Raw genomic sequence first — 72,089 nt, forward strand, 5'->3', positions numbered from 1 at the left:
ATAAAGAGAGGCCTGCTCTGCGGATTGAGCCAGGCATGTGTTCCTCTGGTGGTCTTTTATTGTAATCGCAATTGCTCTTTTAAGGAGGCAGAAGGAGTTTTAACAACAGGAGAGAATAAGGCCATGTGGTGATGCAGTATCATGTAAGGCCATGGGCAATGGAATGAGGACACCCTCTAGAAGTTGGAAAAGCAAATAGATTCTCCCTTAAAGCTTCCAGAGACACCAGTCCTTCTAGCATCTTCACTTTAGCCCCAGATAACTGATTTGGACTTCTGCCCCCATAAGTGTAATAGAATAAATTTATGTTGACCTAAGCCATCGGTTTGTGATACTGTGTTTATATTTATAAGATCATAGGAAACTAAGGTAACTAAGACATTTGCTTAAAAAAAATAAAGCCCACTGTATTCTGTTAAAAGGAAAGCATTTTAAATATAAGAATATAGTTTTATTTTAAATAAAATACAAATATGAAGTCACTAAACAAAAAAAAGTAGAGTTCAAGTTAAAGGATATTCCCAGAAATTAAAAGGGTTATTATAGTGGAAACAGGGTCAATTCATGAAGAAGAAAAATCAGTTTAAATATATATTCTAGCAGATTTGAAATACGTAAAACTAGAATTGACACAGCAAAGAAAATTTTGTGTTAGGCAAAGATTTACTTAACATGGCAGAAAAGCACTAAACAGAATGAAGTTCTGATGTATTGAAATTCATTAAAATTAAGAATTTATGTTCATTAAAAGACACTGAGTGAAAAATAGAATCTACAGTGTGGAGAAAAGTGCTTCTCTGTAGAATACTCATTTAAAAAAGTGCTCCTACAAATTAACAATAAAAAGAAAACATTAACCTACTCATCCCAAATGGTCAAAAGCATGGCAAAAAATGTATCTAGATAGGCAAATGACCTATGCAAAGATGGGCAAACACCCATCTTTCACGTGAATTTAGCACAGGCACCTTATATTGGTGATTTACATCCTTGTTATATTTCTTCCTAAGTTTCCTAAACTGTAAACTCCTTCAAAGAAAGAACTCCTTTATGCCTTTTTCTCTTGTGTTTAGCACACAGCTTTTGACATGGAAGGTGTACTGGAAATGTTTGTGAGAGCTGACCAGAATTGAGTTCCTCCCACTCATTCCCTGTGACATTAGCTCTGTCTAGTTTCTCTCACAGGTTTCAGTCATCTCACTGGTAAAATGGGACTATTAGTTGAATATACTTCTTCATAGAATTGTTGTAAGAATAAAATAATTCCTGGAATGCATTTTGCAGTGTCTGGTGCAGAGCTAAGTGCTTAAAAATGGTAGTTATAACAATAATTTATTATTAAGGAGCAAAGCCCTATACGGTGGCTTGTGTGCCACTAGCTCAGATCAGAGGAACAGAAAGTGAGGATGGAAGTTCCTGACTTGGACAAGGTGGCATTATGGGATGGGAAGATTAAGATTATTTTTGCATACCTGTAGCAGTTTAAGTGAGTCAGTGGGGACCATGCAAGGCAAAGCCATTGTGTGAGGTACTTTCTGCACATTACCTGTCCAAAGACTGATTAGGGTCTGAAACCAACAGATGATCTCCTCCCAAGTCCTTTGCCCTCTGTTCGGGATGCAGTATCTGAGGAAAGGAAAACACGGAAGGAGCCCTATTCCTCACTGATGCATGGATTGTGCGTGTGCTGACAAGGCCCTGTTATCAGATCGCCTGCAGAATGTTGAAGAAGGCATACAGTACCTCTCATCTGCTATGTTCTTTCAAAAATTAAGTCATTTAATACACCTACCAACATTACGAAGTGGGTAAGACCAATATTCTATTTTACATATGGTAAAACGGAGGCACAGGAAGGTTAGGCAATGTGTATGAGATCAGATGCCTCTGAAGCAGCAAAGCCAGGATTTAAATGCTATGTTTTTGTGCTGAGGTCCATGGTCTTAACAACTGCATGACTTCCCTTTCTCATTCTCCACTTCTCTTACTCTAGGCCCATTTATTATCATTCTAGTTTCCTAAAGGAGACTGTTCATGTTTTTCTTTAATCTTCATCATTTTTAGTGGTTATACGTTTAGGTGTTATATGTTAGTGATAAATCATTAAATTCTACTCCTGAAATCATCATTATAATGTATTTTAACTAACTTGGACTTAAATAAAATTTAAAAAGTTAAAATTAAATAAATTTAAATAAAAATAAATGTATGGTCTATACATATTTTGTCTATACATATTTTCTATACTATTTTGTCTTAAAATATTATAGCTAAAGTTACTAAACATTTTTGGTCACTCCATTCTCTATTTTTGTTGGTATGAGTTATGCCTCTCAACTATAGTGACTCACAGATTTTTTTTTATGATGTCTGTATAATCTAATGTACCTGAAAGCAATCTGAAGATCATGATTATGGTATGGAATATATCTACTTGTTAGTAATACTATTATATTAAAGGCAAAAAATTATAGTTATCCTGATTGTGAGTAGAAAGAATATTGTCTTTTTATTTTATTTTATTTTTTTAAGTCTCCTTCATGCCCAGTGCATAGCTCAACCCAGGGCTTGAACTCACGACTCTAAAATCAAGACCTGAGCTGAGAGCAACAGTCAAATGCTTAACCAACTAAGCCACTCAGGCACCCCAGAATATTGTCTTTTTAAATCACCATTTCTCTTCCACCATCATCTCAAAACCACTTATAGGAGTTTGGACCACATCTGACCAATCCTGCTGTGGCTGACGGTGCACAACTTTAACTTGTCACAGCTAGGGTTCAAAATGAGAGGGCATCTGTGAAGGGCTGGGACCATGATGTATTGTCAGATGTTATGTTTTTAACTATAAAATCCTACTGAGTCATAAAACTTAAATATTTTACAAGTTTTTCTGTCTCAGTCACAAATACACAATGTTTCTAAAGAAGGGCTATCTTGGTTTGGGAGACTCATGTTCAGAGAAACATTTTTTTAATTATTTATGTAAAATTAATTAGTGGGACGTTTATATAAATAAGAAGTTGACAAATTCCTTAGGGGTGGAGGTCGGCAGAGGAGAGGAAGTGAAGAACTCAAAACTTCCCTCAATTGTGCATATACTAAGTTTTTATTAGTCATATATTCTGATAGCTATCCAGGAGGTTCAAATGCCTAACCACTGGAGACAATTGTAAATATGCAATACAGCAAAAATTTTCACATAATGAGCATAAATATCCTTTCAAAGAGAAAATCATAATCTAGCCTGCTCTAATCAAGTCTGCATTGTTGCATAAAGAATGCTAAGCAGCTGAGTATGAGGAAATGTCTTTGAAAGAAAACCAGAGAGAAATTATTGTGAAATGTTTTTTAAAAAACATGTTAATCCCTTGTTATTCAGCTAAAAGTAATTATAAGTTATAATTTATCATTAGGACAGAGTCTGTATTCTTCCTAATGAAGTTCTGAAATGAGTGAAAATAACTACAAATGTATCTTTTTTTATAAACAGTCAAATCTGAAAAAGATTTTTGTTTGTCATGAGTGAATTTATAACTCTGCACTTCCAAACGTATTAAGTCTGGGTATTTTTAAAATTTAGAATTTGTAATATTAAGTTCTCATTTACACAAAATTAAATATGGGTATTTAATCTGAAGTATACATTTTTTTCCAAAACAAAGTTGGCACTGTAATAATATTTCTTACAGTTGCATATATTTAAAGAAATAATGTAAATGATCTGAATACCATTAAAAAAAGTGGAAAAACATTATCTGATTCCAGGAGACACTTGGTAAAACTTTATTTGTAAACCTGGCTATTAGATAGAAGAAAAACAATCCTGCCTGTAGGAAAATCTTCTTCTACTTATTTTCTTTAATGTAAATCAAAATTTGAATTCTGCAGTAGTTGAAGATTAGCCTAGACCTTTTTTTCTTTTCTTTTTTTTTTTTTAATTTTTTTTTTTAACGTTTATTTATTTTTGAGACAGAGAGAGACAGAGCATGAACGGGGGAGGGACAGAGAGAGAGGGAGACACAGAATTGGAAGCAGGCTCCAGGCTCTGAGCCATCAGCCCAGAGCCCGACGCGGGGCTCGAACCCACGGACCGCGAGATCGTGACCTGGCTGAAGTCGGACGCTCAACCGACTGCGCCATCCAGGCGCCCCTAGACCTTTTTTTCAAATAAGATTGATACCCGTCTTTCCAAAAGAAATATAATAGAAAGTCTCATGGTTTGTTTGTGCCTTGGTTACACTCATATCCTTGTTAAGCATTTTTCAAGGAAATAGATATTGCTAACATTTATTCTGCTTAGTTAATAAGTGAGACAGGGATTTTTTTTTACATAAAAATAAGGAATCTCTGAATTTGGGTCTGCATCTATTTTCAACAAACTGAATAGAAACAGGGGCAGCTGTGTGGCTCAGTTGGATAAGCATCCAACTTCAGTTCAGGTTATTATCTCATGATTTGTGAGTTTGAGCCCTGCATCTCAGAGCCCACTTTGACCCTGTCTCTCCCTCTCTGAGAACAAATGTAAGGACAGAAGACAGAATCAAATGTTAGCAAAATCTACTGTTTTTCTGTGACCTTGGTAATGATCACTCAAATAGTCAGTTGTATAGCTTCTTTTTAGTGAAATGACTATAACACTAAGTTTTGAAAGTCGTGCTTTGTATAATATTGCATTGTCTTTCATAGTGTATTTTTCTAATTTGGCTAACAATATCATATTTCTTAAGATTATTTTCAGAAAAAAATTAAATTAAAGGTGAGATATGCTTGCTATCACTTTGTAAGACTCCACTGTACAATCAGCCACAAAGAAACTATTATTTGTTCCTAGACATTATGGTCAGCTAAATAAAGTTGTGTGCCAAATGAAATGCATTCTTGAAGGTAGTGTGAAGGTTGAATAATATGCTGGGTTTTTTTCTCCAGATATAAAGAAGTGAAAAAGTCAGTCAATCACTTTTTAAACATTTCCTGTAGAACCAAAGCCTGAAGTAAAATAATGTTATAATCAATTACAGCTATACACACTTTATTTATATATAAAGCAATCCATATAATAGAATAACGCTTAAAGAAGTATCAGTGTGTTGTCAGAAGTGAAGTGCCTGCCTCATGCTGACTGGCTACTGGCTTTCCGTACACACATTTTGAGAAGACTTCCCTCTTGCTCTTCCTTCTCTCTTGGTCTTTCTGAGATGGAGGGAGAACGTGGGGATTGAGGAGGCTCTACAACTTTGTTCATCAATCCTGATTATGATTTATGTTGATTCTTCTCAAAATGTATCACAGAGTCATGACTACAAACTTTAGGAGATTTTCATAGTGACGGTATTATTTAAACATGCTTTTATGTTCATCTACCTCTCAGTGCTTTTCTTGTAAAATGTTTTACCGTTTTTATTCCAAGTTATATAAAGGTGTTTTTTTTTTTTTCCCACGTAGTGTCCATGGCTTTGAGGATCACATATAAAATTCATTTATGAGAATCTTTGTCATTTATATTTTGTATAAAGCTTGATTGTGTTCTTCAAGACCAAGAATGTGATTGTGAAAGTAATATTCAATATCCTGAGTAAAGCTGTAAGTGTTACTGAATAAATGAAAATATATTTATCTGCCTTAAGGCTCTTCAGTGCTTATTTAACAAATATGTATGTAGATATCATACAGTATATGTTGGAGGTAGTACTGGGGACAAGGCAAACACAGACTGTTTTGAAGATGTCCATAAAACACTTTATTCTTCTACATAAAGATATATATACATTTACATATATGTCCTCAAAGGGGGTTGGTGTGCTTCTCCTAATAAGTCAGAAAGATTTTCTCTCTGGGTAACTGAGTTTGAAAGGTGACAATCAGCAGGTAATCATGCAGGTGGTGGAGGAGGAAGTGCATCCTGAGAACGAAAGGAAATAGGAAACAGAGCAGCGTTGCAGCCACAGGTCAGCTTTGGAAAAAGTAAAGGAATGTTAAGCCGTGGAGGAAATTCAAGAGAATAAGAACAGTTTGGAGTTAGTATCCAAGTATATTGTGGGAAGAAATAAAGTCATAAGATGTGACCAGATAGCCTACTGTGCTGTCCTGGAGTGTGTGAATTTTATTATGTAAACTCTACAAAAAAAATATTAAATTTTTCTCAAGAGTTCAGGACAACTGATTATTATATTTTAGGGAAAAATAGATATATAGTTTTACTGGAATGCAGATATATTTTAGTAGCCATATAGGAGACAGAGTGGAAAGTTTAGGGAGACCTCTTTGGAGAATAATACCATTGTTTATGTGAGAAATTACAGCAGATTTAACTAAGACAGTAGTAGTGGAAATACAGAGGGAAGGATAGAATATTTAGTAACTAAAATTGCGAAGATATATTAGTTGATTACACACAAGGAATAAAGGAATGTAATAATTTATGGAATTTGGAATTGAGATATGAGCAATTGGTGTCATTACCAAGGGAAGAAATAGAGGGTGGAAAGCATTTTTTTTTTTCATGAATTCAAAGAGTGAGCAAAGACAGAGTCCTACATGTCTGTGGATGTTTCGATGAATTTTAGTGCTGTGGGAGCATTAGGGAACAAGATTATGCCCACATGTGGCATTGCCTTTGCACGAGTTAGCATCCATAGGGGTCAGGAATTGAAGGATTAGGAGTCTGAGGATGAATTAATTATGAAAATGTTGACTTTGAGATGTTAGTGGAACTTCTAGTTAAGGATCACCAGTTAGTATTTGCTTAAGGGAAGCAATTTACAGTACTGAGTTATGTCAAGAGAATAGGCTTTGTCGTCACCCAAACCTATCCTTGAAGGTAAATTGCTCTTGATGTGACCTAGTTATTTAACCTCTTTGAGCCTCAATTTGCTCATCGCTGAAGAGAAAACAAAGTAGTACCTAGCTCAAAAGGTAATGTAAGGGCCAAATAAGAAAGTGAATTGGAAGTGATCAGGTGGTATATAGACTTCCAGATCATAGATTTAGACCACAGACGGTTACTAATTCATGAATGGTCATCATCATAACTGTGTTCTGAAGTCAGGGAAGAATATGAAATTATTCAAAGAGAATATGGGTTTACATACCTGCCAAAGGAAACTTAAAAGGACAAAATAAATAGTGTTAGAAGAAAAGTAGTTAAGAAATAAGGAACAACTGGGGCGCCTGGGTGGCGCAGTCGGTTAAGCGTCCGACTTCAGCCAGGTCACGATCTCGCGGTTCGTGAGTTCGAGCCCCGCGTCGGGCTCTGGGCTGATGGCTCAGAGCCTGGAGCCTGTTTCCGATTCTGTGTCTCCCTCTCTCTCTGCCCCTCCCCCGTTCATGCTCTGTCTCTCTCTGTCCCAAAAATAAATAAACGTTGAAAAAAAAAATTAAAAAAAAAAAAGAAATAAGGAACAACAAAAAAGAGAGAGAGAGAGAGAGACAGAGAGAGAGAGAGCAAAGAAGAAGGAACTAGTAAAGAAACTGTTTCACGAAAAGAAATTTTATAACTGTTCAAATTGCCTGATTCCACAATTCCACACAGCAGGCAAATGATAAGAGTACTGAAAAAAAGGAATTCAGTAAAAGGAATTAAGGGAACACTAGAGTCATTTGCCAGTGGATTGCTTTGAATGGAAATCAGTTTGCTGTGTATTAGAGAGAGAATGGATAAAACAGAATGGGTGATGAGTGGAGTCTCTTTTGTGAAAGGACTAGGTTATAAAAGAGAGAAAAGAGATAGGTGATGACTATAGAGAGGCACAGAACTGAGATGTGTTTCCACAAGGATTACATAAAGGAAAGGTTGAAAATACAAGAACGTAGGATGATGGTACTAAGGGAAAAAGAAGGGTAGATTAGATAAAGATCACAAGTGGGAGCAATAAACATGAGACTAGCAGGAAGAAGAACTGCTGGGTTGACCTATAATATCTTTATAATTTTGGGAAGTTCACTAGCATTGACCTCACTTTTTTCCCTCTGAGGCAAATCACCTGCTGAGTTGTGGGTTAGAAGGACAAGAGGCTGAATAAAGTCATTGTTGCTCTGCCAGTCTCAGCTTATATGAATGTACTTTCATATATTCAAACTACCTTATTTTGCCCTTAAAAATCTAGAATAACCAGGATATCTGAGAATTTCTTATTTTGCAAATTAGCTCTCTTTTCAGATCTTTTTGGATCTTATCCCTGAGAAGAGGAAGCCAGTGATATGAATCATTTACCATAATTTTGAATTAGCCATTTAAGATTTTTCCCCCAGTTTCATAGACTAAAAGACTTTATTTTTGTTTTCTTTTTTAATGTTTATTTATTTTTGAGAAAGATAGAATGCAAGTGGGGAAGGGGAAGAGAGAGAGAGGGAGACACAGAATCTGAAGCAGGCTTCAGGCTCTGAGGTGTCAGCACAGAGCCCGACACGGGGCTGGAACTCATGAACAGTCATGACCTGAGCTGAAGTCCAGCGCTTAACTGACTGAGCCACCCAGGTGCCCCTAAAAGACTATTTTTTTTAATTTTCAGTTGGCATTAAATTATATGGTGAACTGAATACATTCAGGAAGCCTAAATTCAACTTTTAATAAAATGGTAATACTCATTTTACAAAAATAAGAGAATTGATTAATGAATGTCAATGTTTTCCTTGGTACATATTCTGTAATTGTGAACATATTTTGTGTTTATTCACCTGGAATTTTAAATAACATTTTTCAATGCTTATTTATTTTTCAGAGAAAGAGATAGCGCAAGTAGGGGAGGGACAGAGAGAGAGGGAGACACAGACTCTGAAGCAGGATCCAGGCTCTGCGGTGTCAGCACAGAGCCTGACGCAGTGTTCAAACCCACAAACTGCGAGATCATGACCTGAGCCAAAGTCGGCCGCTTAACCTACTGTGCCACCCAAGTGCCTCAATAACATATTTTAATAAGATCATGTTGATTGAGTTAATACCTGATCTTATAAACAAAAGTAGAAGAAAGGAGGTATCTTATGTTGAACATCATGTGTTTATTAATATTTCCAAATTTATGTAGGCTAAAGATGAGCATTGAATTATTGAGACATACAGATTGGAGACTTCTCCCCACTGCACTCTAAATAAGTAAAATTATAAAATATGTTGAGCTAAGTAAGCAAAAGTGAAACATGGTATCCAGAAAGGCTTAGGAGAGAGCATAAAATAAGTTAGAATGGTTACTAGTGTGAAAGGAAGCCTTTTGAACTTCTAATTATAACCTTTTATTTCTATGCAATCTGAATTCTGCCAACAAATCCATTAGATGCTTCCCCGATTTATCCTAGGACATGCCCCCAGACTAGAGCATGGCTGTAATCTTCTCTAGCAATTGTAGTACATGTGTTTTTGGAAAGAGTTGTAAATGTTAGCCTAAATTCTTCCATTAAACCAACACTTTCAAAAGCAAATTTGAATTGAAATACTTATTGGACTTGTCAGTTTTTGGCTTTAAGAAAATAAAAAAACTCTGTTTATAGCTACTTGTCTGTAGTTCTCCAGGTATTTTCTATATATCACTTTTTGTGTGTCACACCCAGAGATTTATTTTTGTTTTCTATACCTATATATGTTTTGGAAATACATTTCAATGTTCATTGATAATAATAAATAAGATAATTACTTAAAAAATCACTTGAAATGCATCCTTTCTTTGAGGAGTTTAGAATTTATTAAGGTATATAGTTAACATCCTAGAAAGCCAATGATACAACATACACAAACACATAAAACTACAATAATAGACCTTTTTTCAAAAAATTAGTTTATTTTTGAGAGAGAGAGAGAACATGAGTGAGAGAGTGGCAGAGAGAGAGGGAGACACAGAATCCAAAGCAGGCTCCAGCACAGAGCTGTCAGCACAGAGCCTGATGCAGGGCTCGAACTCATGGACCATGAGATCATGACCTGAGCCAAAGTCCATGCTTAACTGACTAAGCCTCCTAGATGCCCCTACAATAATAGACCTTTTAAACGAATAAATAATAGCTTCCATAGCCTAAGTAAGTAGCAAAGTATAAATTTAAAACGACAAAACTTTACTGTAAATATTAACCCACTGTGCACAATGAAATAGTTTGTGATAAAGTTGGATACTTAATTCTCTTGATAAGGGCAATGAGATATGATTTGAAAATTCAGGAATTATCAGATAGATTGTATTTGTGATGTCCTTAGCTTTGCTCATTCTAGCAATGACTAAGAAGACACATGGAATGGATATTTAGAACATAGTAAATATATTTGATTTCCAGGAACAAAGTCGTGGTGGTTTTTCTTCTGCAGTGGTACTACAGCTCACTGTGGATAGATTCGTGTTAAATGGAGATGGAAACACATCTGCTTTCAGCTTTGTATTATTGCACATTCATGCCCCAACTAAAAATATATATATATAACATCAATCCATGTGGATTGTTTTTATAGACTCTCTACCTCATAATATATTAAAAAGCGAATAATTTTTAGGTCACAAGAAACAAACTTAGTAGTTATACCTTATTTGCTTTGAGCTGAAAGATTTGGGGGCTGGTGCAGGCCAAAAGGTTTTAACCACCAATGAAAATGTCCCTGGTCTGGAAATCCAAACTCCAAGTCATCAGGATGTGAGTTTGATCTGACTCACTTCACTGCACCCACCCACAATGCCATTAATTCGCCGCCTAAATGGCGGAATTAGAAATATATACCAGTAAAACCTTGGATTGCAAGTAACTTGTTCTGTGAGTGTTCTTCAAGATGAGCAAACATTTCTAATAAATTTTAACTTGATAAATGAGTGATGTCTTGCTATACAAGTAGTAAATGACGCTAAATGTCACATGATCACAACTGACCCAATGGTTCTTGAAATTCGCGTTGATACTCAAGTGCTTTGGATTACAAACATGTTTCCAGAATGAATTGGGCTCTCAAAGCAAGGTTTTACGGTATCTAAACTCTGTGTTTAAAAAGTCTCTTTCCAGACAATCATTTCAATAGATGGTACTTGTATTCTCATTTAGAGCTTTAATTTCCCTAACATGTTATGTGACTTCATCAAATCAATAGTCTTTATAAAATTTTCATATGACAAATAGAAATAATTTGGTTTATTTTATTTATTTTTTGAATTATATTGAGGCCTATGAAACTTTAAAACTGTGCTTATATTCACTATAGCTGTCACTATATGGCTTTTCTGAAGCTCAGTTCCTGCTCTGCTAAGCTTTTTTTCGGTCCACAAGTGAAAAATATCTCCAAATTCTGGGTTCACATCTGAATTTTCTTCTTTGCAGAATTTTGACCCCTCAATTCCTCACTACATTGGAAATCCTCCGTATGCCTTCCAAAATATATTTCTAATCCATTTTCCAGCTCTCCTGGTTATGCTCTCATTGAGCTGTTTTTAATGTGACACTGATGAACAGTCAGCATACAACTAGCTTCCACTAATCCAGACATACAGTCAACTAAATGTAGGTTGTGGCTCTATTTTATACAGTATCGAAAATTTGGTGACAATAAAGCTACACCAATCAGTCAGAAAAATAATCATGATATCTAGGGATATTAAATAAGTTATAAATATTTAAGATTGTAGCAGAAGCCATTATCATACACTCTAAAAAATATAATAATTAAAGTTTAGAATCATTGACTATTTTTACAGTGAGGAAACTGATGTCTATAGGGGTTAATTGTTTACAAGAACTCACGGACTTAATGCCAATTACTGAACTGAAATCTAAGTTTTTATTTCATTTATTATTTTTATTATATAATAGCACGGCCAAACAAAAATCCACAATATCATGGAGCCTAAAAACCTTTTGGCATAACTCTTTAATTTTACAGATAAGGAAAACAAGACTCTGAGCAGTTCATTTGAGCAAACAAAACTAGAATTTACATTCCCAGTTTCCCATATCAAAACTTGTTTTTCTGCATCCATAGTAATGAAGAGCAAATATAAATTGGGTTCTCAAGATTTTTTTTTTCAATAATAACTTCATGAAAAAAATGTGTTAATCCTAATACAAGTGTCATTTAAAATAATTAAGGAAATTTTATGTGGACCAATTGTAATAAATAAATAACTTGAAAGAGTGAAAAAAAAAGAACAAAAAGACAACTTGATAATGAGATAATAGTACACACTGCATGAAAGCCAGTTAATTGAGGGTTTGTCATGACCAGTGAATTCTACTTGTAAATCCTCTTGAGAAAATAATAGCCTGCTAAAAGAAGAAAAATAATTAAGAGGAAGAGATCTCAGAGAAGTATAAATTAGCATATTTTTGATCTATGCATTGTCAAAATATAATGGTCACTGTTAGCTCATAACAGAAGAGAACATATATAAGTGGACTTATTAATTTAATCAAATTTACTACTCCAAAATGTTCTAGCTGTCTCAATCTACCTTTTCCTATGTATATTAGGTCATCCTTTTTTCTAGACAGCTCATCAAGAGTTTTTTCAAAATTATACCCCTGTAGAGAATGCCGTATCTTCACTTTTCTTGAGAATCCCCCGGAGTTAGAGTTTTTCTGTAACAGCATTCAGTATGTTAGAAAATTTGTTGGAATTCAGGAATATTTACTTAAGTCAGTTTATTTTGTTTTTAGTTTATGTTGAGCACACTTCTTAATATATCATTTTCACTGCATATTAGAGTTTTGCTAGTCATGTCCAATACTGCAGAGGGTTGGATTAGGTAACACTTACTTTGTATTGGACAAAGTAAAGCAAGCATTTATTTTCAAACTTTTATATTTACAACCTTTTATATTTTATATTTCTAACCAAGACTCTAATACTATTATGCAGAAAATAATTTGTAATTGTTGTTAGTGACATGTCTGCTTCCTACAAATGTCCTCATTTCCTATTAGGATTTATATAGAAATTTTGTGCCCGATTGGATATGGTAGGTTAGAAGAATCTATTTTGGATCTATTTAGGGTCACATTGCAGAGCATTTTGTGGGGTAACTTGGATTCAATGAGGAGCTTGTTGCTCTGGGCCACACCTACAGTGGGGATTCTTTGGGTACTGAAATTACATATGCCACGTACAAATGTAGTAATTAGAGCAATGAATATCTCCTGCTTTCAGAGTTCCATGGAGCTGAGTATGAGATGTACTTTGGTCAAACTCGATTTATTGCCTTTCTCACTGGTGTTGCACAGTGGACTCTGGCAGCTTCAGAAATTAGAGTTAGCTCAGAATCATATCCAAACCTCTAAAAAAGTCAGTATCCATTTCTTGAAGTCTGGATTTTTTATTTCTTTTTGGTTCAAAAATACCCTTTAGAGGGGCACCTGAGTGGCTCAGTTAGTTAAGCATCTGACTCTTGATTTCGGTTCAGGTCATGATGTCATGGTTTGTGAGATGGAACTCTGAATCAGGCTCTGTCTGCACTGACAGTGGAGTCGGCTTGGGATTTTCTCTCTACCTCTCTCTCTGCCCCTCCCCTACTCTCTCTCTCTCTTTCAAAATAAATAAACTTTTTTTTTAATTTTTAATTTTTTGATTGTATTTTTTATTTTTAAAATTCATATCCAAATTATCATATAGTGCAACAATGATTTCAGGAACAGATTCCTTAATGTCCCTTATCCATTTAGCCCATCCCTCCTCCCACAACCCCTCCAGCAACCCTCAGTTTGTCCTCCGTATTCATGAGTCTCTTCTGTTTTGTCCCCCTCCCTGTTTTTATATTATTTTTGTTTCCCTTCCCTTATGTTCATCTGTTTTGTCTCTTAAAGTCCTCATCTGAGTGAAGTCATATGATTTTTGCCTTTCTCTGACTAATTTCACTTAGCATAATACCCTCCAGTTCCATCCACATAGTTGCAAATGGCAAGATTTCATTCTTTTTGATTGCTGAGTAATACTCCATGGTATATATATACCACATCTTCTTTACCCATTCATCCATTGATGGACATTTGGGCTCTTTCCATACTTTGGCTATTGTTGATAGTGCTGCTATAAACATCAAAATGAATACATTTAATAAAATACCCTTTCGAATGTCTTCAGGTCACCTCAGAGGAAAACAAAAGGCAGGTTATTGCACACATTTGTGGTTTTATGTCAGTATACCAGTGTATTTCCTCAAGCTAATTAAAGTATTGTTTATTTAACGATCCTAAATCTAAGAGTTGAATCAGATCTGAGAAATGAATGGATCAGAAATTCTGATTTGGTGATTCTATCTTGCCCCACAAAGGCTTTACATTTCTTCACCTATTTATGCTAAATGATACCTGGCCTTTCAGTGTTTTTATTGAATCTTAAATTTGAATTTTCACACACACACACTCACATGCATGCACACACACATACATTATTAAAAACAAAAAAAAAACATGGTCGCTCAAGTTAGCATGTTGAAGGCAAAATTTCTGCTAAGTGCCTTCATTTGAATACTGAATAAGTTAAAATTATGGTAATAAAACACACACACATACACACAATCTCATTCCTAATAATATTCTTTAGCACTTTTAAATAATGTAAGTTACCAATTTCCTGAAATTCTATTTAGTTAAAACCTTTACTACATTAGTTGATAAGCTGTTGGAACAAAATAGGGCATCTACCTGGAGGTAGCATAAAATGCTTCATTTTATTCAACACTCTGTTAAGAATGAATGCAAACTCTTTTTTCTTCTGTCTTTATTACCAAGACTCAAAATCTTAGTAATGTCTAATTAGTTTAGCTTCAGCCCAAACTCATGATTCAGATAGGAAAAGCCAAGTTCCTTGATTCATAGTCTACATATATTCATGAATAAAAAATGGGGAAGGAGTAATTCCCCAAAAGTCTCTTTTTGTCTAAGAACATTCACTGGATGCAAGATGCTAAAGTTAAGGAAATTAATTCAGTCCCATATAATTAAATGAAAGAAAACTCCCATTCCCAATTGAACAAAGCTACTTGAATTCATATTAATCCCTTCTTATAGTCTTCTGATTACCGTAGTAGGGCTTTCTCTCTTCTTACTGAAGGCTAGGCCCTCCTCTTGAGGTCACGGTCACAATCGCCTCACTTCCTGTCTCTCAAAATTTACATCATCAACTCTTCTTTTCCTTTTTTATATATTCAAGCTGTTTCTCAACTTGATTTTTCCCACACTACTTAAAACACTCAAATTTCACTCCCTTAAAAAATTCTTGTTTTTAATAAAACCTCCTATGAAAGCTACCTACAAAATTATCACCTCTTACATAAAGCAGCTACACTTGCTGCTTCATTTCTTTACCTCCACTTGTCCTCAATCTAGTTGAGAAAACAAAAGTAATCAAGGGGAACAGGACAAGAAGAAAACAGAGGCTCCTATTCTATTTAGTACCTCAGTGGAGGTCTATTGAGCCTTTTGAACTGTTGATTTAAGCAATTACGATTTACTTAAGTAACAAGATTTTGGTACCCTAGAGTTATTCCTTGTAGACATTGGTATATAGAAACAGGGAAATTAAGAATATTTTAACTGTACCCAAAAGTTCTCCCAAGTGTCCCCATAATAACTAAAAAAAAAAAAAAAGTGATGAAGCTCAGTGAGAAGAGAAGCCGACAAAAGTGAGAAGGAAATCTGGCAAGGGCAGATAAAACAAGGGGGCCAGCCAGATGTCATTGACCAGATACTCCCCTTGCATACTTTTGGCTTCTGCAATCTTATTTGCCTTCCACATGCACCAACTGCCTGAGTAGCAACACTGATAAGTGCCCCCTCCCATTTTTCTTTTTTTCCTGTCTAGCCCCTACAATCCCAGCCATAAAAGGAGACAGATGCTAAGATTGAGGGCTCAGCCTTTGGATGTGACTCCACCAGACCGGCAGCGGTACAAACAGTCTTTTCTGATTCCCCGAGTGTGTGTGTCACGTGTCTCTTCCTGGGAGTCGAGTATTTGCTGTGACAATAGCACCTGCTGATGTAAGAAAAATTCTGCTTTTAACAAAAACCCTTATGGGCTTACTATGTTACTAACCACGTAACTGAAAAGAGAATAATTAAGTGAGTCTTATACTGCTTATAATTGGCAAAGTTAAAATTATAAATCAACAATCTAGTTTCAGAGCATTTGTCTTTATCACGATACAAGTTTACTAGTATGGGATTTAAATAAATTTTATAGGGAAATTTTTATGGAAAGGTAGGTAACAATGCCAATAGAGATAGTTAGGCCAATATTTCAGCAAGGTAGTTTGGCTATATGTATAAAAATTTTAAAAGTTTATTTCATTCAAACCATAAATCCTTGTTAATGAATTTATCCTAGTGATACATGGCAAAGGTACACAAAGATACGTATGTACAGCGATAGCCACAAAATAGCACTTTCATAATAGCAAAAAGGAAAGAAAAGAAAAAAAAATGACATGACCATTATGTAAATGATGGGGCTGGTGAATCTGCATGTGGAATATTAGGCAGTTATTTAAAAAGTAAACAATGTTAAAAGACATAAAACCACAAAGTGTTGGATATCTTCAAATATAGCAGTTATATATTCTTGACTTTATATTTAATAGATTATATAGACTATGAAATATATAGATACATAGGATACATTAATACTATTAACTATATTTGAAGGTAATAATATTAGGAATTGAGGGTTTCAAGGACAAAGATGATGTCTGTTTTTATTTTTGTCAAATTCGACACCCAATCGACTGAGCCACCAAGGTGCCCTTCAACATAATTACTTCAATAATTACTAGTTTACATAAAATATTTTTTTTTAACAGATAAAGATTTGTTTTATTGAAGAACTGATCTGTGTTGCTGCCAAAGCCACTATGTACAGACAACAGAGAGGAGATTTTATTTCTTGGTCTCTTCCTCCTTGGACAGAGTCTTGATGATTTCCTCCTTCTTGGCCTGGAGCCTCTCTTCAACGCGCTTGCGTGCTTCCTTGGTCTTAGATCTGCGGGCCTCAGCCTGGTCAGCCAGAAGCTTCTTGCGAGCCTTGTCTGCCTTCAGCTTGTGGATGTGTTCCATGAGAATCCGCTTGTTTTTGAACACATTACCCTTCACTTTCAGGTACAAGCTGTGATATATGTGGCGGTCAATCTTCTTAGATTCACGGTATCTTCTAAGCAGCCGGCGCAGAATTCTCATCCTCCTCATCCAGGTTACCTTCTCAGGCATTCGGGTATTGGCAGTACCCTTTCTCTTACCCATGCCCAAATGTCTGCCCTTCGGCGGGCCAGAGTGTTTTTCCAGCATCGAGCCCAGGAATGGACAGTCACAGGTTTCCGGATGATCAGCCCATCTTTGATCAGTTTCCGGATCTGCTGACGGGAGCTGGCATTGGCGATTTCACTTGTCTCATTGGAATCCAACCAGACCTTCTTTTTGCCACAGCGGAGGACACTGGAGGCAAGCCTCTCCTGAAGCCTGAGCATACTCATGGCTGCGGCCGCAGAGCCGAAAGGAAAGAACTCTAAAATAATTTTTCTAATTCAAGTTTAAATTTATATTGGAAATGTTTATACCAAGTTTGAACTGTAATAATGAACTATCAAAAATTTATTTAAACAAAAGCATCTTGAATTACCATAGAAAGCACTTTCTCCAAAAGAAACTGAACCTGGCATAAAGCCCTTAGAAATATTCATATAAGTTTTTGCATTGGACTCCTGTACCACAGATAGCTAAGATACTTTCTTCAAAAGAACCTTGTCGTTTTTATTCTGACATGTAAAGATTTAGGAAGTCATTACTCCACCTTCACAACAAGAAACAAAGCTGAAGAAAATGAAAATCAACAATTCTTCTTAGATCCATCAGAGAACAGTGGTCAAAGGGGAAAATCACTGTCCAGAAAACTGGAGAAACAGATGAATACAGCAGCTTACGAGGTACAGAACCCATTGGAACCAGTAACTGGTAGGAGAATACTTAAACTGATGAATGGCTGGAAACTGAGTGTGCACTGGCCCGAGAGTTAACAACACTGGAGGACTCGGTCTGGAGGGGGTCCCTACACTCCAGGAGCCTATGTTTCCTGGTAAAAGTTGGTATAACTCTCCTTTTTGTTTGGGCAGGTAGACAGATAACCACTTAAAAAATGTGTCCAGGAGAAAAAGATATATGCTTTTGGAAATAATGTCAGGCTACAGGGTTTTGTTCTCAATATCAAAGTCCCGCCTCAAAAATCTACTTTACTTTTCCTGGAGCCTTATCTACCTGCAGTGGGAGCTGGGATCGGGGGCTGGTTGAGGATGGCGGTAGAGGTGGTGGTTAAATGTTAGCGTGTCCTCTAGCCTTTCTGTTACACACAAGGGTTCAAAAAGGCTTAAAAATTCTTTGGAAGGTCACAAGTAAGGGACGTAGACTGAGTTGAAAAGCTCAGATTTAATCACAAGATAATGAAACGCCTCCCCTCCTCATTATCTTACCTCCACGTCGAAACACTGCACTACAATCACAGTGAATTACCACTAGACAACTGCAACACACTTAACTCTATTTAAGTTGGAGTGTCTAGAGAACTCCAAAGACAACGGGGTAGACAAAAATTAGGACGCTACATGAAGCCTAAGCCTCTGACACTTAACAACTACACCAAATGCTTAGTAGAGCCTAACTCCTGAAAAGAGAAAGGGGAAACCCCATATTAAAGGCCGCTTCACCTAGGTTTCTATGCAATATATGATGTCCCTGTTTCGATGGAAGTTTACCAAGGCTGCTAAAAGGCAAGGTAAAAACACAGACTGAAAAGGAAAAGTAAACATGGGGGACACCTGGGTGGCTGAGTAGATTAAGCACCAGACTCATTATTTGTTATCTTAGATATCACAAGACAGAGACATTCTTAAAATCAAAGCATATGAATTGGAACACCTTAAATTCCCCAATTAATTGTAGGATACATAGTTAACTAGACACTTGAGTCGACTTCATGGCAATTTTGAAATTATAATTTATTTGTAATTTTTTTGTTTAATGTTTATCTTGCTCTGTAGTGTGCACATGTCATAAGGTTAGGGAGTATTAAAATTCGTTAATAATTCACCAAATAAATATTCATTCATGAATAAATGAATTTTTCTGTCTATTTTCATGAATTCTATAATATGAAAAGGTGTTGCTACTATGTAGACATAAGCTCAGACTCATAGATAAAGCATTTTAGCTAAACAATCAAACACACTGTAAAATGAGGTAAGTCAGTTAACAGGTCTTCTTAACCTAGGATATTATCCTTAATTCTTGAGCTGTTCACTACAGTTTATTAAATATAAAATTTTTTTCTTTAATGTTTATTTTTCAGAGAGAGAGACAGAGTGTGAGTGAGGGAGGGGTAGAGAGAGTGGCAGACACACAATGTAAAGCAGGCTCCAGGCTCTGAGCTGTCAGCACAGAGCCCAACCCGGGGCCCGAACCCAGGAACCATGAGATCATAACCTGAGCTGAAGTCTGATGTTTAACCGACTGAACCACCTAGGCGCCCCTAGTTTATTAACTGTAAGATATCTACAATATCAAATAGCAACCCTGGATAAACTGGTAAGATTCTAGAATTCCTGAGCATTCTCTTTATCTTTAGTAGCAGTTTGGGTGTTCTAAGCACATGAATTTAAAAGCAAATGACTCCTTAAAAAAATAAGAATTTAAATTATTTGGGATGAACTAATGATGGAGTATTAGATTTATTCTCCCTACTTTCTAGATTTTGTATATGAGCACATTTGGTTGAGTTTAAATAGAAAAACATTAAAAATAAAATCATTTCCCACCTCTCTTCTTTCTTTCTAGACAAGGAAAGGACTTATTACCTTTTGTTTTGTTTTCATAATAATGGGCTAGACCTTTCATCTCTTACCATCACAATGAGTTAACTAAAAGGATGGTTAAAACAAAGGTTCATATGGGGCGCCTGGGTGGCGCAGTCGGTTAGGCGTCCGACTTCAGCCAGGTCACGATCTCGCGGTCCGGGAGTTCGAGCCCCGCGTCGAGCCTGTTTCCGATTCTGTGTCTCCCTCTCTCTCTGCCCCTCCCCCGTTCATGCTCTGTCTCTCTCTGTCCCAAAAATAAATAAACGTTGAAAAAAAAAATTTAAAACAAAGGTTCATAAAAGGGACAAATGCATTCATTAAACATTAAACCAAATATATTCGGCACTTGTATATTGGGCACTTGTACATACTAGGTTGACTAATTTCAAAATTCACATCCACTTGGAACCTGTGAATGTGATTATTTAGAAAAAGGGTCCTTTCAGATGTAATCAAGTTAATACAGGGGTGCCTGGGTGGCTCAGTTGGTTAAGCCTTCAACTTCAGCTCACTGGTGATCTGGCTGTTCACGAGTTCAAAAACTGCCTCCAGCTCTGTGCTGATATCTCAGAGCCTGGAGGCTGCTTCAGATTCTGTGTCTCTCTCTCTGTCTCTCTGTCTCTCCCCCACTCACACTCTGTTTCTCTCTCTCTGTCTTAAAAATAAATAAACATTAAAAAAAATTATAGTTGGCATGATTTCTAATAAAAGCAAATATTTTTTAACCAACTTGTGTTTTTAGTTTCTCAAAAGATTTAGTTTTTAAGTTAGTATTCTGAGAACCTACTTTTGAAACTATTTTTTGTACTTTTTTTTTTTTTTTAGCAATGAAAAACACACATTAGGTGTGACTGGCATAAATAAGAATTGTAATAAACATCACTGAGTCTAAACATACAAGTAAACTGGTGGGGGGTATATTGTAGAGTAACACGTACAACATGGTCTGAGGATCAGTCTGTTGTACAAAGGAAACATAGAACTTTGATGTTCTTGGGATAAGGTTATGTGGAGGTCAGTTAAAACAGTGACTCCTGTTATCTTCTCAGTAAGTCTCCAAGGCAATAACAGTTGTTCATATGTCTTTATATTTTGTTGGGTGGGAGAGAAAGGAAGAGATTTCTACACTATCTATGAAAATATCATGCCTAGCACAGTGCCTGAAACACAGTACACATTCATTTAAATATTTGGTGAATGGATAAATCAATAATCAATGAATGAATGAACAACGTGATTTACCTAGAGAAACAATACTAATGATAGTAGTTGCTACTTGAAGACAGTTGGTCAGGACAGATTTTTAAATATGAAGATGTTTTTGCCCTGTAGACATGATAAAGGACACCAGTGCCCATTACGAGAAAATTTTTTTTTTATTTATCTGTATAAGTTACTTAAAATTAAAACTCTTTGTATGGGTGAGAATACATGTCAGAGAAAGACCTCCGTCATAGACTTAGTAAGTAAAACAGATTTCAAGGAAATTGAGGGTTTTTTGTATTGGGAAATTAGTAATTAAAAGGTATGAAAAAAACAGAAATATTCCAGGAATAACTCTTCAGACTGATAAAGATTACTTCACTAATATTTAGTAAAGTTATGATATAATTTTGATTGCTCAGAATTACTAAAACTAATTACAGAGCTATTACCTTTCTGTTTGCCCTATGTGAGGGATGCTTTTTTATATCTCGAAGTGATAGCTCCAGGGCAGAAACCTTGTCTACTGAAACAAATCACTGTATCTCTTGCTTTTCTTCTCCTATGGTGTTAACACATTATATCTTTATGGCCAGTGTTTATATCTGTAGGAGTATTGTAGCCCTAGCAACCTCAACTTTAGAGGCAACTTGGGCCACCTGAATACAATTCAAACAGTCCATAAAGAACTTGATTTTCCTTAAGGAGTTACCTGATCCATGTATGATTTTATGGAAGAAATTTGAAAAGTTCAGCTTGCTTTCCTCCCTCTAAAGCAGATCCCCTGAAGTGTTGAAAACAGAGATTCCACTCTCACAAATTAAATCCTTGTCTTCTTAGAAAAGACAGATTGATGCTCAAGTATTTTTCAGTAATTTCTTGAAAAATTATTTAAAAGTGCCCTTCAGATTGAGAGGTTATTGATGATTTATTAAAAGTTCACATGCTGTATGTCAGACTAAAATTTCAAGGTCTCACAGTGAAGTGAGAGACTCATACATTAATATGTCAACAGTGATATCTTTTCCTTCATCCCACAGACCTAACACCAAATTTATACACCTTTAAAAAAAAACGAAAACTGGACCATAAAGTATTTATGGTTTACATATTTTTTCAGCATCCTTTTTGGAAATAGGTAGCGTCCGTGCAATGAAGTATTAAGGAAAATGCAATGAGAAAGCTTCACTGAGATTACCATTTTTAGCATGCTAATAGCTATAATCTTCAACTGTAAAGTAGTTCCCCACGACTCCTAAAGAGTTATGCTGCCATCTATTGACAATGCAGATGTCTTTTACTGGTTATATGGTACAAGAAAACAAATTTTTATTAGAAAATATGTCTTTGGAAAGTCAGTGTTTCTGAAAATACCTACTTTGTGTGGCAAATATATGACATTTGAAATTATTTGTAATACACTATTAACTTTTCTTTTTTAATATGTGTAGGGCTGATTAACAAATTATCTTGTACTAGCAACTTTACTGCATGTTGCAGATATTTAAGACTACCACAAATCAGCAATTTGCAGAAGTTAATGTATTAACTGAATCTGTGTTTATGCATCAGAATATTGTTATGCTATATTTACTACATTCAACTGAATGGGATTACTATGCGCTATTAGCAATGTAAAACAACATTTTAAAGAATTAAAAAAGACTTCATTCGGCAAAGAGGCTATTTAGAAAAAGAAAAAAGGTGATCAAGTAACATAGGTAAAAATCATTTTACCAATTTTCTTTTTATTATCTCATGACATATTACATTAAGATAAAAAGCAACTGTATTTCATGCCTTTTGAAGCAGAAACTTCCCAAAGTAAGCAAGACAGACTGTGATTGGACAGTTAAAATGTAAATCGCTATCTATTTTGAATCTTGACTATACAGTGTTGAGGAAAGCCCTTCCGAGAAATTTTCTTTCCTCTTTTCCACGTCAGATATCCAATATGTCAAATATCTGGTACAACAGAATGCAAGATGGATTGAAAATGCATAAATATACCAGCTGCTTCTACTTCCATAGTTGGAAAAAGCAGGTTATTTGCTTACAGTTCCCATCACCTAGGAAAAGTGCTTAATAGAATATTGTGGCTTGAAGGTGTTCTCTGTTTGAGACCCTAAATGTATAGTGTGAGAAGTACCAATGCGAGTAAGGATTCTGGATATCCTTGGAGGAAATAATCAGTATTTCCCACCCTTTATCCGGAGTAAGTTTACTCAAACCAGGGAATTGAATCTGGAAGTCGGGAGTGGAGAACAGACTGGTGAATTAGTGTCAACGCACAGGACCTAAGGACTGATGATAGACAGTTGGTAGCCAGACTTGAAGTCTTCCTGGCTTATGCCACTCTGAATTAGGGTCATATTCCGTTGAGTCACAGTTAAGCATGGAATGTGAATTGAAAGAGCTATGACCTTGCACTCCTGTGTTAATAAAGACGTCATTTATAGCAGCAAAAACATCCAGTAGACTGGGGCAGACTGGGACTCCACAGTGCCGCCTCATGACAGTAGCTAGACAATTGGAGCTCAAGCGCTAGAGGATTTGAGAGAATATTTCTGTTCCAGCTTTTCATCCTAGCATTTAGAAGTGACCCTGCCTCATCACCTCCCACAACATGAAATGAGAAATCTCTCAAGACTATTCAAAAATTTGGTTAATGAAAACCTAAGGTGAGGAATATTGGACTTTCTAAAGATAAAGGTATTGTTGGGGCTTAGGTGGGAGTTTGAAGGAGATGTGGAGGAAGAAGTGCCTGTATTTATATTTCATACTGGTAAAGCAATTCATTTTATGTTCTGTAATGATGGAAAAATACAAATAACAAATGATGAATAGCGTATGGTGTGTAAAATATAAATCAAGGGCAAATGAAACCCAAGATGTCTGCATACCACTGCTGCATGATGATGCTGAAATTATACAGCATCGCTGGAAAATTTTACCCAACATTAACTGGTGTTACAATGTAGAGGGGTTCTGGGACAAATGCATCTGCTTTGAGGGCTCTGTCCCCTAAAATAGAAAATAAAATGTTTATTACTCTGTTCTTTGTTTTCTTCTCCTCACCGCCCCCCCCCCCTCAGTATTTAGTTTCCTGCTTGTGACCTTTATCTTGACTTCTTCATAAATTCATTATGCCAAATAATTACACTTACACTCATTTTCTGTTGAGTTGATATTGTTTAACCATCGTTTCTAACAAAGTACAGTAATATGTTCATGATTCCATTAATATTTACATCTATATAAAAAACAAGTCTCTGATATGACTTTCCAGGGAGTATTTGATTTTCTATTCTGTATAAACATTGAAGTCATCATGAGAAATGAGCTTATCTCATCCAACTAAATTTATTTATTTATTTATTTATTTATTTATTTATTTATTTATTTAACAACCGCCATATACTTCACTCTAAAGTACTGGAAATAAAGCAATATACCTATTGTTAAACATTTTTGGCTTGACTAATGGTAAATGTATATGTATCTGAAATGCAATGTTGATGATTACACGATAACTTGGGGAGATAGATGGTAAATATGACAGATGGTTTTGGGCAAACTCTCAGTGCTCGTACTTACAAAAACATCGGTATTGTAATACTAGACTGCTTTTATTCTCATGGAGAATTTGGGGTGAAACTCTATAGAATTTATCTCAAAGAGAAATAAAGCAGAAATGTTAAGATACTGATTCATGTGGTAAAACTTCTACTGTTTTTATTTGACCTATCATCAGCTTCTAGTGGAAAGAAAGTGACTGTGACCAGTGAAGTTGACAGCATTTTTAAAAATACTATGGCCTTCATGGTCTATGTTCTATTTTTCCAATTGCACATGCACACTAGAAGAATAAGTATATTCCATTTTTTGTATTGAATTTATTCTGAAAAGAAAGATTTAAGTAAGACATGCCTGAACATTTCTTTGTTTCTACGAGATGATATGGTTATAAACTTAGAACTGAAAGATTTCAGTCAAAAATACCTTAATCTAATCCCCCAATAATTATCATTATAATCACTATGATTTAATAGTATTATGAAGTCAAATTTTCTAGGTTCTTGGCTATAATGTAGGTGAAATTAACACACTTTTGAAAGTTTTTGCCAGTTTAACAGGTTTCTATGATACTGTCAAAAGCAATTTGTCCTAGTAGAAAAATCGCGAACTTTGGATTCAGTCCAAGATTGATCCAAATCCCAGCTCATCCATTTACTAGTTGAATGAGCTTCATCAAGTTCAAAAATCCCTGAACTTCAACTTTGTCATCTCTATAATTGTTCTGAGAGTTCAAGATAATATATATGATCTGATGTGTAGTAGAGGGTTAATAATTGGAAGCCGTGATTATTTGAATGCAGAGTGACTCAATTTTATTCCTTATCCAAAATCATTGTTTTGGAGTTCTAAATCCTGGCAATGACAATTATTTTCCTGAAAAATCTGAGCAATAAGCACGGCTGACTTGAAGGCTTCTGTTTGTACAGGATGAGAAAGAGAGTTCTGGTTCATATGAGACTCTTTAATGCAGTTTTTTTTTTTCAACGTTTATTTTTGGGACAGAGAGAGACAGAGCATGAACGGGGGAGGGGCAGAGAGAGAGGGAGACACAGAATCGGAAACAGGCTCCAGGCTCTGAGCCATCAGCCCAGAGCCCGACGCGGGGCTCGAACTCACGGACCGCAAGATCGTGACCTGGCTGAAGTCAGACGCTTAACTGACTGCGCCACCCAGGCGCCCCTCTTTAATGCAGTTTTAAGAAAAAAAATCACAATCAACTTGTATGTTCTCCAGGCTGGAACAAAACGTCTATTTTTTTCTTAAAATGAATTTTTTTTCAGTTTATTTATTTATTTTGAGAGAGAAATAGAGACAGAGAGAGAGAGAGAAAGAGGGAGATCAAATGGGGGAGGGTCAGAGAGAGAGGGAGAGAGAGAGAATTCCATACAAGCTCTGGACTGTCAGCACAGAGCTTGACATGAGTCTTGAACCTACAAACCATGAGATCAAAACCAAGTGCCAGCTCTCTAACCAACTGAGCCCCACGGGTGCACCATGAAATGAAAATTTTAAATGCAAACAGTAGCATTGCTTTTATAAAGCAATACTTTTTTGAGAATCTGCATAGCCTAAAGAATAAGTGCTCAGATGCTAGAACCAGGTTATCTGAGTTTGACTTTTGTATTATTCTGGATTCTTCAGAGACACAGGACCAGTAAGAAATTATCTATCTATCTATCTATCTATCTATCATCTATCTTTCTATCTATCTATCTATCTATCTATCTATCTAAAGACTTTGTTTATAAAGCATTGACTCATATGATTATATAGTCTGGGAAATCGGACAGTATGGCTTCTACAAGCTGTAGACCCAGGAAAGCCTGCTGTGTAGTTTGAAGGCTTTAGAACTGGTGAGCCAAAAATGTAGATTCCAGTCTAAGTTCGAAGGCCTGAGAATAGGAGCATCAGGGAGAGGAGACTATGATGTCCCAGCTCAAATAGTCATGCAAAAAGAATGTAAATTCTTTCTTCCTCCAACTTTGTGTTCTATTCAGGACCTCAGTGGCTTAGGTGATGGCACCTGCATTGGGTAGGGCAATCTACTTTCATCAACCTATCCATCCAATGCTAATCTCTTCCAGAAACATCCTCACAGACACTCCCAGAAATAATGTTTAACCAAATATCTGGCCGTCTCATAAGCCAGTCAAGTTGACACACAAAAGTAATTATCACAACTTCTAAACCTAACACTTCTTAGCTTTGTGCTCTGTAACTCCAACCATTTACTTAAATATTCTGGGCTTCAGTTTCTTCATCTGTGAAACAGACAAAATTAAATAGTGTGAGGAATAAATCAGTTACTATTACAAATTGTTACAGTAATATTTATCCTATACTTGATAATAGTAAATGCTCAATAAATGCCAGCTACTATCAGATTTTATGTATTTTTTTTCTTCTATATTTCAGTCTGTTCCCTCCCAGTAGTCAGGGATATAGGAAATACAGAAAAAACTAGAATGTTAGTGACTATAGACACACAGTTTCTATGGGGATGCCTGGGTGGCTCAGTTGTTTCAGCATCCATCTCTCTATTTCAGCTCAGGTTATGATCCCAGGGTCATGAGATCGAGCTCTGTATCAGGCTCTACGCCTGCTCCAGGAGCATGGAGTCTGCTTGAGATTTTTTCTGTCTCTCCCTCTTCCCCTCTCCCCTGCTCTCTCTCTCTCTCTAACATAAACACATAAATATTAAAAAGAACACAGCTTCTAGTGCATTGATTTGTACACAGAATTTATGACAGAAATGACCATTTATGAATTTATTCACTGTTTTTCCTTTATTAATGAAAATATGAAATTTAGAATCTTTTTAAAAACCAGAGTAACATTTTATTCCATTGTCACTGTAATCTTATAGGGAAGTCTTATGCTCATTTCTTAAATTTACCAAATTTGAGAATGACATGAAGACACAGAAGAAAGTTACCAAGAGAAGGGAAGATAGGTACTGGGTGCTGAGAGAGAGCCATCACCTCGTTCTTGGATGGTTCTGTTGCTGTTTTCCATGTATTTGTCCATGTATTGACAAATCACTGAGAGATCTCCTTCTAAGTCCCATTGCCAATTGACTAATGCTCCATTCTTATTAAAATGTAACTTGGTGTATATAATAACTTTAAGATCAGAATCATCTGATACTGCTTGGGATTCTCTCTCCCTCTCTCTCTACCTCTCTCCCACTTGCACCCACTCTTTCTCTCTCTCTCTCAAAATAAATAAACTTAAAAAATCATACTTCATACTGAAGATAATAAGTGGAGTAAGCTTAATGGTATCCCCCCTCCTTACAAAGATAAATCCATGTCCTAATCTCTGGAAACTGTGAATGCCACCTTGTATAGCAAAAGACATGATTAAATTGAAAGTTTTGCAAAGAAGAATGTTTCTTAGATTATCTTGGTCAGCCCTAAATCTAATGAGAAATGTTCTTATAAAAGTGAGGCAGAGGGAGATTTGGGAGAAAGAAGAGGAGGAGGTAATGTGACCATGAAGTCAGAGATTGGAGATACACAGCTACAGCTCAAGGAATTCCAACAGCCACTGGAAGCTGGAGACAGAGCAGCTTCTTCTCTAGATTCTTCAGAGAGTGGCCTTATTGACACCCTGACCCCAGACATCAGGCTTCCCCAGAAGTGTGAGAGAGTAAATTTTTATTGTTTTAAGTCAAGATTGTAAGTGATTAGTTATGTAGTCACGAGACACTAATATTCATGACAGGATGATCGAAGAACTTTGCTAAGACCATGAGAAAAGGTGAATTGATGAATCCATACACTTCTTTCACAAGAAGTCATTATTAAATGAACTTTTTTGATACAATAATATTGAACCCATTGATTGCATCTGTGGTATGTTTACAAAACTAATAGACCAAAACATATACAAAAGTATTAGGCATCAGGGGATATTTGAAGGCAGAGTGTGTACCTGTGTGTGTGCATCAGTGTGTTTTAGGGAGAAAGGTGGATGGCATGGATGTAGGGATGTCTGTAATCCTGAATTCACACCAGTCCAAGAACCACTGTTTCACTTACCTAGCAAGCACAGTTGTGACAACAGTTTTCAAGTTTACTTTAACGGAAATGATGGTTACACTGCTTTGAACACTCGTACAATGTTGAGAATATAAACATAACAAATTGAAATTTGGGGAAAATTTCCATGACCACAAGATCATTGATTTTTTATTACTTTGCAAACATTTTGGAACTAGCATGAATAAACAAACAGTATATAAACACCCACTTGCATTAGTGGCAAAAAGCCCCAGAGCTGTTAGGGATATGTGCAAAGTTAGGTAAATAGAGTGCAATGCTTTTACATGTTTAGAATCTAAATAGAACATCTTTGGAGGAAAATATGTAATGGCGCATTTAAGAAATCCCAATTACAATAGAGTATATATACATCAGTGGAACATAGGTTTAATTGAAATATCCTGTGGCTTGCAGACGAGCAATATGTTCAGGAAAAATCAAACAGGGTCAAAGCAATAGCCATCTTCCTATTATTTTAAAAAGCATTATGAGGAGTTTAGAAAGACTTAGAGGTTAAGAAGAGTGATCACGATGATCTTAGAATACTATTTTAAGGAAATGATCAAGGTAAAATATACACACATATCCATATATATGGACATATATTTCAAAAATAATTCCAATGATCACTTGAATGAATTCTATGAATAAGAATAATTATTCATGTATTCATATTTGATAATGAATAAGACTTCTCTCCCCACAACTCCACTGTGAAATATATATATTTTTAAATTCACCAGTGGCCTTCATGTGACTAAATTCAACAGTATTTCTTTGAATGCATCTTACTTTAGACTTTTGAAAATATTCAACATGGGTGCTCATTCCATCTTCTTAAAAGATTTCTATTCTTGGACTTGTCATGACACACACCTAGTTTTCCACTTCATTTATTTATTTTTATTTTTTTTAATGTTTATTCATTTTTGAGAGAGAGAGAGCATGAGCAGGGGAGAGGCAGAGAGAGAGGAGGGGACACAGAATCTGAAGCAGGCTCCAGGCTCTGAGCTGTCAGCACAGAGCTCTACACAGGGCTTGAACTCACTGTGAGATCATGACCTGAGCTGAAGTCGGATGGACGCTTAACAGACTCCAGGCGCCCCTCCACTTCATTCAAATGACTCCATCTTCCTTCTTAGCTTCTCCTCCATTGATTGATGTGTAAATTCACTCTGCAACTCCCGTCACATCATTTCTTTCATGGTTTTAAATAACATAAATAATGTTATGCAAAATTTATTAATATTTTCAATCCTAATCCATTCCCTGAATTCTAGACTATTTACATAGTATCTCAATCTAATATGCCCTAATTAATGAGTATGTCAAAATTAACATGTACAAAATGAACTCAGGGTGCCTGGGTGGCTCAGTCAAGTAAGCGTCCCACTTTGGCTCAGGTCATGATCTCAAGGCTCCTAAGTTCAAGTCCCACATGGGGCTCTGTGCTGACAGCTCAGAGCCTGGAGCCTGCTTCAGATTCTGTGTCCCTGTCTCTCTCTGCCCTTCCCCCACTTGCACTCCATATCTCTCTCTTTGTCTCTCCATCTCTCTGTCTCTCTCAAAAATAAATAAACATTAAAAAAATAAACTCTTGCTATATCTATCTATACCCTAGCATTGACCCACTTCTCAATAGAAGACACTGGATTTAGCCAGATGTTCCTGCCAAAAACCTTTCATTCAACCCCCAATTCCCAATATCATGCAAATATTTAAGAAGCTTGGAGATATTTTGAAAATGCTCACAAGAATTCACAGAGCATTCTCAGGTAAGACTTTTAATGATGACAAAGAAAGTGCAAACATTGAAGGTCTGAGAGACATCCAGGCACAAATTCCCTGGGGTTCTCATACCCACAAGGATACACTTTTTTCTCTGGATCGAAGGGTCAAGATTTATCTGACAAATTATAGTTTCCAGACAGTTCAAGGAGGGAGTTCACAGCAGGGTTATTTATGCCTTTTTGGTCATAGTGCTGAACTAGGCTGTTTAACTGATCAGTCAGGTGAAAGCCACTAATAGAGAAAACTTGGCCTGGGTGTTCTTAGGGAATTCCAGACTATAAAAGGGACATCATAAATCATTTGTTAGTTATTTAGATAATTTCTTTTAAACTTGCCAGTGTTAAAGCCAGACATCAAGGTATCCCTGGAGATGAGCACAGACCTGCATATTTGAGCTGTAAAATAACTCTCAGACCTACCCAACCTACAGGGAATTCTGTGGACTCTCTATACAAGATATATCCCCATTTTTCTTGCTAATATCTTGGCCCAAAACACCAACTTTTAAAATTTGGGTACCCTGAAATACCATGTAACTTATCCCATTGTACATCTTTTTTCTTCTATTCCTCACATGCATTCCTCAGAAAGCAGTGAATGTAAATATTTAAAAATAAAATCATTTCTCTTCACCCATTAAAATATTCTAATGTCTCTTTACTTCACAAAGTGGACATTTCACTTAAGTTCTTTATACATTTTAAAATATTTTGCTATTATTACAATCTTGTGAGGAAAGTACAGTAAAACCTTGGATTTCAAGTAACTTGTTCTGTGAGTGTTCCACAAGATGAGCAAAATTTTCTAATAAATTTTAACTTGATAAACGAGTGATATGTTGCAATACCAGTATTACGTGATGCCAAATGTCACAAGATCACAACTGAGCCTCTCTCTCTCTCTTTCTCTCTCTCTCCCCCTCCCTGTGTGATGGTGGGTGATCGTCTCCTATGTTCCTATGCTCAGTCTCAGGCACTAGTGTATTCTTTGGTCACTTCAAAGCACCTATGGACAGTCCTTTGCTTTCTCATACAAGAGTAAGCTTGGGAATGCTTTGCTTCATTCTAAGTCAGGCTGCCTGCAGATATAGACCTTTTCCTCTGTTGCTTTATTACCAGTTACAATAAATACAGTGCATGACAAGAGTTTATTAATACTGTGCTGCAGTCAACATCCGTTAGTGAGTGAAAGTCGTCATACACAATAACCTTCCTCTCTTTTCCTTCACACCAGCCACGAAGGTTTTCAAAGCAAAGTCAGATTAATTTGTTTATTTTTCTTTATATTGTGCATTTTCCTTATTATTTGTGTTATATTACAGTATTGGAATCATTTTTATGTGAACATTTTTGGGTGGGGAACAAATCCTCTGAGTTTCCATTATTTCTTAAGAGGAAATTGGCTTTGACATACAAGTGCTTTGGATTACAAGCATGTTTCCGGAGTAAATTATGCTCACAAACCAAGGTGTAATGTATTCTTATCTTCCCTATCCAGTATCAAGAAAAGTAAGACACATAGAGGTTTAGGAATTTATGCAAAGTCACATGGATTGTAAGCATTGGAGCAAGAAGGTGAATTCTAGAAGTCTGTCTCAGAAGACCATACTAATAAGCATTAGACTATGTTTTCTCTTGATTCTTTGATTGCATTAATATAAAGCAAAGCCTTTGTACATTCTTCATCTGCAGTAATGTGAAATACTAGTTTGAATTCTTAAAGGAAAGCTAAGGATACTGTGCCTTCTTTTCTCCCTACTTGACATTATCTAGTGAGATTTTATGTCTTAATCAAGTTGGGTCTCATAGGCAGAATAATGTCTGAATCTCACATTTATTAGATAAATTGGAGCCTCATTTTAAGTTCAATTCCCTTCAGAAGCAAATGATAGGTGATAGTTTTGTATTTTTAAAAGCTTATGCTATTTGAGTGCCACTACTATTCATCACTATGGCTAAAGCATGGTTAAGCAGATACCTTGTCGCAGTTGAAATATACGATTGTCCTTTTTTTTTTCCCCTTTACGTACTTCTGCATCTTAGTTTCATTGCATCCAATTTCCAGGTTATATCTTTCCATAGAATCATTCACCATTCTTGTCTTTGGTTCTTTAGGTGAGGTGACAACCAAGACCCTAATATTGTAAAAGTCAGTCATGGAAGAAAGTGTAGGAAAGTTCAATAAGACTTTTAAATAAAATGAGATATTCTTGAAACTAAGTGAGGCAAAGGTTTTTTTTAAAGCCTTTTTTTTTTTTTTTTTTTTTTTTTTTTTTTTTTTTTTTTTTTTTTTGCCCTTTAAAGTGTTCACATTGTGATTTAACCACATTATTACCAGGCGAGATAGGGGAATCTCATTTGATACACTTCATTGTATGTTATATTAAAATTCAGGGATTCTGAGGCTTTTAATGCATAGAAATGTAGCAAAATTTACATCTTCTACTTTAGTAATCAGCCATGTTATTGTCTGTTACCCTTTGCTGATTCCAATGTCAGAAACAATACTTCTATCTATGTCTCAAACTGAATTCATATATAAGTTAAGGTACAAGTGAAATTTTGCACAATCTTATTTTAGCAGGTATAAAAGAAATAGAACTCAATCAGCAAAGCAATTAATTAAATATAATGTAATAGTACCAGCAACATATCTCCCCGAAATATTGACATATATTTCATTATGGCAAAAAAGTCATATTGTTTGTAGATGCATATAACAAATAATTAGGATAAAGCTTTCTTCAAAAAAAAATCAGTGTATTTTATAGTTGAAAATATTCATTTATGGGAACAAGGTGGATACTTTAGTACTAATTTTTATTGAATTTGAAAAATAAAAACACTTTAAGTCCAGAAATCTGTACTTACGAGTAAATCCTACTCTGATTTGTCAATATTAAAGAATCTCACAGAATAGGATAAGGATTTTCAGATGGGATCATTGGGGGAAAGCAAATACACACACTGTTAATCTTTATCTCTTTATTTGTTTTGGAAGAGTAAATAATTTGAACACTATGCTATGATTTTAATGTGGTTTAAAAAGTTGATTCGAAAAGACTGTTTAAAAACATAATTGGCCAACTACTTTGAAAAATAACGTTATTTTCCCTACATGATATCAAAACACTATAAATCAGAAACAAAACAGGATGGTATTGGCTTAGAGATATAGAGATATATCGATGAACAAAATAGATAATACAAAACTAAGTCTAAATAGTGAAGCTGGCATATGAATATTTGATATTCCAAATATAGAAAAAGATAGACAATTTAGTAAATATATGAAGGCTATTATTGTATCCATTTGGGGTAAAAAATATTTCTCTCTGAGAGAGACTCAAACTGAGTTAAATGCACTTCTAAGGTAAATGTTTAAAGACACTTTCAAATAAGTATACAAAAATTAGGAGAAAATTTAAAAAATCATTTATGATGTTGCAGATTCTGTGAAAATTTTGCAAGACCAAGGGAAAATGCCAGTATTTATAAAGAAAATATTACATATTTAATTAAGTACATAGAATATGAAACAGGTAAAAGAAAAGATACCATAATCTTATTTGAAGCAGCATTAGTTAATCACTAAGGCCCTTATATATGATTGGAATTAGCCCTCAAATCTGTATCCATATTTCTTTTCTAGATATATATAAGTATTTGTTATCTCTTTAATTATTTTAGGCTTAAAAATTACATTTTTCTCTATATCAGTGTTCTCTGCTTTCAGAAAATACTCAGTAGGTAATGACTAAAAGTTTTTATTTGCAATCTTTCTCTTCCTGTTCTTGTTCTTCTTGTTCGTGTTCTTATTCTTCCTCTTCCTCTTTCTCTGCTTCTTCTTCTCCTTCTCCTCCTCTTCTTCCTCTTCTTCCTTCTCATTCTTCTTCTTTCTCCTCTTTAGTTTTTCCTCCAAGTAAATCTCCCAAACACATTACCCGTCTTTTTGCTGCATCCATCTTTTTTGTTTAAATTTATGTATGTTCTCATGTGCCCCCCTTTTCATATGCCTCAATGCCAGAATACTTAATGTTTTGAGAAAGCACACATTTGATATGTCCCAATCAGTAGTTTAATGAGCATTAGAACTACCACTGTGTGATTCAATCTCACGTCTTTGGTGACTTCCTTGTACAGTGGAAGTGACCCTTACCTTCATTTTGTGTAACTAATATTCACTTTCATCCATTATGGTAGTTCTATGATGTATATTACCATTTCCTGATAGGATAAAAATGATGCATAGTGAGCATATTCTTCAACTGTTACCAGCATCTAGAAGTTTAAAATCATAGAATTTTAAAGTGTAGTTGAATTTATCATTGTGTCTGAATATAAATCTTCATTGTTTTGTAAAATTACCTGTATCTTTAGTGTGAGTAGTACTTTTTGTTAAGGAAAATGACATAATGAATAAGATTTTTAAATAACTGGGGGAGGAGGGGCCAACATGGAGAAGCAGGGGGATCCATACATCCCTGTGACTCTCAATCAAAAAAGTGCAGAAGCTAAAGGACTTTGAACACCAGAGTCTGGGAGGAAAAGAAACTGAATCTATTAGGAAGAAAATGGGGAAACTGGAAAGAAGATACGTGGGTAACTGCGAACCGGGGGAGGTAAAAAACAGCAGCGTGGGCACAGAGGGGAGGGACCTCCTTCTACGGAGAAAAAGGAGAGAAAAAAAGTGGCTAGGGAAGTGCAGGACCATAAATGGACAGGAGAAAGACCTTGGACTGAGGATTAAAGGGATCCTATCTCTAACTGCAGGGCTTTCTTAGGACTGGAGCTGGCTCCCTGTTCCAGCGCCTGGGGAGGAGGGGATGCTGGGTGCAGTGGTAGGTCAGGGGCTCAGTCCACACTTGGAGGAAGTGTTTCCCTCCCTGGAGGGCTGTGCAATAGTACAGAATCTGTCTGTGTCTTCCTCCCCAGGAGCAGTGGCTGGACCAAGGACGAAGTCTGCAGGAGGAAAACAAGGCTGTTTCCCTGCAGTGCTGTGGGAAAAGACAAAGGCTGCCTGTGTCCTCCACGCCAGGGGCTCACAGCACGGCAGCTCCTTGCGTAGTAGCAGAAGTCAGTCCTCTCTGAATTGCAGCAGCACAAAGCCAGCCAGGACCACATATCAGGCTGGGCCCGCACAGAGAGACACTTCCCCAGCGCCAGAGCGCATGGAGCGGGACTCTGAATCCTAGCCAAGAGCAGGGTCAAGGGAGTTGGCAGAGCAAGGACAGCCCTGCTTGCGCCTGCGCCTGCGCCACAGTGAGGATGACTCAAATGGAGCCCACTGGGTCCGGCTCCATGGAGAAGGGACTGGGGGATCACCATTCCCCCACCACCACCACCAAGGCGGGGCCTCAGGGATCAGTCCCGGGCCCGTAGTGGAGGTGGGTCCAGATAACACCAAATCATGCCCCTTAGCACTAGGTAACTGCTTAACTACCTGAGCATCACAGACCCTGCAAACAGCTACTGCCAACAAGCAATGCAGCATTGCCTGGATTAACTCTAGGCCAATTCTGGATATATAGATATATTCTCCACCACCACCCCCACCCCACCCCCACCCCCACCCCCAGCCATTTCTCCGCCTTATCTCTTCCCTCCCCTAGGCTGGTTACTCTGGTTATTGGTCTGTCTAAACAGGCATATTTAATCCATTGTCTACATGTTCTACACCTCCTTCTTTACACTCCTTTCTCTCTCTCTGGAATAATCAAGCCATAGAGTTTCTCTGTCTGGGTAACTTTATCTTCTTTTCATTTTCCTCGCCTCCTTCTTTATGTATTTTCTCTCTCTCTGGATTAAGCCTTTTAGTCTCTCTGCCTAGTCAATGTTTATTTTTTCTTCACCCGCCGCCCCTGCTCCTGTCAATTCTCTCTTTGTATGTGCTCTTCTAGTAACACTGCCTCCACCCTCTTCTTTACTTGTAGTTGGTGTTTTGGGGTTTTTTTTTAGTCCTTAGGTTTTTGTTTTTGTTTATATGTTTGTTTCTGTTATTTGTGTGTTTGTGTATTTTTGTCCCCTATTTGTCTATCTGTTTGCCTTTACAGGGCTACTCCAAGGAACAAATCAAAGCACACCTGATGGAGGGTCCAAAATATCATTACGAGTAGGGTAATAAAATAACCAAAGTTACAACAACAGAGAGTAAGTAACAATCCCTGAAAAAACACCTCCTGAAGGGCTAGGCCCTGGAAAGTGTATAAACCTATTTTAATATAGCAGTGCTCACAGGTGCAGAGACCACAACAAGCTTTTAAAACACATAAGGAGCAGAAAACTAGCCAAAATGACAAAACGGAAGAATTCTCCTCAAAAGAAATTCCAGGAAGTACCGACAGCTAACAAATTGATTAAAACTGATTTAAGCAATATAACTGAACAAGAATTTACAATAATAGCATAAAATTAATTACTGGGCTTGAAAAAAGCATAGAGGACAGCAGAGCATCTATTGCTACAGAGACCAAAGGACTAAAAAAATGGTCATGATGAATTAAAAAATGCTATAAATAGGTGCAAAATAAAATGGAGGCAGCCACATTGTGGATTGAAGAGGCAGAGGGGAGAATAGGTGAGTTAGAAGATAAAATTATGGAAAAACAGGAAGTTGAGGAAAAAAGAGATAAAAAAAAATCCAGGAGTCTGAGGGGAGAATTAGAGAACTAAGTGATGCAATCAAACACAACAATAACAGTATTATAGGAATTCCAAAAGAAGAAGAGAGAGAGAAAGGGACTGAAGGTGTACTTGAACAAATCATAGCTGAGAACTTCCCCAATCTGGGGAAGGAAACAGGCATTGAAAGCCAAGAGGCACAGAGAACTCCCTTCAGATGTAACTTGAATTGATCTTCTGTGTAACATATCATAGTGAAAGTGGCAAAATATAAGAATAAAGAGAGAATTCTGAAAGCAGCTAAGGATAAACGGGTCTCAACATACAAAGGTAGACACATAAGGGTAGTAGCAGACCCATCTACTGAAACGTGGCAGGCCAGAAAGGAATAGCAGAAAATCTTCAAAGCGATGAACAGAAAAATATGCAGCCAAGAATCCTTTGTCCAACAAGTCTGTCATTCAGAATAGAAGGAGAGATCAAGGTTTTCCCAAAAACTGAAAGAATTCATCACCAGTAAAACAGCCCTACAAGAGATCCTAAGGGGGACTCTGTGAGTGAAATGTTGCAAGGACCACAAAGTACCAGAGACATCACTACAAGCATGAAGCCTACAGATATCACAATGACTCTAAACACATATCTTTAAATACTTAACACTGAATGTAAATGGACTAAATGCTCCAGCCAAAAGACATAGGGTATCAGAATGGATAAAAAAAAAACAAGACCCATCTATTTGCTATCTACAAGAGACTCACTTTAGACCTGAGGACACCTTTCGATTGAAAGTGAGAGGATGGAAGACTATCTATCATGCTACTGGAAGTCGGAAGAAAGCTGGAGTAGCCATACTTATATCAAACTAGACTTTAAATTAAAGGCTGTAACAAAAGATGAAGAGGGGCATTATATAATAATTACAAGGTCTATCCATCAGGAAGAGCTAACAATTATAAATGTCTATGCACCGAATAAGGGAGCCCCCAAATATACAAAACAATTAATCACAAACATAAGCAACCTTATTGATAAGAATGTGGTAACTGCAGGAGACTTTAATACTCCACTTACAACAATGGACAGATCATCTAGGCAGAAAATCAATAAAGAAACAAGGGCCTTGAATGATACATTGGATCAGATGGACTTGACAGATATATTTAGAACTCTGCATCTCAAAGCAACAGAATATACTTTCTTCTAGAGTGTACATGGAACATTCTCCAAGATAGATCACATACTGGGTCACAAAACAGCCCTTAATAAGTATAAAAGAACTGAAATCATACCATGCACACTTTCAGACCACAATGCTATGAAACTTGAAATCCACCACAGGAAAAAGTCTGGAAAACCTCCAAAAGCATGGAGGTTAAAGAACACCCTACTAACGAATGAGTGGGTCAACCAGGCAATTAGAGAAGAAATTAAAAAATATATGGAAACAAACGAAAATGAAAATACAACAATCCAAACACTTTAGGAAGCAGTGAAGGCAGTCCTGAGAGGAAAATACATTGCAATCCAGGCCTATCTCAAGAAACAAGAAAATCCCAAATACAAAATCTAACAGCACACCTAAAGGAAGTAGAAGCAGAACAGCAAAGACACCCCAAACCCAGAAGAAGAAGAGAAATAGTAAAGATCAGAGCAGAAATAAGTAACATAAAATCTAAAAAAAAAAAAAACAAAACAGTAGAGCAGATCAATGAAACAAAGAGTTGGTTTTTTGAAAAAATAAACAAAATTGATAAACCTCTAGCCAGGCTTCTCAAAAAGAAAAAGGAGAAGACCCAAATATATAAAATAATGAATTAAAATGGAATCATTACAAACAACCCCTCAGAAATACAAGCAATTATCAGGGAATACCATGAAAAATTATATGCCAACAAACTGGACAGCCTGGAAGAAATGGACAAATTCCTAAGCACCCACACACTTCCAAAATTCAAACAGGAAGAAATAGAAAATTTGAATAGACCCATAAGCACTGAAGAAATTGAATCAGTTAATCAAAAATCTCCCAACAAATAAGAGTCCAGGACCAGATGGCTTCCCTGGGGAATTCTACCAGACATTTAAAGCAGAGATAATACCTCTCCTTCTCAAGCTGTTCCAAAAAATAGAAAGGGAAGGAAAACTTGCAGACTCATTCTATGAAGTCAGCATTACTTTGATTCCCAAACCAAAGACCCAGCAAAAAAAGAGAACTACAGGCAAATATCCGTGATGAATATGGATGCAAAAATTCTCAACAAGATACTAGAAACTAAAATTCAACAGCATATAAAAAGAAATATTCACCATGATCAAGTAGGATTCATTCCTGGGCTGCAGGGCTGGTTACATATTCGCAAATCAACCAATGCAATACATCACATTAATAAAAGAAAAGATAAGAACCATATGATCCTGTCAATCGATGCAGAAAAAGCATTTGACAAAATTCAGCATCCTTTCTTAATAAAGACCTTCGACAGAGTCTGGATAGAAGGAACATACTTAACATCATAAAAGCCATTTATGAAAAGCCTACAGCTAATATCAACCTCAAAGGGGAAAAAACTGAGAGTTTTTCCGCTGAGATCAGGAACACAACAGGGATGTCCACTCTCACCGCTCTTGTTTGACAAAGTGTTGGAAGTGCAATCATCAGCAATCAGACAACAAAAGGAAACAAAAGGCATCAAAATTCGCAAAGACGAAGTCAAGCTTTCACTTTTTGACATGATATTCTACATGGAAAACCCGACAGTCTCCACCAAAAGTCTGCTAGAACTGATACATGAATTCAGCAAAGTCACAGGATACAAAATCAATGTACAGAAATCAGTTGTGTTTTTATACACCAATAATGAAGCAACAAAAAGACAAATAAATAAATTGATCCCATTCACAACTTCACCAAGAATCATAAAATACCTAGGAATAACCCTAACCAAAGATGTAAAAGATCTGTATGCTGAAAACTATAGAAATCTTATGAAGGAAACTGAAGAAGATAAAAAGAAATGGAAAAACATTCCGTGTTCATGGATTGGAAGAATAAATATTGTTAAAATGTCAATACTACCCAAAGCTATCTACACATTCAATGTAATTCCAATCAAAATTGCACCAGCATTCTTCTCAAAGCTAGAACAAGTAATCATAAAATTGGTATGGAACCACAAAAGACCCCAAAAAGCCAAAGTAATATTGAAAAAGAAGACCAAAGCGGGAGGCCTCACAATCCCAGACTTTAGCCTCTACTACAAAGCGTCATCATCAAGACAGTATGGTATTGACACAAAAACAGACACATAGACCAATGGAATAGAATAGAGGCTCCAGAATTGGACGCAAAATTGTGTGGCCAACTAATTGTTGACAAAGCAGGAAAGAATATCCAATGGAAAAAAAAAGACAGTCTCTTTAACAAACGGTGCTGGGAGAGCTGGACAACAACATGCAGAAGAATGAAACTAGACTGCTTTCTCACACCATTCACAAAAATAAACTCAAAATGGATAAAGGACCTGAATGTGAGACAGGAAACCATCAAAACCCTAGAGAAGAAAGCAGGAAAAGACCTCTCTGAACTCAGCTGCAGAAATTTCTTACTTGACACATCCCCAAAGGCAAGGGAATTAAAAGCAAAAATGAACTATTGGGACCTCATGAAGATAAAAAGCTTCTGCACTGCAAAGGAAACAATCAAGAAAACTAAAAGGCAACCGACAGAATGGGAAAAGATATTTGCAAATGACATATTGGATAAAGGGTTATTGTCCAAAATCTCTAAAGAACTTATCAAACTCAACTTCCAAAAAACAAATTATCCAGTGAAGAAATAGACATAAGACATGAATAGACATTTTTCCAAAGAAAACATCCAGATGGCAAACAGACACATGAAAAGATGCTCAACACCACTCCTCATCAGGGAAATACAAATCAAAACCACACTGAGATACCACCTCACGCCAGTCAGAGTGGCTAATATGAATAAATCAGGAGACTGTAGATGTTGGCAAAGATGTGGAGAAACGGGACCCTCTTACACTGTTGGTGGGAATGCAAACTGGTGTAGCTGCTCTAGAAAACAGTGTGGAGGTTCCTCAAAAAATTAAAAATAGATCTACCCTATGACCCAGCAATAGCACTGCTAGGAATTTATCCAAGAGATACAGGAGTGTTGATGCATAGGGGCACTTGTACCACAATGTTTATAGTAACACTTTCAACAATAGTCAAATAATGGAAAGAGCCTAAATGTCCATCAACCGATGAATGGATAAAGAAGATGTGGGTTATATATACAATGGAATACTACTTGGCAATGAGAAAAATGAAATCTGGCCATTTGTAGCAACATGAATGGAACTGGAGAGTATTAGGCTAAGTGAAATGAGTCAGGCAGAGAAAGACAGATACCATATGTTTTCACTCTTATGTGGATCCTGAGAAACTTAGAGGACCAGCGGGGAGGGGATTGGGGGGGAAGTTACAGAGAGGGAAGGAGGCAAACCATAAGAGACTCTTGAATACTGAGAACAAACTGAGGGTCGATGGGGGGTGGGGGAGAGGGGAAAGTGGGTGATGGGCATTGAGGAGGGCACCAGTTGGGATGAGCACTGGGTGTTGTATGGAAACCAATTTGACTTGGAGAGAGAGAGAGGAGAAAGAATCTGAATCACCAACACTGGCGCTGATGCTAGAAATTGCCAGTTCCAGCATGGCTTCTTCGATGGCAAGCTTGCTTCTTCCACTGAACTGTGTAGTAGGAAAGCTATGTCGGAGCTTCTTAATCTCTAATTTTTGGAGTTAAGATGTCATTTTCTTTGTTTCCCCATGTGATGAATCTTCAAAAGAAGACAAAGTCGCAGCACACTTCAACAATAATTTTTGAAAGCTTACTAGATTCAAGGCCAGAGGAAGATGTTTTTTACTTTCAAAGCAGACTTATTAATGAAACCTTTAAGACCTTTTTAACTGCAAAGATATTTCAAAAGAAGCTACACTTGGGGGTACAGAATCCAACTTCAGAATAAAGATGGAAATGTTTTCCCCCCTAAAGAAAAAGAAGGATATATGGCAACTTCTAAACTCTTTGCATGCAGAATTGGAAACTCTTTGGTTTGATTTTTACCATGAAAATTGATGTCAGCAGAATGGATTTTGAAATCATGTGCATGGTAGAAAACACTCATCACTTTAGATATTGTTAAGGGAGGATGAGATGTCTGGAGCTTCTATGATCATTATGCAAAACTGAAAGAAAAATTAAAAGGTAAAGGCCAAACTCTGAAGTTAGCAAACCAAAAATAAAAGTAAAAAATAAAATAAAATAAAATAAGGTAATAAAATGCTTTATGAAGGTGAAACATAAATGAAAATGTTTTTAAGAAATTCAATTGAAAAAATAATGCAAAAAAAATAGATTCTTAAATCTAAAAAAAATTAATAAACTGTTAAATTTAAAACAATTTTAGATTTATGGAAAAAATGTGAAGATAGTACAGAAAGTTTCAATATACCCCACACTCATTTTCCCCTATTATTAACATCTTACACTAGTATGGTACATTTGTTATGATTAATGAACCAATTTTGATACTTTATTATTTAAGCCCCTACTATATTCAGAAAAAAAATGACTAATATATTTACTTTGCAATACATTTGAATTTGTTATTATCTCTATTATCTCTTATTAAGAAAACCTGAAGCATGCAAAAACTAGAACAGAAGGGAGAAAAACCATTCTAAGGATATTTTAGTTCTCATCTCTCTAGCCCTTCAGTATTTTCCTTCCTGGCTTTTTTCATCCTCTGAAACACACTAAAAAACTATCTATCTATCTATCTATCTATCTATCTATCTATCTATCATCTTTGTAACTATATACTGTGTGTGTGTGTGTGTGTGTGTGTGTACAATTGTATAATTTCAAAATACATCAAATTACAGGAAACTAATTGAACTATTAAGTCAGTTTCCATTTAATGTTCTTTAACTTAGAAATTGTAGTATTAGAACAACCATTAAGTTTTGCATTCCTTCATTTCTTTGTGTGCATCCCCTCTGAATATTCTTCAACTACTCTCAGTTTAGAATGGTGCAATGAAAAGATATTGGACTGCGAAGTCAACATAGATAAAGTTTGTAATTTAATCCTGACTCTGCTAGCTGTGTTATACTAAGTTATTTAAGTTGGCTGATCCTCAATTACTCCTTTTTCTAAAAAAAATCATTATATTACATGACAAAATACACGATTTTAGCATATGGTAAAATTAAAGTTGATTTCCCTTCTCTAGTTATATATTTAGTTAGCTTTTTATAACTAGTAATATAAAACATTTCCTCCATATATCCAGAGTGGCTGAAGAAAAGTATGAAGGAGAGCTAAGGAAGTTTTAAGGGATTATACCAAATTTATACGAATTTATATGTTGATCTATGTATTCATTCATCCATTTATTTAGGCAAGAAAAGTATGAAGGAGAGCTAAGGAAGTTTTAAGGGATTATACCAAATTTATACGAATTTATATGTTGATCTATGTATTCATTCATCCATTTATTTACACAAGAGTATTGAGTGTGAATTTCACACTGTGTTGATAACCATAAATACAAGATAGGCACAGTTCTTTTCTTCTTTCATCTGACATGAAGGCAGACACTGAGTACCAGTCTTTGAAGATAACTAAGTTACTTCAAAGTTGTAATGAACAATACATGATAACTTAAATTGTTATCATTTTACACATAGAAATACTAGAAACTAAATAAGTCTATATTATCCTTTGCCATTATTAAAATATAACTGCATTATGTGTTTAATCTCCTTTTGCAATAGTTTCAGAAAACAAAGGAATTAAATTTTAAAATACCACCAAATATTTGTATTTATTATTTTTGATAGAGAAATAGATAAGTGGTTATTTACCAAACTAATTGATACAGATAAAGTTTTCAAGTAACTTTATGAATTTGTAATCTCTAGATTTGTATTAGGTCATTTTAAAAATGTATAATCAAAGGGAAGGAGTTAGGATGATGGAGTAGCATGGAGACCCTGAGCTTGTCTCTCCTTGAAATGCAGCCAGACCAGCACCAAATCGTTTTAAATACCTAAGAAATTGATCTGGGGATTAACACAATAATCTGCATAATTTAAGACACAGAACTTGGTTGTAGTTTCATGGTGCAGAGTGGTGAACTAGAGGAGAGAAAAGCCACAGAAAGTAGGGAGCTGTTTTTGCAGAGAGAGGACAGAGAAAGAGACAGGGGAGAGTGTCATACAAGAAAAACACTCCCCCAAAAGTGGAGCTGTTTTTGCAGAGATAAGACAGAGAAAGAGACAGGGGAGACAGGATCATACAAGAAAAACACTCCCCCAAAAGTAGCTAGAGAGAAAGAGTGAAAATGCTCTCAGGGGACTGAACAAGAAATCTGTTCCCCAAAACCATCAATGGGAAGAAAGGAGAGGGTTTCAATACCACCAGGATTCTGTAAACAGTGGAGCACAGAGTCTGAAGTCTCAGAGCTCAGTGCTGGGAGGTGCTCTGGTGAGAAAGCAGGGCAAATACCCAGGAGCAGGCTGCAGGGTCTGAGGCAAGAAGTAGTTTCCCCACTTGGAGTGCATTTTATAGATGCCATATGGCCTCCCCACAGGCAAAGGTCCCAGTGGACCTTGGAGAGCATCCACATTTGCTGATATTGGGACAAAGATGCCAGAGTGCAGTGAAACCAGGTGCTGGTTGTGTGTTGTGACTTTCCATAATCTCTGAACCTCTGCCACTGCACAAATACACCAACATTTTCTGGGGCAAGCTAGCACCTGGCCATTGCTCAGTAAGACCCTATCCCAGAGAGGCAGTGCAAATCCAGGAGGCAGGTGGGTCTGAAGTGTGGGGTTTTGAAACACAACCCCATCTGAGATAAAAATCCAGAGTGAGGTGCCACCTGGCAGGCAGACAGCTTGGACATGGAAAGGGTAGAGGCAGGGAGTGGACAGAGGCCTGAGGCAGAGGGATGCTTACTTACAGGTTGGTGAGAACACAGAAGTTCCTGTGTCAAAGACTAGGGAGCTGGGTGAAGCCATTTCCACATCTCCTGCACACACATACCACACTGATCCATTCCAATAAGCTAAGCAGTGCCACCAAATGGGGAATGAAGCTTCCCTGCCCAACTGCACCATCCAAGCACATACCCCAGAAGACCAGCACAAATCCCTCTGCTTGTTTAGTGTACAGACTATAGAAGGATTCATAGTTTCAGTTCTAGGGGAAAACTGGATGTAACTTCATTCAACTTCATTTTGTTTGCTGGTTTATTTATTTGTCCATTTTCTTTGCTTCTGTTTTTGCTTAAATTGTTTTCTTTTTCTTTTTTTCTTTTCTTTCTTTTCTTTTTCATTACTTGGTAAAGAAAGAGAAAATTTATTTTTTTACCTTATTTTTAAATTTTTTTATTCTATTTCATTTTATTTATTTCATTTTTCTATTATATAATTTTTTTTTTAACTTTTAAATTTTTTCTTACCTTTAACCTTTTCTTTCCATTTTTTCTCTATTCTATTAAGCTTCTTTCAAAAAGCAGACCAAACTACACCCAGGATCTAGCTTTCTTTATGTGATATTTTGTTTTGTTTTTAATTTTTTTAATTTTTGATTTTTATTTTATTAATATTTTTCTTCCTCCAAAATGACAAAACAAAAGAATTCATCCCAAAATAAAGTAGAGAAAGAAATAACAGCCAAGAGCTTAACACAGAGAGAAGCAAGGTGCCTGAACTAGAATTTAGAACCATGATAAACAGAATACTACCTGGCATTGCAAAAAGCATAGGATCACCTTCTGTGAAGACAAAATAAATAAAATATATTCAGGACAAAACTAAAAATACTATAACTGAGATGCAATCTCAAATGAATGCCACAATGGCAAGAATGGATGAAACAGAGCAGTAAATCAATGACTTAGAAGATAAAATTATGGAGTATAATGATGCAGAAAAAAGAGGAAAAATAAGGCAAAAGAGCACAATCCAAGACTTAGAGAAATTAGTAACTTAGTAAAAAGGAATAACATCTGAATCATAGGAGGCCCAGAAGATGAAGAGAGAGAAAAAGGAGTAGAAAGTTTATGTGAGAAAAATATAGCAGAAAACTTTCCTAATCTGGGGAAGGACACAGACAACAAAATCCAAGAAGCACAGAGAATTCCCAATAGATTTAACAAAAACCGACCATCACCAAGGCATATCATAGTCAAATTCAAAAAATACACAGACAAGGAAAAAATTATGAAAGCAGAAAGGGAAAAAAAAAAAAACAAAGGACCCAAATAAATAAAAACACGAATGAAAGAGGAGAGATTACAGTCAATACTGCAGCAATACAAACAATAATGAGACTATTATGAGCAATTATATACCAACAAATTGGGCAATCTGGAAAAAAAATGGACAAATTCTTAGAACTATATAAACTACCAAAACTGAAACAGAAAAAAATAGAAAATTTGAACAGACTCATAACCAGTAAAGAGATTGAATCAGCAATCAAATATCTCCCAACAAACAAGAGTCCAGAGCTATGAGGCCAGCATTAGCTTGAATCCAAAACCAAAGAGAACTACAGACCAATTTCCCTGATGAACATGTATGCAAAAATTATCAACAAGATACTAGCCAACTGGATCCAACAATACATTAAAAGGATTATTTACCACTAACAAATGGGATTTATTCCTGAAATCCAGGGTTGGCTCAATATCCACAAATGAATCATTGTGATACATCACATTAATAAAAGAAAGGATAAGAACCACATAATCTTCTCAATATATGCTGAAAAAGAATTTGACAAAATACAGCATCCTTTCTTGATTAAAACCTTCAAGAAAGTAAGGATAAAATGATCATACCTCAAGATTATAAAGGCTGTATATGAAAAACCCACCACTAATATCATCCTCAATGGGGAAAAACTGAGAGCTTTCCCCCTAAGGTCAGGAACACAACAAGGATATCCACCCTCCGTATTTGATACTATATCTTGTGACTTCGCTGAATTCATGTATCAATTCTAGCAGTTTTTTGGTGGAGTCGTTTGGGTTGAATTTCTTTTTTTTATTTTTTAAAACTTACATCCAAATTAGTTAGCATATAGTGCAACAATGATTTCAAGAATAGATTCCTGAGTTCCCTTATCCATTTAGCCCATCCCTCCTCCCAAAACCCCTCCAGTAACCTTCAGTTTGTTCTCCACATTTATGAGTCTCTTCTGTTTTTTCCCCCTCCCTGTTTTTATATTATTTTTGTTTCCCTTCCCTTATATTCATATGTTTTGTCTCTTAAAGTCCTCATATGAGTGAAGTAATATGATTTTTGTCTTTCTCTGACTGACTAATTTCACTTAGAATAATACCCTCCAGTTCCATCCACATAGTTGCAAAAGGCAAGATTTTATTCTTTTTGATTGCCGAGTAATACTCCATGGTATGTATGTGTGTGTGTGTGTATATATATATATATATATATATATATATATATATACCACATTTTCTTTATCCATTCATCCATCGATGGACATTTGGGCTCTTTCCATACTTTGGCTATTGTTAATAGTGCTGGTATAAACATGGAGATGCATGTGTCCCTTCAAAACAGCACACCTGTATCCCGTGGATAAATGCCTAGTAGTGCAATTGCTGGGTTGTAGGGTAGTTCTATTGTTAGTTTTTTGAGGAACCTACACACTGGGTTGCATTTCTGTACACCAATGAGGATGTAACAGAAAGAGAAATCAAGGAATTGGTCCCATTTATAATTGCACCAAAAACTACAAAATACTTAAGACTGAACCTAACCAAAAAGGTACAAAATCTGTACACTGAAAACTATAGAAAGCTTATGAAAGAAATTGAAGATGACACAAAGAAATGGGAAAACATCCCATGCTCATGGATTGGAAAAACAAATATTGTTAAAATACCCATACTACCCAAAGCAATTTACATATTCAATGCAATCCCTATCAAAATAACACCAGCATTCTTCACAGAGCTAGAAGAAACAATCCTAAAATTTGTATGGAACAACAGAAGACCCAGAATAGCCAAAGCAACCTTGAAAAAGAAAACCAAAGTTGGAGGCATCACAATTCTGGACTTCAAGCTGTATCTCAAAGCTGTAATCATCAAGACAGTATGGTGCTGGCACATGAACAGACACATAGATCAATGGAACAGAATAGATAACCCAGAAATCATCCCATAAACATATGGCCAACTAATCTTTGACAAAGCAGAAAAGAATACCCAATACAACAAAGACAGTCTTTTCAGAAAATGATGTTGGGAAAAGGAGGGATATGCAGAAGAATGAATCTGGAACACTTTATTACACCATACACAAAAATAAAGTCAAAATGGATGAAAGACCTAAGCATAGAACAGGAGGCCATCAAAGTCCTAGAGGAGAAAACAGGCAACAAACCTCTTTGACTTTGGCCGTGGCTACATCTTACTTCACACGGCTCCAGAGGCAAGAGAAACAAAAGCAAAAATGAACTATTGGGACCTCATTAAAATAGAAACCTTCTGGACAGCAAAAGAAACAATCAACAACATAACGGGAGAATATAATTTCAAATGATACATCAGATACAGGTTAGTATCCAAAATCTATAAAGAATTTGTCATTTCAACACCCAAAAAACAAATAATCCAGTGAAGAAATGGGCAAAAGACATGAATAGACACTTTTCCAAAGAAGACATTCAGATAGCTAATAGACACATGAAAAACCCAACATAACCCATCATCAGGGAAATACAAATCAAAACCACAATGAGATATCACCTCAAACCTGTCACAGTGGCTAACATTAACAACTCAGGCAACAACAGCTGTTGGTGAGGATACAGAGAAAAAGGAAAACTTTTACACTGTTGGTGCAAATGCAATATGATGCAGTCACTCTGGAAAACAGTGTGGAGGGTCCTCAAAATATTAAAAATAGAACTACCCTATGACCCAGCAATGCCACTACTAGGTGGAGACAAGAGCGCTACTCTAGGAGACAAGAGTGCTACTAGGAGACAAGAGTGCTGATTGAAAGGGGCACATGCACACCAATGTTTATAGCAGGACTATTGACAATAGCCAAAGTATGGAAAGAGCTCAAATGTCCATCAACAGATGAACTGATAAAGATGTGGTGTGTATATATATATATATATATATATATATATATATAATGAAATATTCCTCAGCAATCAAAAAGAATGAAATCTTGCAATTTGAAACTCCGTAGATGGAACCAGATTGTATTATGCTAAGTGAAATAAGTCAGTCAGAGAAAGACAAATATCATATGATTTCACTTATATGTTGAATTTAAGATACAAAATAGATCAACATAAGGGAGATGAAGCAAAAATAATATAAAAACCAGGAAGGGAGACAATCCATAAGAGACTCCTAAATGCAGAGAATAAATTGAGAGTTGCTGGAGGGGTGTTGGGTGTGGGGAAGGGCTAAAGGACTGAGGAGTATTAAGGAGGACACGTGTTGGGATGAGAACTGGGTGTTATGTCTAAGTGATGAGTAACTAAATTCTATTCCTGAAATTATTAAACAATGCGTAAACTAGCTGGATTTAAATTAAGAAAATAAATAAAAAGTAATAAAGATATATAATCAATAATATACATTCACCCCAATGTTTATAGTAGTATTACCTACAATAACCATATACGGAAAGAGCCCAGGTATCCATTGATTGATGAATAGATGAAGATTGCGGTGTGTGTGTTTGTATGTATCATTTTTTATTTGTCTTTCTCTGACTGACTCATTTCACTTAGCATAATACATTATAGCTCCATGCACATTGTTGTTAATGTCAAGATTTCATTCTTCCTTATGACTGAGTAATATTCCATTACATATATATATACCACACCACTTCTCTTTGGGTGTACAAACTCAGATAAAATTCAACATTGTCATTTCCTCTTTTATTAAGATGAATAAATATTATTTGTCCCTGAATAAGAGGCAAAATTAAACCTCTGGAGTAGAGTGAAGCAGAATCTAAGTCACAGTTTCTGGAGGATTCTTTTTGGAGTTTTTCCCTTAAAACTAGTTGGACTATCTTTGTATGGTGGTGGGTTTTTTTAGGGTCTTGGAGCTGAGACATCTGAAAGAGGGATGACTAAAATGAGAAGAAATAAAATAAATAGGGGCACCTGGTAGCTCAGTTGGTTAAATGTCCAACTCTCGATTTTGGCTCAGGTCATGATTTCAGGTTCATGAGTTTGAGTCCTACATTGGGATCAGTGCTGAGAGTGTGGCGTTTTCTTAGGATTCTCTCTTTCCCTCTCTCTCTGCTCCTCCCTCCCCAAAATAAATAAACTTAAAAACAAAAACAAACAAAAAAAAGAAATAGGAACACAAGAGGTTGTGTTAAGGTTCCAGAGTTAACTCTGACAATACAAGTGTTCTGGATTTAAAGAGGCCTATAAAGAAAAATCTTTCAGTTATGCAGAACCACTGCTAGAGTTTCTCAAAGTTCTCAAGGTAGAATGCCAAGTTCTTGGTGGTGTTGTCCAAGACTTGTTTACCTCTTTTGTAAGAGCCTATATGATCCAAATGTTTCATCAGACTTCATTAGTGGCCACACAGGAGATTGTCCATGGAAAAACTAGACCATCCATGGCTTGCTGTTGTAGAGAGTTCTGCTGTAGAACCTTATACCAAAGTCATTGAGCTTCATTCAATTCAGAGTTTAAGATCCATAGGATAAAAGGGCCAACTGCACAGCAACCTAGGTCCAAATGAGGATCTGAGCAGTCAGTTTTTATTTCTCAGTGATGCTCAGTCAGGTAGGAGGAAGAAAATTTGGAAAAGTTAGATTAGAGAACTATAGCTGAGGAATTGAAACTCTGGAAAGTATCGACACTTTGGGCAAGATCCAGTACTGTTGTCTTATAATAAGTTAACAAATTTGGTTTTTTGAGGGAAGGAGAGAATGAGTCAATTAAATTTTGTCCACATAACACACACACACACACACACACACACACATTTCTTTCCTCCTTGATGATTCTAAAATACCCTAAGATTCCTGGGCCTGCCCAAAATTATCTTTACTTATATGAAAGACCAGGAACTTTGTAAGCCAGATACCAGTCTAGTTTTCTCAAGAGAACTTTGCAAGCATTGGCTCCACAGAGGTCAATGTAGTTTCTAAAAAGTATTTGGTCATATGCGATGATATTAGCATTGTTCTCAAATGTGGCATTACAGGGAAGGACTTAGTTATATAATCGATGTTTTTAATTATAACCCGGTAAAAAGGATAACAGATTCTTCTTATGGAACATATGTAAATAATTGTATTGCCATAAAAATAAGAATATTGAATAAGAGTTTCTAAATTCTAGAGGGTCATACAGGGAGAAATAAACATATAACTTATCAACCTTCATTTTTTTAATTTTTTTTAAATCATGGTCTACTTAAATATTATGATTTATAGATTGTTTAAGAGAAAATAAAGTGTTTCTTATATGTCCAGAAAATAAAACATGAAAACATTAATAGTATACCAAACAAAAACCATAATCATATGTCATTAGTTAATTCAAAATTATTGTATATGTCACTAAGATAGTCAGTATGCATTTTTTGATCTATTTGTTGCTTCATTTTGGTTTCCCATATTCTGATTTCAGACATTAATAGCACAAAAAATATTTTACTAATGCCTGAGTAATCCATTTGCTCATGTTATATTAATTTAATGTTCAGTAGTATAATAAATGATAAGCATGATATAATAAATATAATATAATAATATAATAAATATAATAATAAATATTAGCATGATAAGCATATTGGTATTGTTTGCAGACTACAGTACAACTTACCTAAGACAATAAGAACTTCAAGGGGAAAAAATACTACACATAATAGTTTTAATTGGCAGCTTCTATGTATTTGAATTCCAGAGGCTATTTTTAATGCTTTAATTTCCATAACTTCATGTGAATTCCATGCTCAAAAAGGCAAATAATGTACAACCTCAGAGAACACGCATGGAAACTAAATTAGCAGTTGTATAATTCAATCTCTTGGTAATAGACTATCATTAGAGTTTCAATAGCACCTCATCATTTTATCCCCTTAGAACTACTTCCAGTTGTCAGATACTAGTGCCCTGGTACCCATACCTGTTTACATTCCACACCTTCTAAAAGAATTTCTGCACTGTAAGGTCTAAGAGTATTCAAAACCTCTCACAGAGATACTGATGACCAGAGATATCGACTTACATGTTTGTTGTAGCTTATGCTCTTCCAACTTACAAATCTTTGAGGTATTTTTTTGATATTCCTTTTATAACATTATAAGTGCATGTTTATGTTGACCTCTGTATTGCTATACTGTCAGTTCTCACCCTTTTTCAACCACTGTGTGACTATCCACTCATTAAGAAACATTCTGATTTGGTCCATGAGTCACTAAGTAATATGGAGTGCTTATTTTATATTATTACCAGTTCTAAATTTTTACAGGTGATTTAATTCTTCCTTAATAAAATTTTATTAGAAGTTATTATTTATTTATTTATTTATTTATTCATTTATTTATTTATTTTAGAGATGATGAAAGTGAAATGGAAAGAAGTTAAATAACTCAGGGCACCTGGGTGGCTGATTTGGTTAAGCGTCCTACTCTCGATTTCTTCTCAGGTCATGATGTCACGATTGGTGGGATCGATCCCCACACTATCAACACAAAGCCTATTTGGGATTCTCTCTCTCTCTGCCCCTCCCCTGTTCTCCATCTTTTTCTCAAAATAAATTAACATTAAAAAAAGAAGAAGAAGTTAAATAACTTGCCCAAGATCAGATAGCTAGTAACTAATGAAGATAGGGTAGAATTTAATTACTACTAGATACTGTCTTTCAAAATCTGCACCCATTCACCCCTGGGCAAACGGGGAATGACTGTCTTCTGCTTAGGTATTAATTTCTGACTCAATTAGTGGGGTGCAGGATGGCAGTATCATCTGGGAAACACATGGAGACTTTTCATAAATTACAGAGAATCGTTTCCTCAGGGGATTTAGTATATCAAAACAATTCAAATACTGTATGCAGTCTATCCCCAATATTTGATATATCAGTTCCTATTCATTCTTTATCTCTTTCATTCTACCCTCTTCATTCTCTCCCCCATCTCTAACTTTGTGTCTTATTTTAACACTCTAGTCAGCCACATCCCCACTATACATTATTTAAGTAAAGTCATGTTTTATAATATGATAATTAATGGCAGATAATGGTAGTTTCTTCCTCTTTTACTTTAAATTTGAACAATACTGAGGACAAAGGAACTAATTAAAATTTGCAAACTGTCATTATAATGACTATAATATAATGACATAAAGTCCAGTATCATGCTGTAATTGAGAATCATGCAACTCTTTAGAATTGCTATACTGCAAATAGCTCCAAGTAAGAAATATATATATATATATTAGAAGGAGTTTTAGACTTTAACAGATAAGGCAGACAATGACTTGCTTACATTTTGTGTGAATATATATTATTGGGTTATTCTGCATTTGCCACTTTTTAAAAATCCCAACTCTTATTGTACAAATGTGTGAATTAATAGCTGGCATTTAATGTTAAAAAGATGTGTAATTTGTCACATTCGGATATACTCTAAATGTATATTTGTGTTGCACCATATCATAAGCCAATGAGATATTCTCTAGTTTGACACATCAGAAATGCAATTTACTTCTGTCGAAAGAATTACTGGGAAGCAATAGCTATTTTTGGCTTCACAGTATGAACGTATAGAAGTTATTCAGTTGTTTAAGTCAAATAATTTTATTAACTGAGAGCATGAAATGCTGACAAAAAAACCAGTGTGAATTCTTTTACTTTTCCAACACTCTATGCTATTTGCCTGTAATCTTCAATGAGATTGTTCTTTAGAGTAAAAAAGTTTACGCTTTTACAGAGAAAACAAAATTAGCAAATCCACAAGTGCGAATTAACATGGTCTCAAATGTTCCATGATGTCATTGAATTAATTAAGACACAAACAAGTAAGTATCATGTAATAGTATTATATGATTATTTAAAAAAAAATACTAAAATATATATCATAAATTTCCATTTCTGGATTTTGAAGTCTAAAAAGAGTTTTTATTGAAGTCTTGTCATTACTGCTGTTCTACTAAAGCTGATCTTGCTGGGTAAGCTATTTCCTGGAGCTTTTAGAGGTAGAAGTAAAACATCCAAGGAAATCCCTTCTGTGCATAATTATAGTTTACAGTTTTATTCCAACCTTGAGAGTGATATTTTGAGAGATCTGTGTTTGTCCCATGTCATAGACCCGTGAGATTGGTTTCAGTGGACCAATTATGTGCTGCTATGATATTGTAGTTTCCTGTTACACTTATGCATCCTCTCAAAATTCCTTCTTTGTAACTGTTTGAAATTGACATAGTTCCTGGCATATAGTTGACATTCAATATATATTTATAAATAAATGACTGGATCTGTGAAAATTGTAAATATTTTGTCTATCTAACTAAACTATGACTCTACGGTGAGTTGTACTTTGTCCTTATTGATTTATTATTCATATATCATTGAAGTTTAAGTGGAAGCTTTTACAATATGAGAACTGAATTAATCCATTTATTCTATAATGGGCAATTTTCTGTTGATTTATCTAGTGAACTACCACTCATTTATGTTCTGATATGTCTAGGACTCTTAACTTTGATAAGTTAATTAAAAATGTGTATCCTTGGGGCGCCTGGGTGGCGCAGTCGGTTAAGCGTCCGACTTCAGCCAGGTCACGATCTCGCGGTCCGGGAGTTCGAGCCCCGAGTCAGGCTCTGGGCTGATGGCTCAGAGCCTGGAGCCTGTTTCCGATTCTGTGTCTCTCTCTCTCTCTGCCCCTCCCCCGTTCATGCTCTGTCTCTCTCTGTCCCAAAAATAAATAAATGTTGAAAAAAAAAAATGTGTATCCTTGACATATTTCTATGTCATCTGGCATTAACAATATTGTTTCTTTAAAATTTTTTTGTTTTGTTTTGTTTGTGTGTTCTGTTTTATTTTAGGAGAATGGAGCAGGAATTTCATCATTTGAAGTGAGCCTGTTTCAATTTAGTCTATGAAATCTACACTGGCTTTAAATTACATAGGAAAAGTAAGAACTTGTAAATAATCCATGTTTTCTAATTACCTATTATTTGAATTATTTTCCGAATTAATCTTTAGTTGTTTCCATTGATCATTTAAAAAAAATGAACCATGTTTGTGAGAGTGAGCATTATATCAACAAATAAACCAAAATTTTAAAGACCTATAGCTCTTTACATGCCTGTTGAGTCAGGATAGTTCACACAGAAGATTATCTAAAGATACTAAAAGGATATTTGGATGAGTAGATTATAGAACAGAACAGTAGAGAACATGTAAGGAGATACATGTAGGTGTAATTTGAATAGATCATAATTTTAAGGGTTTATTGAGAGAGGCAAACAATTTTCGTTAGCTGAGTTGGTATCTCTAAGTATGCTTTAGGTCTCTATTATTATGTCTGTCTTCCATTCCTATTAAAATTCTCAAGCTTGCTTTTTCTTTGAACATACTAGTGCAAAAAACACCTAAATATACCAATGATCATTTGTGTCCTACTGCAGTGTGGATCTGAAATGAATTCATGAAAGGACTCAAAATCAGATATCTAAGGACCAGGAGACAACTCAAATTCTACAATGTTGTTGTTTTTAATATTTTTTATTGATTTATTAATTTTGAGAGATAGAGATAGCGAGAAAGAGCATGCGCACGCGAGTGGGGAGGGGAAGAGAGAAAGAGAAAGAGAATCCCAGGCAGGCTCAGCACAGTCAACACAGAACCTGACAAGGCAGGGTTCAAACTCACAAACCATGAGATGAAATCAAGAGTCAGACACAACCGACTGAGCCACCCAGGCGCCCCTTGCAATGTTTTTTGTTTGGTTGTTTTTGGTTGTTTTTTTTTTTTTTTTTTTTTTTTTTTTTAGTAGAACACAAAGTTATATTGTAAATCTCATGTCCCAGATACCAATACTTCAAGCAAACACGTAAAAGCAAAACCTTCTTAGATTTTAGACTTGGAGTTAAGGCTATAATTTTTCATGTAGCATGCCATTCCAATTATTTGTGTGTTGATCTCCCAGTCTGACACTCACTCACCTTTCTAAATCCTGCTGTGTATCACTGGGCTGGGGGTGTACAATATCTCCTTCTCCAGTTCAGTTGCCAGCTGGCTTCCTGTTAGGTGCTCCATTAAGAGGCACTGGTGGAAGATCACATTATAGAAGAACAAGAGAAAATTCTGCCTCTAAACCCAACAGTTGGAATTTGCTGGAAGTGGCTGAAACAGCAGTGAGACAAGATGATTAAGTGAAGAAGACGATGATTAGGGAGAAACAGTATTTGTTGCTGCTGCTGCTGCTATTTTTGTTGCTGTAAATTCAGAAGGAAGTGCAAGAGCATTTCCGATCATGTTTTAGCAAGTGTAAGTGCATGGGCTCCAGCCTGGTGTATTAATATCTTGTGTATGCTGAATATCGCCTCTTTTTTTCTTTATGTTCCAGACCTGAATCCATTTTGGTTTTGCACCTCTAGTACTTCCAGCCCTTCTTGGTTCTTGAAGCCAACTCCCTACAGTAAATATCCAGTGTTTGAAATATTTAGAGTGGTTTCATTTTTTTTTTTTTATTTGACTGATATCCCTCGTTCAGATTCTTAAAAATCACATGGCAGGGATACTTCCATTTCTTTTTTTTTTTTTTTTTTTAATTTTTTAAACTTTTATTTATTTTTAAGAGAGAGAGACAGAGCATAAGCAGGAGAGGGGCATAGAGAGAAGGAGACACAGAATCTGAAGCAGGCTCCAGGCTCTGAGCTGTCAGCACAGACCCCGACCCAGGGCTGGAACTCACAAACTGCGAGATCATGACCTGAGCCAAAGCCAAATGCTTAACCGACTGAGCCACCCAGGTGCCCTGGGATATTTTCATTTCTAATTTATTTTGGATCTTGAATAACTCTGATCCTAAAAACTGTATTTTTTTCCAAGTTACTCTAGTGGCATATACCTTTTTCCTTCTTCTCAACACTCCTATTCATACATACATATTATTATAAGATGTGTAATTCAATTATCAGATCACAGTGCTAGTAAGACCTAGTCTCTAGCCCTTTATTTTACAAAATACTAAGGCTTCATACCATACGTAATTTCCAAACATTAAAAAATAAATAAAACCATGCTATTAATCACAATCACTTAACACAGAGAAATGGAATATTTAGCATTCTCATTTTGAATCATGAATATGCATTTGCTTATGTACTACACTTTATTTTTCCCCTATGAAATTTATGATTACCTGCCATCTACAAACTGGAGGGCATTCTCCAAATGGTTAGGAAGAAAAGCTCTGGGATCTAAATGGCTGTTTTTGAACTCTCGACCCCTCAGTCACCACCACAATGACTCCAGTCCAACTACTGGCCTCTGCCTAACTGCAGTTCCCAATCTGTGAAGCAGGTAACACCACTAGCTTCAGAGGGTGGTTGCGGTGATTAAATAAAAAAAATATATAAGGGACACTTGGAACAGTGTATGGCTCCTATTAAGCCCTCATCATTGTTAGTTGACATTATTATTATTGTTATTATTCTTTCCTCCGAAAATGGCAGAAAACTGTTTCAAGTGAACCACAATGGAGGAAATTTCTCACGGATTATCATTCTGAAATCATAGCATATAATTTGTTGAAAACAATTTTAAAGAGTAAAGTACAGATTAGTATTCTTGCAATTAAAATGTCATTTAAGAGTGCATTTATAGTAGCTATTTCAAATATAATTGGCAAATGCTACCATATGTAATTTATTTTTGATTGCACAAGTATTAAATGCTTGTTTTGATTATTTGATGCATGATATTATATTGGGTTTAGATTTTACTAAAATATTTCAAAGCTTTCAGTAATACTAATATATCGGGCTTCATCTTTGTGCTACATCATAGGCTAGGATCTACAATAAAAGGTAAATTAAAAATGGCGATATGGCCCATTCCTTCTCAGAAATCATGATATGCATGGGCTAGACAGAAATACAGAGAAATAATTATAAGGTTACATGATAAACAGTATACCAGAAATGTCCCCAAAACCTCATGCGAGCATTACAAAAAATGACAAAAGCAATCATATCTGGCATGCATAGGGATTCTAAGGAGCCTTGAATGAAGTGGTAATTTTTGAGTTCACAAATGTAAAAGAGAAATAAGATTTCCAGTAAAGATTGATGTAGAAAATGTACAAAGGTATTCAAACACATGGAACTTTTTCAGTAATCTTTAAGCAGTATGATAGATAGGATTCAGAGGTAAAATAATGAGAACCCTGCTATGACTTAAAAAAAAGTGAAAGGAAACAAAAGAGAGACAGAGAGAGAGATTGATTCAATCCATTGCATGAAATTCTAACCAATCCAGAGGTAAATGAGTTCCATTTTATCAAATTTTAACTAGTTTTCCTTCATAGTAAGTTGTAAACCTTTCTTTGATGACTATTATTTATCAGAAAAAAATTAATACTTAGAGGTTTGAAAAATAAAATCATATTATTTTCTCATTTATATCTCTAAATTTTATTCATCATATAAAATTTATTTAAAATGTATGTATTAAGAGATCCAGTTATATGGATTCCAGTTACCCTCAAATGAGAAGCTATTTGGGAACATTTCATGTAGTCTTTACCTTTAATTTTGCATGGGGAACTTAGAAAGCGAAGTTGGACTTTGAGCTTAGGTGAGTTAAGAGCAATAGCTTTCTGCTTCTGGGTTTGTTATTTGTTCTGGACAGGTGTGCTATTAACGAACAACTCCAACCTACTCCTAAACAGACATTCCTCCCCAGGGCCTCTTATGAAGTGTATGATCACTATTTACTCTCCTGACAAAACCTGGTACTGTTAATGAACATCAGGGTTAACCTATAGCTGTGCAACTCCCTGGCTTGTCTTTTTGAGATGAAAGTTCCATTGCGTCATGAAAAACACTCTTGTCTCTCCTAACTAATGAGAAACAAACCTACTGCTTGGGAAAAGATAGTGCAGAGAATGTGCCTCAGAGGGATCACTGAAACTATCTAGAAAACTATATTAAGGATCATTATAGATCTCAGTATAGCATTTTTCATATCTTTACTTGAAAAGAGCATAAAATAGAATTGGAAAGCACATGGTGGGGACTCAAATCATTTACTCTAATGCAGATCATTATTTATCTAAAAAATATTTCACATAGCTATTTAATTTCAAATCTTATAAAGCATCTGGATTATTTGCTCCATTTGGTTTTCCAGGCACAGACTGCAGATTAGATCCCTAGACCGAGCAACGAGCTCAATGCAGAAAGGGACCTAATAACAGGACGATTCATTTGGGCTAGGATTCCAAGTTGGACAGCAAGGGAATAAATACCTACTTTTGAAATACAGAGCCCTAGACCGTAAGTAGAATTTGCCCTTTGACTTGATTCACTAACTGCAGGGAACATTAAATGGTATTTCTATGTTGTCTTGTTCTCCAATTCACTCCCTATGTTTTATTTAAAAAGATTTTTCTAGGAGTCAATTCTAAGAACTTTTCATAAAAGTTGCTAGAAAAGTCATAGTCAGAAATGTGACCTCCCTGAAAACCACCTCCTCCCCCATAACCAACTATAATGAACCAAAGCAAACATAAAATACCACAAACTGTAATATATATGACTTACTCAGTATGATTTTGAACAATTTGGAAGAGAAGAGCAGAAGTCGGCATATAAATCCTTTTCGAGAGCCCAGCATGTGATCTGGCAAGTAAGTGGAACAGTTCTGAAAAGGTCACAATGATATAGCCCAATATATCAGGTCTGTATTCGGAAGCCCTTTGATACACCTGTCTTTCAAAATTCAGAATATTTCCAGTGTAAATAGGCCATACCTTCATGTACCGTATATTGTATAGCACCCCAGTAAGATTTGGGATAGTAACTATAGGAAAAATAGAGATAGTGTAAATTGCCTCATGGAAATTCAGGTCTATATGAGATATACAAATAAGTTACCCCCAAGAAATTATTCATAAAATATGAATGGATTTTTAAAATGCAGATGAAAAGCACAGTGGACCTATAAAAATAAAAATTAAAAATTAAAAAAAAGTGAATTTCTGGGAAAACAATTGGAACTATTGGGAATATCCATTTCCAAGCCTGTCTACCTCAGGAGATGAGTAATAACATCAAAACTAAAGAAAAGATCTTGCAGCCACATATCAAACATTTTTTCCATAAACATTTTATCCTAACAGGAAATATAAAGAAATAGAGATAAAAGTAATTATTAGAAGCAGGAGAGGCAAGGAAAACAGAACTTTTGTAGGGAAAAATGACCATATTAATTTGTAATTTAAGCAATTGTAACTTGATCATCAGAGATAATACAAGCTGGGAGTCTCTGTCTTATGCAATATTTCCTCCTTCACCCTGGCTTTCTCAGAATTGAGAAGCAAACTGAAATCTGAAATCTGAGCAGTACACATGCACTGGGCAGGGTATACTCTGCAGGACCCAGGAACATTTCCCCATGACTTTTAAGATTTTCCCTTCACTGTTACACAAAAATAAATTCAAGTGGAAACATTCAACTATATAAATTTAAAAGCAGACAAAAGTATTAGAGAAAGGGTAACTTGATGGTTTTATTTTCTTTTATGGCTACAGTATGGGTAAATTTTTGCTCACAAAGTCAGGTAGGCAACTATGAAATCGTTTGTGAATAATTTTGTTATTTCAAACTCCGTATTTGCAGTTTTCCTGGAAATATAATTCCAGTCAACTTGAGGTCCTTCTCCTATGTGGTAAATTGGGAGTGGAGTATTTGAGTGGTGTCATGGAGCTCAGGTCTTTTCCTTGATGTCACATGATTACAGAGGCTCCTACCGAGCATCGACCACTTACCTAGTTCTAAGTTAGTGATCGTCAAAGTTGACTGCAGACTTGATGTTCCTTCTTGTTTCGTGGACACTACAAGCATGGAAAGTATTTCTTCTATTTTCATATTACCTTTGATATACTACAATGGTCCCACTGCAGCCTCTACCAAGGTTGAGAATTTAACGCAACAAACTGTGAAACTTTTTAAGGCCTTTCCTGGTTATATACAGGCATCATATCATTTTTTAGTTTATCCCAACTTTTCTTAGACTCTATTTGGATAATCGGTCATATAGCTTTTCTGCATTCAGGTCTGGTTCACCAAAGTAATTCCGAATGTTTGCCAAATCCCAGGCCTACAACAGAAGGTATAGAGTTCTTTCCCTAAACTTTCATCATCTCGTATCAATCCTGCAAACCTCCAAAGTAGAGGTTAACCTCTCTTATTAGGGGCAGAGGTGGGAAAAAACCTACTTTGCTTATGATGTTTCATTCAAGACTTTGACTTTTACATTACCTTAATGGCCTAGGTCTCTTAATTATGAAAGTCAGAGAATACACTTTTATTCTATTTTTCATTATGCAACATCTCTTAAGTCTGGGCCCAGAAAAGCCTATCTGTATGAATAAGGTGAAAAAAAAATGCTTTGCAGAAAGGGAAAAATTAAACTAAGCAAAAATAATCTGTTTATAATGGCAAAACTTTGTATAAGAATAATATATAAGGCTTGGAAAGTATAAAGGAAAAGGTGAGTTGGGTCACGTGGATGGTTCAGTTGGTTAAGTATCCAACTCTTGGTTTTGGCTCAAGTCATGATCTCACAGTTCATGGGTTTGAACTCCACGTTGGGCTCTGTTCTGACAGAGTGGAGTCTGCTTGGAATTCTCTCTATCTTCTTCTCTCTCTGTCCCTCCCCATGTGTGTTCTCTCTCAAAAATAAATAAACAAACATGAAAAAAAAAGAAAAGGTGAATTGTTTGGACCCTGATAACTAGAAAATTGTATATAAAAATATAAAGTCATAGTCAATTAAAAAACTGGAAAAAAATTTTGTTACTATGAAAAAAACAGCTATTCATGTTACATTAAATATGGCATAAATATTCATATATAATGTAAACATTTGCTTATAAATATATCAAGAAAAACAAAAAGAAGCAATGGAAAATTGAGTGAAAGCCATAAATATTCAATTCAAAAATAAAAGAAATTCTCAATAAACGTGTCAATAAAATATGTTTGAGCATATTAGTCATCAGACTTGACTTAAATATAGATAACTTTATTTATCTATCAGTTTGGCAAAGACTGAAAATAACTTGATACCTGAAGAAGTCAAGAATATGGAAAACAGATCTACTCATACAGTTCAGGATACATATGAAAAGTGTTCTGCTATTATGAAAATAATTTAATAATGCATATTAAAACATTATATATGCATACACTGTTCTGCAATTTTACTTTAGGCATATAAGATTATCTAACCTATTAACTTATAGCTGTTCAACCTAGATATATGTCACATAATGAAAATTACCTAACATATCTGCAATAGGGAGTTTATTAAAGAAATTTTGATAATTGTATAAAATGGAAGACTTTTCTGACATTAAAAACTATGATATAAATCTGCATTATGTCTGGGTGTATAAGTACATATATATATATATATATATATATATATATATAAGAATTTTAAGTAAATTATTAAGTGATTAAAAAGAAAGTACTTGTAGAGAGAGTATGATCATACTAATGCAAATGTGTTTGTTCCACAAATATTTTTCTAGCACTAGTGTGTATTAGAACCTGTGTTAGGAACTGGGAAGAAAATTTTAGACACAGTAATTGTAATCTTTTCCTCATTCAGTTTGCAGTCTAATAAAGAATAAAGGGGAGCACCTGGCTGGCTAGGTCAGAAGAGCATGTGACTCTCAGTCTCAGGGTTGTGAGTTCCAGCCCTACATTGGGTGTAGACATTACTAAAAAAAAAAAAAATCTTGAAAAAAAAAAAGAATAAAGTCAATCCTTAATAAATAGTCATAGAACTTCTATCATGGTTTCTCTTTATCTCATTTCTATCTAATTAAATTAATATATTTATATTAACCTACTTCTACTCTATATTTTATATATTAATTCAGTATATATTCTTCAAGGCACTGAAATTATAGCAGTGGACAAAGTTTACATGTTATTACCCTGTACATAAGTAAAAATACAAAAAAGGTCCACTGGAGATTGTGATTATAAATGTTTGAAGGCCATATATGCATTGATTCCATTCACTTCTAGCACATCTTATTCCTTATTATGCATGTCTGAAATAGCTCATCACAATAAAGACTGAAACTCAAGACCTTTAAAAACTCAATGTGTGGAAGATGGCAGTGTAGGAGGACGCTGGGCTCACCGCGCGTCTCGCTGATCACTTAGATTCCACCTACACCTGCCTAAATAACCCAGAAAACCGCCAGAAGACTAGCAGAATGGAGTCTCTGGAGCCAAGCGCAGAGGAGAGGTCCATGGAAGAGGGTAGGAAGGGCGGAGAGGCGGTAGGCGCTCCATGAACTGGCGGGAGGGAGCCGGGGTGGAGGGGCGGACCACCGGCCAAGCAGAGCCCCCGAGTCTGGCTTGCAAAAGCGGAGGGGCCGGACAGAGTGTGTTCGGACAGCAAGTGGGACTTAGCAACTGGGAGGTCATAAGTTAACAGCTCTGCTTGGAAAGCGGGAAGGCTGGAGGACAAAGGGAGGGAGAGTTGCTGAGCCCCGGGAGGACAGAGCTCAGCTTGACGGGGAACAAAGGCGCTCGTCAGCACCATCTCCCTCGCCCATCCCCCAGCCTAAATCCCAAAGGGAACCAGTTCCTGCCAGGGAACTTGCTTGCACCATGCAAACACCTAAAGCTGTGCTTCTGTGGATCCATCCCTCCAGCGAGTCTGACTCCCTCCAGGTGCTGCAGGGCCCCTCCCGAAGTGGATCTCCGAAGGAAAAGCCAGCTGAGCCTGTCCCTCCCTCCCCTGTGCACCCTGCTGATCCAGCCCAGCTAATACACCAGATCCCCAGCACCACAAGCCTGGCAGTGTGCAAGTAGCCCAGACGGGCCACGCCACCCCACAGTGAATCCCGCCCCTAGGTGAGGGGAAGAGAAGGCACACACCAGTCTGACTGTGGCCCCAGCGGTGGGCTGGGGGCAGACATCAGGTCTGACTGCGGCCCCGCCCACCAACGCAAGTTATTCAAGACAGCACAGGGGAAGTGCCCCGCAGTCCCTCACCACTCCAGGGACTATCCAAAATGATGAAACGGAAGAATTCCCCTCAGAAAAACGTCCAGGAAATAACAACAGCTAACGAACTGATCAAAAATGATTTAAACAATATAACAGAAAGTGAATTTAGAATAATAGTCATAAAATTAATCGCTGGGCTTGAAAACAGTATAGAGGACAGCAGAGAATCTCTTGCTACAGAGATCAAAGGACTAAGGAACACCCAGGAGGAGCTAAAAAGTGCTATCAATGAGTTGCAAAATAAAATGGAGACAACTACGGCTTGGATTGAAGAGGCAGAGGAGAGAATAGGTTAACTAGAAGATAAAATTATGGAAAAAGAAGAAGCTGAGAAAAAGAGAGATAAAAAAATCCAGGAGTATGAGGAGAAAATTAGAGAACTAAGTGATGCACTAAGGAGAAATCATCTACACATAACTGGTATTCCAGAGAAGGAAGAGAGAGGGAAAGGTGCTGAAGGTGTACTTGAAGAAATAATAGCTGAGAACTTCCCAGATCTGGGGAAGGAAAAAGGAATTGAAATCCAAGAGGCACAGAGAACTCCCTTCAGACGTAACTTGAATCAATCTTCTGCATGACATATCATAGTGAAACTGGCAAAATACAAGGATAAAGAGAAAATTCTGAGAGCAGTTAGAGATAAACGTGCTCTAACACATAAAGGGAGACCTATAAGACTCGTGACAGATCTCTCTAATGAAACTTGGCAAGCCAGAAAGGAATGGCAGGAGATCTTCAATGTGATGAACAGAAAAAATATGCAGCCGAGAATCCTTTATCCAGCAAGTCTGTCATTTAGAATAGAAGGAGAGATAAAGATCTTCCCAAACAAACAAAAACTGAAGGAATTCGTCCCCACTAAACCAGCCCTACAAGAGATCTTAAGAGGGATCCTGTGAGGCAAAGTACCAGAGACATAGCTACAAGCATGAAACCTACAGACATCACAATGACTCTAACCCCATATCTTTCTATAATGCTGAATGTAAATGGACTAATGTGCCAACCAAAAGACATAGGGTATCAGAATGGATAAAAAAAAACAAGACCCATCTATTTGCTGTCTACAAGAGACACATTTGAGACCTGAGGACACCTTCAGATTGAGAGTGAGGGGATGGAGAACTATTTATCATGCCACTGGAAGTCAAAAGAAAGCTGGAGTGGCCATACTTATATCAGACAAACTAGACTTTAAATTAAAGGCTGTAACAAGAGATGAAGAAGGGCATTATATAATAATCACAGGTTCTATCCATCAGGAAGAGCTAACAATTATAAATGTCTATGCATCGAATACAGGAGCCCCCAAATATATAAAACAATTACTCATAAACATAAGCAACCTTATTGATAAGAATGTGGTAATTGCAGGGGACTTTAACACCCCACTTACAGAAATGGATAGATCATCTAGACACACGGTCAATAAAGAAACAAGGGCCCTGTATGATACATTGGATCAGATGGACTTGACAGATATATTTAGAACTCTGCATCCCAAAGCAACAGAATATACTTTCTCCTCGAATGCACATGGAACATTCTCCAAGATAGATCACATACTGGGTCACAAAACAGCCCTTCATAAGTATACAAGAATTGAAATCATACCATGCATACTTTCAGACCACAATGCTATGAAGCTTGAAATCAACCACAGGAAAAAGTCTGGAAAACCTCCAAAAGCATGGAGGTTAAAGAACACCCTACTAACGAATGAATGGGTCAACCAGGCAATTAGAGAAGAAATTAAAAAATATATGGAAACAAACGAAAATTAAAATACAACAATCCAAACGCTTTGGGATGCAGCAAAGGCAGTCCTGAGAGGAAAATACATCGCAATCTAGGACTATCTCAAGAAACAAGAAAAATCCCAAATACAATATCTAACAGCACACCTAAAGGAAATAGAGGCAGAACAGCAAAGGCAGCCTAAACCCAGCAGAAGAAGAGAAATAATAAAGATCAGAGCAGAAATAAACAATATAGAATCTAAAAAAACTGTAGAGCAGATCAACAAAACCAAGAGTTGGTTTTTTGAAAAAATAAATGAAATTGACAAACCTCTAGCCAGGCTTCTAAAAAAGAAAAGGGAGATGACCCAAATAGATAAAATCATGAATGAAAATGGAATTATTACAACCAATCCCTCAGAGATACAAGCAATTATCAGGGAATACTATGAAAAATTATATGCCAACAAACTGGACAACCTGGAAGAAATGGACAAATTCCTGAACACCCACACTCTTCCAAAACTCAATCAGGAGGAAATAGAAAGCTTGAACAGACCCATCACCATTGAAGAAATTGAATCAGTCATCAAAAATCTCCCAACAAATAAGAGTCCAGGACCAGATGGCTTCCCAGGGGAGTTCTACCAGACATTTAAAGCAGAGATAATACCTATCCTTCTCAAGCTATTCCAAAAAATAGAAAGGGAAGGAAAACTTCCAGACTCATTCTATGAAGCCAGTATTACTTTGATTCCTAAACCAGACAGAGACCCAGTAAAAAAAGAGAGCTACAGGCCAATATCCCTGATGAATATGGATGCAAAATTTCTCAATAAGATACTAGCAAATCGAATTCAACAGCATATAAAAAGAATTATTCACCATGATCAAGTGGGATTCATTCCTGGGATGCAGGGCTGGTTCAACATTCGCCAATCAATCAACGTGATACATCACATTAATAAAAGAAAAGATAAGAACCATATGATCCTGTCAATTGATGCAGAAGAGGCATTTGACAAAATCCAGCACCCTTTCTTAATAAAAACCCTTGAGAAAGTCGGGATAGAAGGAACATACTTAAAGATCATAAAAGCCATTTATGAAAAGCCCACAGCTAACATCATCCTCAATGAGGAAAAAATGAGAGCTTTTCCCCTGAGATCAGGAACACGACAGGGATGTCCACTCTCACTGCTGTTGTTTAACATAGTGCTGGAGGTTCTTGCATCAGCAATCAGACAACAAAAGGAAATCAAGGCATCCAAATTGGCAAAGATGAAGTAAAGCTTTCACTTTTTGCAGATGACATGATATTATACATGGAAAATCTGATAGACTCCACCAAAAGTCTGCTAGAACTGATACATGAATTCGCAAAGTTGCAGGATACAAAATCAATGTACAGAAATCAGTTGCATTCTTATACACTAACAATGAAGCAACAGAAAGACAAATAAAGAAACTGATCCCATTCACAACTGCACCAAGAAGAATAAAATACCTAGGAATAAATCTAACCAAAGATGTAAAAGATCTGTATGCTGAAAACTATAGAAAGCTTATGAAGGAAATTGAAGAAGATATACAGAAATGGAAAAAAATTCCATGCTCATGGATTGGAAGAATAAATATTGTCAAAATGTCAATACTACCAAAAGCTATCTACACATTCAATACAATCCCGATCAAAATTGCACCAGCATTCTTCTTGAAACTAGAACAAGCAATTCTAAAATTCATGTGGAACCACAAAAGGCCCCGAATAGCCAAAGTAATTTTGAAGAAGAAGACCAAAGCAGGAGGCATCACAATCCCAGACTTTAGCCTCTACTACAAAGCTGTCATCATCAAGACAGCATGGTATTGGCACAAAAACAGACACATAGACCAATGGAAGAGAATAGAAACCCCAGAACTAGACCTACAAAGGTATGGCCAACTCATCTTTGACAAAGCAGGAAAGAACATCCAATGGAAAAAAGACAGTCTCTTAAACAAACGATGCTGGGAGAACTGGACAGCAACATGCAGAAGATTGAAACTAGACCACTTTCTCACACCATTCACAAACATAAACTCAAAATGGATAAAGGACCCAAATGTGAGACAGGAAACCATCAAAACCCTAGAGGAGAAAGCAGGAAAAGACCTCTCTGACCTCAGCCGCAGAAATTTCTTACTTGACACATCCCCAAAGGCAAGGGAATTAAAAGCAAAAATGAACTACTGGGACCTTATGAAGATAAAACGCTTCTGCACAGCAAAGGAAACAACCAACAAAACGAAAAGGCAACCAACGGAATGGGAAAAGATATTTGCAAATGACATATCGGACAAAGGGCTAGTATCCAAAATCTATAAAGAGCTCACCAAACTCCACACCCAGAAAACAAATAACCCAGTGAAGAAGTGGGCAGAAGACATGAATAGACACTTCTCTAAAGAAGACATCCGGATGGCCAACAGGCACATGAAAGGATGCTCAATGTCACTCCTCATCAGTGAAATATAAATCAAAACCACACTCAGATATAACCTCACGCCAGTCAGAGTGGCCAAAATGAACAAATCAGGAGACTATAGATGCTGGAGAGGATGCGGAGAAACGGGAACCCTCTTGCACTGTTGGTGGGAATGCAAACTGGTGCAGCCACTCTGGAAAACAGTGTGGAGGTTCCTCAAAAATTAAAAATATACCTACCCTATGACCTAGAAATAGCACTGCTAGGAATTTACCCAAGGGATACAGGAGTACTGATGCATGGGGCACTTGTACCCCAATGTTTATAGCAGCACTCTCAACAATAGCCAAATTATGAAAAGAGCCTAAATGTCCATCAACTGATGAATGGATAAAGAAATTGTGGTTTATATACACAATGGAGTACTATGTGGCAATGAGAAAGAATGAAATATGGCCCTTTGTAGCAACGTGGATGGAACTCGAGAGTGTTATGCTAAGCGAAATAAGCCATACAGAGAAAGACAGATACCATATGGTTTCACTCTTATGTGTATCCTGAGAAACTTAACAGAAACCCATGGGGGAGGGGAAGGAAAAAAAAAAAAGAGGTTAGAGTGGAAGAGAGCCAAAGCATAAGAGACTCTTAAAAGCTGAGAACAAACTGAGAGTTGATGGGGGGTGGGAGGGTGGGGAGGGTGGGTGATGGGTATTGAGGAGGGCACCTTTTGGGATGAGTACTGGGTGTTGTATGGAAACCAATTTGACAATAAACTTCATATATTGAAAAAATACAAAATAAAAAAAATAAAAACTCAATGTGTTACATCATCATAGATTAAATTCAAACTATTTCCCTTGAATAAATATCTATGATCTTTTCCTAACCTCTAAATAACCAGTGTTATTTATTATTTTTTGTTATCACAAACTCTTAGCTTTTCTAAATTGCATTTTTTGCAGATTTCAATGTATTTCCCATTTCCCCAGTGTTTAGTGTCCCTATGTGTGGAATGAATATCCCATAATGTAGATCCTGAAATCCAACTCAGTCTTCAATTTCCAGCTCTAATGTTAACTTATCTCCTAAATCTCATGCTCCCTATAAATGTAATCTCAACTCTCCACTGAAGACTCATTGAATTTGTCCAGGTTGGCCTTTGTTCTCCTGTATTGTTTTTTCTTCATTTTAGTATGTAGCTTACACACACACACACACACACACACACACACACACACACACCTACAGGTATTTATATGTATATACATAAATAAACTCTTTAAAAAATTTTTAAATATGTTTAATGTTTATTCATTTTTGAGAGACAGAAAGACACAGACCATGAGTGGGGGAGGGGCAGAGAGAGAGACAGAGAGGCAGCCCCAGAATCTGAAGCAGCCTCCAGCTCTGAGCTGTCAGCACAGCCTGATGCAGGGCTCGAACTCACAAACTGTGAGATAATGACCTGAGATGAAGTCAGACGTTTAACTAACTGAGCCACCCAGGTGTCACAATAATCTCTCTTTTTTTAAATTATAATCTCAAAATGAGGCACATTTTAAATAATTTTTTAGTTGTCCAAAGCAGAAATTTAAAGTAATATTAAATATAACAAATATTCATTGAGTGTCTAATACAGACCAGATACTATTCTAAACAGTGCGCATATATTCATGCATACTAATAATTCCAAAAGTATGTGTTATTATTATCCTTAAAGAACATTAATCTTAATCATTCAGGACATTTGCTTTGAACAGGTTTATTGAAAATAGCAACACACATAGGAAAGCATATTTGCTTTTCCCTCAATTCTCTAAAGCAAAAGTCACTTAATACCATTTGCTCACAAAGACCATAATTAGTGATGATTAGCCATTACAGGTTTGTACACAAATAAAACAGTCCTCAGTGAAGCATATGCCCCAAGACCCTGGCTCTGTCCTTTTCAAACACCTTTTGGTTCATGAACATGCTAACAGGTTGTACTCTTTAGTAGACCATCCAAATTTGAAACAACAGAAAGAATCTAAGAATTAAACAATGAAAATCAGTGTGTGTTTTACCTTGAAAACCTTCCCCATGTGTTTTAAATTGCCTATCCATCTTTTTAGTACTACCATGCTTATACTTCTCAGAGAATCTTCCTTCTCTTAGTTTCTTTCTTTCTTTCTTTCTTTCTTTCTTTCTTTCTTTCTTTCTTTCTTTCTTATTAAATGCAGGCTTTCATTACCTTTTCTTGTTTCCCTGCAATGCCCACCTTTTGTACTTGCCTCAGGCCTCATAACTGAAACCTCAGGTCAAGTAGGTGGCAACTGTCTGTGTTCTAAGCACTAGAAGACTGAGGTTGTGATTGCTCATTACTATAAACGGTGGGAACCGGGTCTTCAGGGGGAAGAAGATCTATTAGTTACATAATGAAGCAGGACTAAGGAATGGCTCTTCCTCTGCCGGCTGCTGAGGTTAGTGGGGCACTGTTGCCAAGCTCGTGTGCAGCGTCCCGTGGGCATAACTGCTCCCTTTCTTTCACAGATCCACTGTATTTACTCCCTTATTCTTACCAAACATAATCCTTTCCCCATTTATTGTGGAAAAATGATTTCGCCATATAATTCCCCAGCCTTCCTTTTTTTGTTTTCTGGGTTTTTGTTTTGTTTTGTTTTGTTTTGAAACAGCAATTGCAGCTGCTCCTTGAGAGGTTTAAAAACATCAATCAGTTTCACAGCTAGAGGTAGAGTGATGAAGATTCAGCTCCTTTTTTTCTCATTTTAACTTGGTTCTTCTACGAGAACCACTTTTGTTTGTGCTTTTGTTTTTGTTTCTCGCACAGAGTGCAACTGCTGGAGGAAATACAGAGTGAGAAGAACAGCCTGATCTTTGCCTTTGCCTGTGACTGGGGACAGAGAAGGTAAGGGAACAATTCCCTTCTCTGACCACTAATCATGGCAGCTCCACAATCCTGGCTGCCTCTGCTTTTCAGTCGCTTCTTTGGGCTATTGGCTGAATATCATTTTAAACTCTGGGGCGCCTGGGGTGGCCCAGTCGGTTGAGCCTCCAACTTTGGCTCAGATCATGATCTCACAGTTGAAGTACCAGCTCCAGCCCTGCATCAGGCTGTGTGCTGACAGTTCAGAGCCTGGAGCCTGCTTCAGATTCTGACTGTCTCTTTCTCTCCCCCTCCTCCACTCATGCTCCATCTCTCTCTGTCTCAAAATAAAATAAACATTAATGATTTTTTTAACTCTAATGACCTTCCACCCCATTTTTTCGAGTGTTATTGCATCAGCTGCCTAGTCCTCCTTCACTTGGTCAAACCCTATTATTACTAATGTAATGTTGCTTATGTGAATCAATTGTTTCTTTCCCTGTATTTTGTGATTGTAATATAAGTGTTTTAATTTTTTAAGAAACTGATATGTCTTTCCCAGTTTACATATCCTTAACATAACATGCAAAATAAGGCTGAAA

At 36.2% G+C, this 72,089-nt stretch overlaps 1 pseudogene; it reads right to left on the bottom strand.

Moving 5' to 3' along the window:
* Positions 1-16,744: 16,744 nt before the first annotated feature.
* On the bottom strand, positions 16,745-17,441 carry LOC123592491 (annotated as a pseudogene).
* Positions 17,442-72,089: the final 54,648 nt, after the last annotated feature.

This window comes from Leopardus geoffroyi, chromosome B1, assembly GCF_018350155.1.
Source record: "Leopardus geoffroyi isolate Oge1 chromosome B1, O.geoffroyi_Oge1_pat1.0, whole genome shotgun sequence".
Classification (NCBI taxonomy): Eukaryota; Metazoa; Chordata; class Mammalia; order Carnivora; family Felidae; genus Leopardus; species Leopardus geoffroyi.